The sequence below is a fragment of the Amborella trichopoda genome, chromosome 9 (genome assembly GCF_054954075.1).
Source record: "Amborella trichopoda isolate Santa Cruz 75 chromosome 9, AtrichopodaSantaCruz75HAP2 v2.0, whole genome shotgun sequence".
NCBI classification, from domain to species: Eukaryota; Viridiplantae; Streptophyta; class Magnoliopsida; order Amborellales; family Amborellaceae; genus Amborella; species Amborella trichopoda.
In genome coordinates, this window is record NC_142344.1 from 3,284,980 (window position 1) to 3,345,927 (window position 60,948).

Genomic DNA, 60,948 nt, shown 5'->3' on the forward strand with positions numbered 1-60,948 from the left:
AAAGAGACTGATTATTTTGCCACATTATATTATATTAAAATTTATGACATCTTAAGCAAGTGCCACTAACTTTATTATTTTTCACTCTCTAGTCCACAATTCCATGTTAACTTAGTTTGTATAAACCTGAGGGCATAAAAAATCAAAGTGAGGCGTGCTTTCAAAGAGTATCGCAAGATGTCGTTTCAACACTGAAAAGCTTTACGATGGATTGAAATTTTATTTTCATATCTAATTATGAAACTTTTAGCTTCAAAATTAGAGATATCAAGTAGATCTATAAACACTTGAGAATCTTGGAAATTGACGGTCTAGATAATGCATTACAAATGCACTATTTTCAACACTCAAAGTCCATTATGTTTTTGTGCATGTATCTCAAAGTCAAGATGATCGGATTTGAGGGTTTTTCATCATTGAAACTTCTTCTACTTATTTTTTAAGGTACGCCTTAATTTGATTATTTAAGGGTCTCTGCCTTATATAAACATTTTCTGTATGTAATTAAAGATGGATCAATAGAAAATAGTTCCTTGATTGGGTGTTTTAGTTTTTTTAATATTTAATTGGGTGAGATGCAGTTAAGATGAAGATATTGAAATGGATGAATGGCAATCAAAGAAGGGAAAAGTTTACATAAGGTTGTAACTTTAAAATGTAGAATTATAAATGCACCTCAAAAATCTTTTGGAAAGATTGTTTTAATGTTGGAAAACCCTCTATTTGATCATCTCAACATCGAGATGTATGAATATAAAAAAATATAGTTTTTGGGTCTCATAAATAGTACATCCAGCAACACATTATCTTGACCGTCTATATTCAAGATCTTCATATGTTTATAGATCTCCTTGATTTTAACCATTTTTGGAGTTTAATTTTTTCTAATTAGATATGAAAATAGATTTTAAGATAATCCTTTCAACAAAATTACATGTTATGATAAAATTTGCAGGTGAACCTTAATTGGATGGTTTAAGGTTGCAACTTTATACAAACCACAAGCATAACAGAAAGGATAGAATTTAGATTAATGCATTCAAAGGAGCTTAGGAGTGGCTCCAATAGGTAATAAGATAAAACAAATTCGACTTAAATAGTTTAGTTATGTACAACACCTACTTAAAACAATACCGGTTAGGAGGTACTACTTGGTTCAAGTGAAAGACTCGAAAATAGCATTGGGAAGGGCCAAGTTGATACGGATAAAAGTAGTAAGTATGTATATAGTGACCTATAGTCTGACTGAGGATTGTGGCCCATAATAGAGAGGATTGGCAGGGCATGATTCATATAGCTAAACACAAATAATCGGGATAAAACTCAAATGGTGACGATGAATGTTTAATTGGATATTTTAGCTGTGAATGTAAATTTACTGACTTTGAAAATATTATCTCTGACAAATGAGGGGATTTTTAAAAGTAGACAATTTATGATTTTGTATAGTTATTTGACAATTTTGTATAATGATTTACAACTATAAATATATTTTGCCTAATCAATAAAACAGTAATTGATTGTTTTGAAAAGATTAGTTGATGTGACTCTCCTCTATTAAATGTATATATCATCCCAACTAATACGCTCTTTTAAAGAAGCGCGAATGTGTAAACCATTTACGCTAGGTACACAAATGCAAAAGGCACCCCTAGTCATTAGATTTCACATGCGAATGTTTGGGGTTTACTTTTTTACAATAAAGTTAAATGGTTTTATTTTAAAAAAAAAAAAGTATATAATGAGACAATTTATTTTTGGTAAAAGATAGTCACAAAAAATCTTAACCATATGAAATTGAGTGGCTGCATTTATTTCATTGACCATACTCAAAGTTTAAAATAAATTTTTTCGAACTTTGTAATACACCCAAGCTATCAGATTTCACATCGGATGGTTGTCAGTAATTGTGACCTCCTTGTACTAAAGGTAAATCTTCTCATCGTATACAAATCCCTTTTTTTTATCCTAGAAAACCGTTAAAGTGGAAATTTCCAATAAAATTTGCATTGGTGCAAAGAAGGAGCTTATATAAGTTTAAATTAAGGAAGAAGTTTATATAAGATTGCAATTAAAGGTCCACCTCAAAAACCCACCATAAAAGGTTGTTTAGATGTTGGAAAATCCTCTAATTGATCATCTCAACATCGAGATGCGTGAATATGAAAAGAAAAAAAGATTTTGAATCCACAAAATAATATGTTATCTTGTTTTCAAAACCATTCAAACTAGTTGAGTCCAAACCAATTTGATTACTAAAAATATAATAAAAATACAATTTTATTATAAAATAATTTATTTAACATTGTTGAGCCAATCAAACCTGCCAACTTATCAAGATCGGGCGAACATTGACTTTTACCATATTTGATTAAAATCAAAATTTGTTTTAGATCAAATTGGACAAAACACCAATCAACCATCCTACCGGTTGGGCCAGACTAATCCAACCTTATCAACAATGATGTATAAATAGGAGGTCCACATTTGAGGTCGTGAGGAGTCCAGAAAAATGACTATTTATTAGTTATATTGTCTTCCCTGCTCATCGAAGGTAAGGCTTGGTCTACACTATTAGTTATATTGTCTTCCTTGCTCGTAGAAGGTAAGCTTTGGTCTACTCTAGTGGTGGCAAACCGTTGGGTCGGGTCTGGCTGAAAAATTAATACTTAAAATATATAATTATATTTGTTTAAATATTAATCAAATATTATATATTTAATATTATTTAAATAATAACACAATTCGGGTTGGTTCCACATGGACCCAGGTCCGAATAGTGGTCAAGTTCAATATTTGGACTAGGAGACAACCACCCAGGGTCCACGTTTTGGACCTATACCTAGAGCGGGGTCAGGTCTGAATCCATTGCCACCCCCAGTCTACACCACTCTCAATGTGTACTTTCTTTGAGTGAATATTTATTGGGTTATTCATGTTATCCTTGTCCCTGAAAAATAATATTTATTGGTTTATTCTATGCTACTCTATATTTATGGCGCCATAATTTTATGCTCTAAAACTTTTTGTTATAAAATATCTAAATATGTTCAAAAAATAATTTTGAAAATAAATAACTCATGTGTTTCAGGAAAGATATTTATGTTATTTCAAATTTAATTACAAGTAAATTTTGAATATAAAATTTTGAATTTGAAAGCAATTTTAAATTATAAATATGCCCTTTGCTAAATTTCAAATAACTCATTTGCTAATATAATTTTAGCTTTGTAAAGGCGGTCAAAAGTTTGTAAGAGAGTGATGTACCTTAAAGTAAGGGTGCGATTTGTATAGGGCCGATGCTCTAAACAATCAAATAAACGAGCACCTTCAAATAGTGTAGAGAAATGTGGTTTAAATACTGGAAATCTGTACGATAACATTAAAATATATTTTTATTTTTAATTATAAAATTTAAAACTTCAAAAATAGTGTAGATCACACAAATCTATGAAAATCTTGAAAATTGACAATCGAAAAATGTGTTATTAGATGCACTGGTTTCAAAACTTGAAATTTATTTATTTTTCTCATGTCCATCCATCTTGATGACGAGATGATCAATTTGAAGATATTTGAGCATCGAAACAACTTTTTATAGTGAGATTTTTGAGGTCGATTCTATTTTGATTGTTTATAGCCCCGGCTCTATGTGAACTTTTCCTTAAAACATTTTATATTACTTGCCCATTTAAGTCATCCATTCAAATACCCTTAATACTGTTTTACAAATAAAAACTCAATGGAAGTAGTGATTAGAACCCGTTTGGTCTAGCCGCTAGACCAGTTTTGATTAGACCAACCATGTCCTATTAACACTCGTACCCACTGGATCAGTTTTGATTAGACCAGCCGTGTCCTAATAACACTCGCAGTACATAAATAGTGAATACCCCATCTTTCCTCTTGTGTCGGCATACCTTACACTCGTATATTAGCGGAAACAAACATGGAAAAGTCTATTCTTATGCAATAGTGTACACATGTGTTGTGTACGATTGGGAGATCACATCTTTCGTTCTGAATAGACATGGCAAATGGATCGTATCCAAGTGAATATATAGCTAGGCCTAGTCTCCATCATTTGGATTCGTATCAAATTTGCGGGGCAGTAAAGCGTGCGTAGGTTGTGTATGGTATGTCATCATCTATCATCTACTTTTAATTAGGGTATGGTTTGTATAAGGCCGAGGTCCTAAACAATCAAAGTAAGGTGCACTTTTAAATATGGTCGAAAGAAGTTGTTTCTATATTGAAAATCTTTGTGATGGCCTGAAAATTTATTTTTATCTGTAATTATGCAATTTAAATATTAAAAAATAGTGTAGAACAGATCTATGAACACTTAAAAATATTTCAAATTGACGGTCCAAAAATACATTACATGATGCAGTATTTTCAAAACTTGAAATCCATTTTTTCTCATGGCCATGCATGTTGAGGTGGAGATGATCAATTTGAGGATTTTTTGGAATAGAAATAGCCTCTTCTAGTGAAATTTTTGAGGTGCGTCTTGATTTGATTGTTTAGCGCCTCACCCCTGTATAAGCTTTTTATTTTTAGTAATAGCCAAAATATAATTTACTCCCATCCATTTACTCCTTTGGGTAAAACCTGGGCTACAATTAATTTTAGGCCTCCAAATTTTGGGGATGTAATATCTTCAATCAATAAACTAATTCATTAAAAAAAAATCATAGTCGAAAAAAAAGAAAAAAAGATTGCCTACAAATAGACAATTTACTTTTTGTACAAGGAAGTCACAACTATTATCACCCATTAGATGTCAAATTTAATGGATTGGGGTAGGTCATGAATTCTGATTTTTTTATTTCTTTTAACTTTGTATTTAATCAATGACACTCTTACAAACCACTCATTTTGAAACCTAATGGACAATAATGATTATGACCTCATTGTATAAAAAGTAAATGATATATTAAAAAAATATTTCTTAAAATGAATAGAGACCATCTAATCTTTAGATAATGAGATATAAGTGTAAAAAAGCTCAAAATTCAATTTTTTTTAGAATGATCATCTATTAATTTTAAAGTGGTTATCCAAAATTTCAAATTTTAAAAAATCATCCCAAGTAGGTCTTCTGTCCGAAGGAATACAAGTAAATTGCTCCCAAGGAAGCATAGTATACATGTTCTCCATAATAGTAGATGAAAAAATAAATTATAATAAATAATCAAAGTAAGCCGTACCTTCAAACTCCGTCAAAAGATGCAATTCTATAATCAATCACCCTGATGATGACTTGAAAATCTATTTTCCTTCTATTTATAAAATTTAAAGTTAAAAAATAGTGTAAATTGACGAGATATGTTAACACTTTTAAAATATTGAAAACGGATGTTTCAAATAATGTGTTATGAGTCACACTACATTAAAACTTTGATATTTTTTTTCTCTACATCTATACATCTTGAGCTCGATACGATCAATTGTTTTTCCTACATCAGAACAATTTTTTTTATGGGTTTTGAGGTGCACCCACTTTGTTTTTTCTTTTTCCTCTTTTGAATGTCTGACACCTTATATAAAAATTAATAGAAATAGAAACTTGCACAAAATTGCATCGGAATCAATTGTACTTTCACTTGCAAAGTATTACATGTATCAGCTGTTTGTCATCATCAAATGAAATATGAACTCCGGTACAAAATTAAGAAAAAACATATAATGAGACCATTTATCTTTGGTATAAGGTGGTCACAATTAATTTTGACCATTAAACATAAAATTGGGTGACTAGATTTATTCAACTAACCAAGCTCAAAGTTTGAGAATTTTTCAAAATTCTCAAACTTTATGACACACCCTAGCTATCAGATTTCAGATTGGATGGTTATAAGCAATTGCGACATCTTTGTACTAAAGGTGAATATCTCATTACATAATATTGCCAAAAACAATCAGGCCAATTTGGTTTGGTTGTTGAGACAAATTCTAATAGTTCGAATTCTTGACCTCCAAACATAAATTAACGATGTCTGCTGCTTGGTTAATTTTACATGCATTTGCAAAAGTTATTTAACTATAATTTATATTCACGGCAGAAGGAATGAGGTTGAGGTTGTCTCTTGATGGTAGTACCACCTGAGCCTCAAACATCGGTCTAGATTTTCATCGTAAGAATTTAAAAACTACTAACTATTTTTACTACCGGTAGGGGCCTGGGCAAGCCACCATGTTTATATGTTACCCATACACGTGCATCAATGTCGACTACTAATGAAAATAATTGTTAACATTAACATAATAATATATTTAGCTTGTCTATCTCTCATTGGGTAGCTCTTGTTTTTTTGGCTTATTCATGTCAAACCCTGGATCACGGGCACCAAACAACACTACATGAGAATGTTTATGTTCTGCCAAGTCTGACCCTTATCGAAACAACAAACAGGCACAAAATGCATGCCAATCTAACGAACGATACATGCCATACACCTCACATGTATGATTCACAACAACATGGGAATACAACACACACAACATGTGTATGCTCCCTAATCACATGCGTATACACCATACATGACACGTGTATGCTCTCCAACAATATACAATGTATTGGGGAAAATGGTTTTATATGGCTGCAGCCCTATCAAAGTAAGTAAAGCCTCACCTTATAACTCATCCAAAATTACAATTCAAATATTGGAAAACCTTTACACCGATCATCTCGACTTGAAAATTATAGTTGAGAAAAAAAATTGGGATTTTTAGCACTAAAATTAATGTACATCGTAACAAATTATCTAGACTGTCCATTTTGTGATAAAAATAAGTGGTCATAGGTCTGCAAGATTGTACTATTTTATTAGTTTCAAATTTTATTATTGGTGTTGGAAATTAATTTTAGAGCCATCATGGAGATTTCTTTTGCCGAAAGTGCTTTACAGACGAGGATTTGAGATGAGGTTTTATTTTGTTTTCATAAAGCCTGGGCCTTATAAAAAGCTTGTTCATATATTGGTCGCCCAAAAAGTACATGGTGGTACTCTGCGAACTAAACATGGGTAAGGTTTGTATAAGGTGCCCACTCGGGGGATATATCTTACGATGGCTTAAAAATCCATGGTTCAATGCTAATTATAAAATTTAAAAAAATAAAACAGCATAGATCAAGTAGATAGATCTATAAACATATGAAAATAAAAAAATAGATGGTCTAGATAACTTGTTATAAGATGAACTATTTTTAAGACTTTAATTTTTTTTTTTATTTATAATTATGTATCTTGAAGTCAAGATGATCAATTGGAAGGTCTTCCAACTTTGAAATTCTTCTTTTTATTGAGTTTCAAGGTGTACCTTCATTCTATAGTTACAAGCAATAATTTTAAAAATGAATCGGTGACCTAGATTAAGCATCACAAAAATCGATTCTGGTCGATGAATCGGTGGTCCGGATCGCCACTTCACTTTGGGAAAAAAATAGCAAATCAACAAAAAATACATGCAAAAATTGTGAATCGGCAAAAAATCAATCCGAATAAGTGAATCAGTATGTTTACTATAGCAAAACCATATTTACTATAGCAAATCGCTAGTTCTCATCTAGACTTGGACGATTTCCTATATATTGACAAAATCGGCACGAGATGATCGATTATCCGGTTGGATCGGGCGATTCCTTGCTAACTGGCTGCAAAGTTACAACCACATATAATTTAATAAAAAATTGCTACTTTGCGAGCTGGACCACATTTCTACATATGTGGTTGAGAAAGTGTAAAGCATCCATCTTAAAGATAGATACAAGTAGGTGCTCCATCTAAAAACAATGGAAACAAATAGTCCAAACTAAGTCTCAAAACTTATTTCTTTATAGTTTTTAAAACTTATTTATTTATTCATAGTCATGTCTCCTATTAGAGATTACATAACGTTAAAAATTAAATCCTAAAATCCATTTCAAAAATAAATTTATAAAGAGGCGCTTTGCCGCATATAAATCGGGTCCTAATTTTTTTCAATAAATTATTTTGGGTGACTTTTGAGGAATTTTTATTAACTAAAAATAGGCCCTCTATTTTTAGGGTGCATTTTTCCTCAAAGTGGTTAATTCCGAAAAAGATGGGTCAGTTCCGGTCATTTGTGCCGACCCCATTATCTCTCTCCCTTTTGTCATTTTTCAAAAAGGCTTGCGTTATTTTCGAATTTATTTAATTCGCCGGTGTCCGTACTCCGACAGCGACCCATTACAAGGAGTGGGGGCACATGTCCCATCACATCAGTCCTGTCTCAGTAAATGAACGGCAAAGATGAAACCGCACGAGCCATGGACGGCTCAGATCGAGTATCGTACCTTAAGTTACTGTTCCCTCTCTCAGCTCTGAAGCTCGGGGTATAAGAGCTCCAAACGAGCATCCTAGAGAGAGAAAATAGTCATTTTTTTTAAAAAGAATTAAAATTTTATGGGGTTTTTCTCAGTAAATGGAGAGCGGGGATGGAGATTTTCTAGGGTTTCTGGATGAGATTTTTAGGGTTTCAGTTCAGCTTTACTGTGATTTCTAGTGAGAAATTCACGGTAAACTTCGTGGAAGCTCTCATGGTGTTGCAGAGCTTTTGTTTCTTGTATTGCCTATGATATTTTTGGTTATTGTTAATTATTATACTGCATTTGGGATTTTTAGTGTTTTGTTTCACTGCTTGGAGGATTTTGTCTTCGATTTTGCCTTGTTTTCCGTTTTGAATCAGAGTAGGCTTAGTGGAAATCCTTTTTACTGTTGTTCCCTGAAACATTTGAGATTTCTAGGGTTAGGATTTCTTAAATTGCTGCATTTTGTATTGCTCGCGCTTGTACAGAGGAGTCATTTTTTCATGTTTCGATGAATTTCACTGTGAATTTGAGGTTTCTAGGGTGGGTCATGTTTGAGGTAAAATGCTTTCGAGATTTCTCCTTGTTTTTTATGGTTTAGAAGCCTTCTTTTTGCAGGGAATTCCTTTTATTTTCATTTTCTGGATATAATGGGAGGGTTGCACTTTCTCTTGAAGCATTGGATGATCTGAGTTTGAGATGAAGCTTTCATCCTCTGGTTCGAATCCTCGTGGGCTTGAAGGTATGCTCAATATTTCCATTTATGGCATTTTTTGGTGCCAAATTGGGGAACTATTTCTTACTTTTTATGAATCTCTGTTTTTCCTCTTTGTCTGATATAGTAAATACTTTTACCTACGATGAGTGTTTCTGAATGTTTAGCTTCATGAACTATCCTGGCTTTGCCATATGCCAGGAAGTGATTTTTTTGCTTTATAATGCTTATATATCCAATGGATTTCTATGGTATTGAATTTGTTTTCATGTAATGCCTTATTAAAACAATAAAACGAGGCTTTTTTTATGGATTAATTTCTTCAGTTTCTCTGAACAAACTGAGGATTGAATGAATTTTGGGTTGAATCATTCTCTTCATTTCATGATCAGTAGCAGGGATATATATTTTTTCCTTTGAACTGGCTTTTTTAATTCTCTATGTTAAGATGGTAATTCTATTCTGTATCAACGTTTAAAAAAAAAAAAAAATCTCCAACAGCAAGTGGTCTAGACTTGCGCAGCGGTCTTAAGAGGTGAACATTGATAAATGGTAGCCCAATATAGTTGCAGAAGCAGTAGAAATAACTCATCCAGTCGTGGAAGTAATGCTAATACTGCTAACGAATACTAGCATAGGTAATATAACAACAGCTGTAATAGCTACTGCTCGTCCTCCTCCTACAGCTGCTGCTGCTACTAAGTAGTAATAATAACAATATTTTTCATATACTGTTCCAATGCCGAAGATCAGTTTAAATTCATCATGCTTTGGTGGATCATATGACAGGAGAAAAGAGATGTTTGAATTCAGAGCTTTGGCATGCATGTGCCGGGCCTCTAGTGTCTTTACCTGCGGTTGGGAGTAGGGTTGTCTACCTTCCTCAGGGTCACAGTGAGCAGGTAATTATTCATATTATTGTTGTTTTTGGGTACTTCAGCCTTGGGAATCAAATTTGGGACTTATAACCATGTTTTCATAAATAATATCAGCACATAATTTCATTCTTAACCAATTAAAGGGAAGGCCGCTTAATTTGTGGTGGCATAACTGTTTTCTGGTTCATACCAACAAAGAGATTCTGGTTTTGGATTCATTGACGTGATATTGGTTTCTTGGGCATGTACCATTTATTGGGGTTTTTGAGTGGTCAGGTTGCGGCGTCAACAAACAAGGAAATCGATGCTCACATACCTAACTACCCCAGCTTGCCTCCCCAACTCATCTGCCAACTTCATGATGTTACCATGCATGTGAGTTATGCCATTTTTTGGTTAGTTTCATTCTAGCAAATGAATAATTAGAAGGGCTAAAGCTCATTGGAATTTCAGGCAGATGTGGAGACGGATGAAGTTTATGCTCAAATGACCTTGCAACCTCTAACTCAGGCAAATTCATAAAACTGATTGAGCTGCTTCACTAATTTTCATGGATATCTTATTCTTTTCTATGGGTAAGTTTCCTGGATATTTTTCTTGAGTTTTGATTATACGCTCTTTCTTTGTAGCAAGAGCAAAAGGACGCATATGTCCCCACTGTACTTGGTTTTCCAAGTAAACAACCCACAAATTATTTTTGCAAGACTTTAACTGCAAGTGACACCAGCACTCATGGAGGCTTCTCTGTCCCTCGCCGCGCAGCTGAGAAAGTTTTTCCTCCTTTGGTATGTTCCTTGTGCAACATATTTTTTCTTGATGGGAATATTTTATCTATTTTCTTTTCAAAAAATGAATAAGCTTTATTAAGAGTTGACGGATAAATGGTACAAAAATTCCAAAAGTGGCAAATAAGCCCAAAACTGAAGAAAATTTTCTCATGGAGTGAATCCCACACCAAATTCCCTTCTCTGATATTTCTACTGGCTAAGTTTTCTCCCAGGAAATGTGCTTCCCTAAGATATGTTGGCCCAAAATATATGTTATTGATTCATTGAACTATAACATGTTGTCACAAAAATATTTATATGTGTGAATCATTGAACTATAACCACCCGTTGGAAGTGTTTTCTGTGTTGCTTGTATATTTTATGTTTGGTTTATTTTCTGCACTCAGGATTTCACTCAGCAGCCACCCGCCCAGGAGCTTATTGCAAGGGATCTTCATGATGTTGAGTGGAAATTCAGACACATATTCCGAGGTTGGTTGTCATGGGTTCAGTGCTGTGATGCACTTGTTTATGTTTCCTATCATTCACAATACTAATGTTAATATTTTTTATCAGTATTTCATTAAAGTGATTCTCTTTCAAAGATCTTTGTTTGTTTGAGGAAAGACATTTGTTTGGGCATTTTAATATTGGAAATGTAGGGGAATTTGGATTAAAAGGCAAGTTCAAGGCTGTGGGGAATATTTCTGTCACGCCTAGTTTCTCAAGAATCCATCATACTTGATTGTCATGTAGGAAATTTTGTCTGGGCAGATCTGTCATTTCCCATGAAATTGGTGCTGTATTGGAGGATTATGTTTTGGAGGGCTTTATGGATGTCGTTGTCTCAATCATTGTCACCTTGAACCATTATTTTTTCTTGTACAGAATTTCTCTTTCTGTTATTTATATTATGTGGAATGTGTTGGTCACATCTTCATATGAACTTTGCATTTGATACATAAGTGGCCTTGTTGTCATGATATGGGCTTGAAAGCTTTTGGCAATCTTATTGTATCCATGACTTAAGGTGGGTCGATGATGATACCACAGTATAGCTTTGATGATGCTTTCCTTAGACCTTGGTGGTTTCCTTTCAAGATGTGTCTGTTGATTAAGCTATGTCTGCCACTCCAACATGATTAGATCAGCATCATGAGGGCTGAATAGTTTATTTGTTTTCTGCTTTGGAATTTTTATTTAGTCCTGGCTAGTGTTGTGAACTATTATGTTGACATCATGGCTTGCCCTTAGTGCTAGTGAGCTGCAAACCTTTGTAGTAATTTGAGACGAACTTTGCTTAAGCTGATTGAAAGGGTTGTGTTATTAGTAATGATGGCTATTCAAATTAATTATAAATTTGTGAATGAAGTTAAGAACCCTTCCTTGATTTTGATTCATACTGGTTTTATCATGTCCTATGCAGGCCAGCCAAAGAGGCATCTTCTTACAACTGGTTGGAGTGTATTTGTTAGTGCTAAGAGGCTTGTTGCGGGTGATTCTGTTATTTTTATATGGTATGTTCTATTGTTTTGTTTTGTAATTGCTGCCTAATATGCAGTGAGATTTACTTTATCAAGTAACATCCATTTTGCCCCCTATTAGGAACGACAAGAATCAGCTTCTTTTGGGAATCCGACGTGCCACTCGACCACAGACTGTAATGCCTTCGTCTGTGTTATCGAGTGATAGCATGCACATAGGCCTACTTGCTGCCGCTGCTCATGCTGCTGCTACGAATAGCCGTTTCACAATTTTTTATAACCCAAGGTAATGGGTAGTTCGCATACTTCCTGGGGGCTTCCTTATTAACATCAAATATATTGCTTTTGGGCTAAAGTGCATATGTTATTTTGCAGAGCTAGCCCATCTGAGTTTGTTATACCATTTGCAAAGTTTGCCAAAGCTGTTTATCACACTCGTATATCAGTTGGCATGCGTTTTAGAATGCTGTTTGAAACAGAAGAGTCTGGTGTTCGCAGGTAAATGGTTCATGGATTGCATTTCTATGGGCATGCCAGATAAAGATTTCCTTACACTTAGGTAGGCTTGTAGTTTTTTAAGTGAACTGTTTGCTTGTGCAGAAAGTAGATCTAGCTTATATGGGCAATATGCTTGAATTACACTTAGAATTCATGTGTTCTGAATGTTTGAATGACCAAGACCTTTAAAGGTAAAGGTTCGAATGACTGACTTTCTATGTTTAACTTGTTTATTTCAGGTATATGGGTACTATAACTGGCAAATGTGATTTGGACCCAGTTCGTTGGTCAAATTCACATTGGAGGTCCGTCAAGGTATGTAAAATATCTTTTATGAATCGGCACTGCTAGTGTTCTTTTTATTATGTTGTTTGTTCTTACATTTCTGATTGACAATTGTGTATGTGCAAATTATGTTGTTTTCATTTTTTAACATTGATGAATTTTGTGGCCTTTAATCTATTCATCCCTTTGTTTGTGTGATGAAATCCATCATTTGGATTAATTGCAAGTTGTTTCTGCACAAATTGAAAGTAACTCTTAGTTAAATTGGAAAATGAGACTAGATCCCTTACATACAGGTTTAGGTGGATAAGAGAGCTTGGTCATGTGCCAATAATTGTATCTACATCAACAACCTTCGGTGTTGGAGTATATATGGAACACCCAAAGCAACTAAACAACCCCGCACCACCCATGTGAAAGAATAAAAAATTTAAAAACTGGAGCTCCCATATTTCGATAGCATTTTCTCTAATGAATTTTGTCTATTTAAATGGGCTGAGTGAATCTGCCAGTTGCTCCAAAGAAATGTGGTGGGCAAATGCTTATCTATGAAGTTGTCTCTAATGTCATGACAACCAATCTCAGTGGGCTTCATATAATAATTCAATGGTGGGATGGAAATCTATTGTGTGGTTGCTTTGGAGAGTTGGGATATGTACTCCCATCTTACTGATAGGTACTTCCATGATGCCACTAAAAATAATGAAATAGGGATGTGTCTAGTATTATGCAGTACACACAATCCATTAGTTGGAGATCCAGAATTTGGAAACCTGGTTAATTTGGACCTGACTATGCAAACTAGATCAACGCAGATGATAATGATAATGCCCAACTGACCTTGGTACCGGTGACCTTTTTGGGTGGGCTTTTAATACTTAGGATATAATATATATATAGGGATTTTCTACAAAGAGACCGTTTAACTTTTCTACATGGAGGTCACAATTATTTTTACGGTGCGGTTTGTGTAGAGCCAAGGCTCTAAACAATCAAATTAGAACCCACCTTCAAATAGTGTTGGGAAATATGGTTTTAATACTAGAAATTTTTGTAATAGCCTTCAAATATATTTTCATCTTTAATTATACAATTTTAAATTTCAAAAATAGTGTATATAGAGCAGATCTGTGAAAACTTTGAAAGTCTTCGAAAATTGACAGTAAAAAAATGCAGTACAAGATGTACTATTTCCAAAACTTGAAATCCATTTTTTTCTCATGGCCATGCATCTTGATGTCGAAATGATCAATTTGATGATATTTGGATCAATACAATCTATTCTAGTGAAATTTTTGAGGTAGGCTCTAATTTGTTTGTTTAGAGCTCAGGCTCTATATAAATTTTTCCCTTATTTTTATCCCTTAAAATTTCAAAATGGGTAGTTGTAAGAGTGTCATTGAATAGAGTTAACAATTTCCAAAAAAGAAAAAGTGTCATTGAATAGACAAAGTTTCAGGAAAAAACAATTATCGGACTTCGTGACTCACCCCAAGCCATCCATTTTGGCATCCAATGAGTTAGAATGATTGTGACCTCCCTATACAAAAGATAAATATCTCTTTGTAGACAATCCTATATATATATATATATATATATATATATATATATATAAGAGTGGATTCTGTTAGCCGACGGGCTGATTGCTACAGTGTTAGCCAATGGTCTAGATTCACTTTGGGCTGATTTGACAGTTATAATCTCATTTTGTATTTGAATTTTCAATTTTTTTTCTACAAATCCAAATCACTTGAAATTTTAGGCGTTCATTCTTCTCATCAAGGCTCACCTAATAAAAATATAAAACAAATAATTCGCAAAATATAAATTGATCAAAATACCTTCTAAATGATTCAGGGGTATTTTGATTAATTTATATTTTACGAATTATTTGTTTTATATTTTTATTAGGTTCTTCTATTTTTGAAGAATAGACGCTCCAAATTTCAAGTAATTTGGATTTGTAGAAAAAAAAGGAAAATTCAAACACGAAATAAGGTCATGATTGTCAGATCGGCCCAGATTCAATCTGGGCCATTGGCTGACACTGTAGCTATCAGCTCGTGGCTGACAGGATCTTTTCCCATATATATATATATATACATATATATGAGAAATGATCCTATAGGACACTCCCTCGCCCATGTATGTAGGACCCCAAAGGATCACCATTAAATTTGGTTCGGATTTATAGAAAAGTCAAGTCTCACACCCATGTGATAAATGTTTTGGAGATCCGTGCCAACTTTAATGGTGATCCTTTGGGGTCCTACACATATGGGTGGGGGAAGGTCCTATAGGATAATTACTCTCTCTCTCTCTCTCTCTTTATATATATATATATATAGGAAAAAGTTTATATAAGGTTGCAACCTTCAAATGTAGAATTACAGATGCACCTCAAAAATCCATCGAAAAATATTATTTTAATGTTGAAAAACCCTCTAAATTGATCATCTCGATATCGAGATATATGAATTTGAAAAAAAAAAAAAGATTTTGTCTCATAAATAGTGCATCTTGCAGCACATTATCTAGACCGTCCATTTTCAAGACTTTCATATGTTTATAGATCTACTTGATTTTAACCATTTTTAGATTTTAAAATTTTATAGTAAGATATGAAAATCGATTTCGAGATAATCCTAATAATTTTGTACACCAAAATTACATGTTATGATAAAATTTGGAGGTGCGCTGTAATTGGATTGTTTAAGGTTGCAACCTTAGACAAACCACACCCATATATATATATATATATATATATATATATATATATATATATATATATATATATATATATATATATATATATATATATATATATATATAGGAAAATGCCCACTGTGAGCCAGTGGGCTCACAAGTAAAAATGAGCCCAACGGCTCAGATTGAATCTAGGCTGATTTGACGATCATGAATGCTCGATAGTGTTTGAATTTTAATTTTTTTTCTACAAATCCAAATGACTTGAAATTTTAGGTATGTGTTCTTCTCATCAAGCCGCAGTTAATAAAAATATAAAAAAAATAATCCACAAAAACAAAATTGACCAAAATACCTTCGAAACTTTATAGGGGTAATTTGGTCAATTTTTTCATATAAAATATTTTTTTGATATTTTTCGAAGACTCGCTTATTTTTGATGAACGCACGCCTAAAATTTCAAGTGATTTGGATTTGTAGAAAAAAAAATTAAAATTCAAACACTATCGGGCATGTTTGATCTTCAGATTGGCCCAGATTGAATCTGGGCTGTTGGGATGATTTTTACCTGTGATCCCACTAGCTCGCAAGATCATTTTCCATATATATATATATATATATAAGGAAATGACACTATGAGACCCTCTCACATCCATGTGAGTAGGACTTCGAAGGATCACCGTTAAATTTTGACGCAGATCTCTTGAAATATTATGACATTGGTGTGGGACTTGGGTGAATGGGTTTTCTAGAGATCTATGTTAAAATTTAATGGGGTGATCCTTTGGGGTCCTACTCACATGGGTGTGGGAGGGTCTCATAGTATCATTACTCATATATATATATATATATGAGTAAACCTTCCGAACACTTGGCAGCTTTAATGAATAGTAATATAGGTGGAATCCCAGTTGTGAGATCTTCATCGAGTGGTGCAAAATACGTATCACTAAGTTTGATAGCTTGGATGTGTCACAAAGTTCGAGAAAATTTCTTGTGAAGTTTGAGCTTGGTCAATGGAATAATTACAGCCACCCAATTTCATATCCAATGTTCAAGATTAATGTCTCATTTTGTACCAAAGGTAATTGGTCTCTTCCCTATATATATATATATATATAAGGATTGTATACTATGAGACCATTTGTCCTTGTTACAAGGAAGTCATAATTGCTACTAGCCATTAGATGTCAAAGTGGATGGTTTGGAGCATTTTTGGAAAAATCACCCGTTCTAATCGGGAGCTGCCCAATTAGATCAGAACCGGCTGGTTCTGATTTCGGCCGGTTTTGGTGACCGGCCGGGTATTGAAAACAAGAAATTTTAAAAAATCATATAAAATCTCAAAAAATAAGGGATAAAATCTCAAAAAATAAGGGATTTTGTTTGTAATGTATTTTTAATGTTTTTCATCATTATAGCAAAAGCTGTAAATTGTTTTTTCCATTAATATTTATTTTTACAATTTTTCATATTTTTTAGAAAATTTTAAAAATACCCTTGGGCACAAATTGATTCTTTAGAATTCATTTTTTGATTAATTTTCAACTTCAATTGGTTGTGCTTTGTTTAATCATTCTTTATATATACTTTTGATATTTTAGTGGGTTTTTTTGTTTTTTTTTTAATTCTTTTTTGACTGCCTGGGACTTGCTTTGTTAGAATGATTATGATGATAAGGATATATATGTATATCATCATCATCATAATCATCAAAGACTTTTCCCAACATATATGTGTATGTATATATAGTCCTTTCCCAATGGTTGTCTCGTGTTTCACTCTCTGCATTTCTGTAACAATTTTAGTAGTAGCACTTTTCCTTCCAAAATTGTTTTGTAAATTTGGTAGCACAAAGGCACAATCGTGATTACCACCCATGCATGCTAGTTCTTCATTCTGCGTATCTCACAATTTGGTATACCGTTTCTAAATTACAGGTTGGTTGGGATGAGTCTACTGCCGGTGAAAGGCAACCGAGAGTATCACTATGGGACATTGAACCTTTGACAACATTTCCTATGTACCCATCACCATTTGCTCTCAGGCTAAAACGTCCTTGGCAGCCTGGGTTACCATCACTTTATGGTACGTGTTTTCCTTTAGTAAAGTTGCTCTCATTTCCATAAGGTGTTTCCAATTTTGATCTTCACCCTATCATAATGACTTTATCTTTTATCTCTATTGTCCTTTTCATTTGAAAAATATTTGAGAGGTGAAACGGAGTTTTTCCATCTTGATGGTACTGTTTCCATAATTGTTCAAGTACTCTGCTTGGTTGCTGGACTCTTGCCTTGCTAGTCTGACTGGACTCGCCCAAGTCCTGTGCTAGCCCAAAAAATGCCAATAATGATCAAAACAAAATTACAAAAAGTTGTGGTAAATTCCATAAAATCAGAAAATATAAAATTCCAAAAAATAATACTATATAAAAATTGTTTATATAAAATGTTATAATTAAATTAGAAAACCAATTTTATGTTATTTAGATAAAAATGAAATTTAGCTGATACATTGAGGCTGAGTTTACTATCTTTGTGCCGTGTGAATCAAAAGCTTCAAATCCTTGTCAAAGCGCTTCCTCATGCAGCCCGAATCAAACCAATTTTGGGTTCTGATTTCCAATTTAGGAGTTTCAAGCCTTTAAAATTTTTGGATAAATTGTAAATCCAAAATGCAGAACTATAGTTTTCCTTTGTTTCTTTCAGTGGAATAAATAGCCTACGGTTGAATCAAGAGAGCAAAGTTAGGCTTGAGGTTTGATTTTCTTCAAAGATCGACCATTTATTTCAATGAAAATAAAATTCACAAATCAGCCAAAAACTTTTCCAATTCTTTGATCTACACAATCTGTAAAACCTATTGGATTTTTTCCTGAATTCAGGGCTTCTAATGAGTAGATCTAGTGAAATCTAGCTTGGGTTGAAAATTTGGATTGAAACACGGGCTCTAATGAGTTAAAAGAAAAAGAATATGAAGGGAAATTTATTGAAATGCACCTAACTGATTAACTATTTAGCATTTTACCCATTTTCAACTATTCCAACTCATGATCATGTTTATATTGATGGATTATTTGAAATTAAATCAAAATAATGGTAAAATGTTAAATAGTTCATCACTTAGGTGCATTTTGATAAGTTTATCACAAATGAAACGCACCCCCTGGGGGGATGGGCGGTGTGTTCCTGCCTGGGCAAGTACTGTAACGACTTGCTCTAGTACTGTAGAACTTAGGCAAGTCTTTTCAACTCCTCCCAAGTTCTACTATGTACCCTGGGTGCGTTTGTACACCCGAGTACTGTACAGGTAACCTCTCGCCCGAGTCCGTCCTAGGGAGACGAGTAACTTGGCTGAGTCCTAGTTGAGTCGGTGGATTTCACAAACATTTGCTTTATTGACTAGGTTTCGCTTGAAATTTGCGAATTGATCTAACATATTTGCGAATTGATCTAACATAATCACTGTGGAGATGTTGACATCCCTTTAGAGAGTTCGCATGCAATCTGTAATTCTGTTATAATATATTAGGACTTGAGGTGCACACTTACTCCAATGGTGGAGGGTCACTGACAGCTTTGTTAATTTGTTTGTTTTGTTTGCTTGACTCGATCTTGAAATACGGGATTGGAGTTGATCCTTTTCATGGTAGATTTTTCTCGTTTGTCATGTTTGGGGAAGTTATACCCATACTTATGCAGTGAATAATGGCTCAAATCCATATTTTCTAATTGAATGTGAGGACATAGCTTATTTTCTGTTTTGGCCTCAGTGTTTCTGCTAGGGATCTATTGTTTCTTGTTTCTCCATACTGCCAAAGAAAACTAATGCTACTTGATATCCCAAGGTGGAAAGTCTAATATCCCCTGGTGTCTCAACGTTTCTTTACTTTCTAACTTGAAAAGTGTTACTAAGAAAGCAAACATTATAAAGAGACAAAAAAGCCTTGGGATACTTTTGGCCTGTCCAAAAATCAAAGGAATGATTAACTGGTAACCTACTCTGTTCTGTTTTAAATTGACACAGGAATTCCGCACGGTTATTTTTCATCTGATTTTATTTCTCTGGTTCTGTTTAACTGGTGCAATCAAACTGAATTTCCATTTTCTGAAGGAGCTCAACTGTTTGAATTTTCTCTTTGCTTGCCTTGCAGATGATAAAGATGATGAAGGTAATCCCGTCATGTGGCTGAGAGGGGATAATGGAGAAAGAATCCCTGCCCTCCAGTCCCCAAGCTGCCAAAATCTCGGCATAGGGAACCCTTGGATGCAACCAAGGCCTGACCTATCTCTTCAAGGAATGGAATCCAATTTCTACCAAGCATTGGCTGCCTCAGCCTTGCAAGAAATAAGAAGTGGTGATCTTGTCAAAGCTCCCTTTCTTCAGTTCCAACAACAATTCAATGCACAACCCCAGTATCAGTGCTTCTCAAACCCATTGCTACAAAGGCAATTTCTTCAGCAATCTAACTCTCAAAAAAGTGTCACACACCAGAACCCAACTGTAAATGAAAATATGAACCAGACCCATCTTCTTCAATCCCAGCTAAACCACTCATTTGGTAATCCAATCCATCATGAGCAGTTCCATGTTCCAAATGCGACCACTGCTTTGTCCCAACTTGCGATTTCAAACTCCTGTTCTCTCTCTCAACCAACCACCCATGGCCGCCCATCAGCTTTTGCAGATTCAAACCCCTCCCTCTCTAGCTTTCAAACAGCAGATTCCAATCCTTCTCTCTCTAGCTTACGAAGTGTCATGGGTCCTTTTTATTCGGATGAAAATGCCACCCTTTTGAATATGGAAAAGACCAGTCAGGGCATGATCCATCCTCAACAAGTAAGTTTTCATACTCATACTCCCCAGTCCATGGTGGAGCATGAAAATGGGACTTCAGACACCCAGGGTCCTCTTCTTTTTGGTGTTAACATAGATTCATCTTCTCTCATTCTTCCCAACTCTGATTCAACCCTAAGGCTCAGGACTATGGAAGGCAGTGCAGACTCAGGACTGTTGCAGTTCTCTGCTCAAGGTTTTCAGGCTGCCTCTATCGGGGCTTTTGGCTGCCCCAATGACTCGGGGTTGCTGCATAATATGGAGCAGAGAAAACCACATAACCCAATCTTAGTAAAGGTAAAGCTGGGTTGGATTCTCATTATTTATTCTTAGTAATCTGGTTTTTTATTTTTAGGATATTTGTTCTTATAAAAGGTAAAAAGCTTGTTTTCTATAATATATATGCTTCTTGATTATTTTTATTATGTGGTAGAATTTTTTGTCGAGTATTGTGAAGTTGAATTTGTTTTGTGTGTAGATCTACAAGACTGGGTGTGTAGGGAGAACTCTGGACATCAGCCAGTTCAGCAGCTACGAGGAGTTGCGAGGAAAGGTGGCTGACATGTTCGGGCTTGAGGGGCAGTTGGATGACCCTCTGAGATCAGGCTGGCAGCTTGTATTCGTCGACCGGGAGAACGATGCGCTTCTCCTCGGCGACGGTCCTTGGGAGTATGCCTCTCTTCCCCTCTCTCTCTCTCCCTCCCCCCCCCCCCCCCCCCCCAAAAACAAAAAAAGGAAGAAAATATAAAAGAAAACACCAGAATTAGTTCCATACACTCATGATGACTTGCTACTGTACATCGGTTGTGTTCCTTGCTCTATAGACCAAGGAGTTTTGGGAATGGGTTGGTATTCCAAACCCCTGTTGTATGATATATGGTTCACCAGGGGCCATCCGCTATCTATTCCAGATATTGGATGGTGAATATTAACCATGATTACCACTATCTATTCCATTCCGAAGCAATTGTCTCCAGTGTCTATGTTAGGATCTTTGGCTGGCATACCATACACCACTGCAAATTTGCATTTCTGTTTAAGAGAGACAGAGAAGCTTTCTTAGGAGCAGCACTCATTATTTTTGTGTGCAAAAAATATATTGAGAGGCCTTAGTGATGATTTTGTCACTTTTCTAACCATGAGTGCTGTTTGTATTGTTTTTGGTTTTGACGCAGGGCGTTTGTAAATAATGTTTGGTATATCAAAATACTTTCGCCCCATGATATACAAATGATGGGTACCAATGGCGTTGACCAGTTACATAGACAGAGCAATGGCAACCACAGGGATTATACAACCTCGCATGACCATGAGTCCTTGAACCCAAGCACTGGTGTTACTTCTGTTGGTACCCTTGACTATTGAAGAACCTGAGGTACTTATTTTACTTTTGGTATTATTATTTCAATCTCGGCAACCATCTGGGCTGCAGAAATCTTAAATGGTCCAAGATTTGTTGTAGGATGTTATGGTGGTGGGCACTAGATGGTGGTTGAAAATGGTCATGTTGTTTATGTGTATATATATGCATGTAGACTGATTATTGTGTGGCTCGTAGTTAACTGTATGTCAGTCCTTTGTACTGTTTTCTCATGATAAGTGATCTCCTTTTATGAACGATATAGCCTATGAGAAAAATTTCACCTTTCTTCCGGTTTCTTTAATGTGCAACTACTGTCCAGTGAAAATACGGTTTTAAGTAACGCTGGTTTTTACCATTATAATGGCTACTATGATGGCTGCAGCTGATTGCCGCCTTGTATATGCTGCACCGCATTTGAAATGGTTGTTTACGCTTAATTGTTATATAATGTTAACATCACTGGATCATTGTCAAAGTAAATAATTCTCTTTTGATCTGAGGTCCTAACAAAAACCAGTTATATAGTACCGGCTATTTGCTTTTGTTACAGCAAAGGTCACAATCACCGCAAGCCCTTGGATTTGAAATTCACTCTCACCTAGGTTGTATTACAAAGTTCAAGAAAATCCTTTTATGGACTTTAAGCCTTGTCAATAACGCACTCCAAACCTTCATTTTTTGAAACAAAGATAATTAATTTTGACTAATACTTATGTTTATCACAATGTGTATTCAAGGAAATTAAATGGGGACAATTTGCTTTCAGAGCACATATTGGAAGGTTTTATCACTTATGTGGATTTAAATTCCCATTTACTCCGAATTGCAATCTGGGTTGGAAGTCAAACAGTCATCTGCGATCCTTTGTAGGTTATACGATGACTTTGCAAATCCTTTTTTATTTTTTTAATGGAATGTCCTTTTACAGCCGTAAAAAGTTTATTTTAATTTTTATCTTTTGAAGGTAAGCTTACTGAAAGTTACGTAGTAAACATTCTAATATTTGTTGAAGTGATTCTCTTTGTCTCTTTTGGGTAGATCTGTGCGGAGGGTGGAATAAAAGGGCAAGCTTTTTATGTTTCCCCTACACCATAAAACTCATACTTCCCTTTATCCAACTCTCCATTCTAAATGGAGGGTTAAGATTGCCCCAATCATCTTGTCTTTACAATTTTATTTTTAATTTTTTTTCTATAAACTATTAGGTATCAAATCTTGCATGTCAATTCTTCTATTAAACTCGGACTAGCGAAAATTATAAAAAAATATTTTACATAAATAAAATGATCAAAATATCTTTGAAAGTTTCAAGTGTATTTTGGTCGTTATATTTTATTGAAAAATTATTTTAAATATTTTTCATAGGTGCGTTCCAATGAATAGATAACACGTATTAAATTTCTTATTCATACAATATAAAAAAAAACTAAAAATAAAATACTTTGAGATGTCGAATTTAAGATCAAACGGTGAGTGGCTCTTTTGATCAAAATTGGATAGATGGATGGCAGGGTTAGGATAGAACCTTTATGCCCTTTCTTGTAATAAAATTCAATTCAAGATGTTATGCACCGCCCACCTTGACCACCTATTCCTTGTATCGCGTCCTAAACTCAATAGTCTCTTTTCAGCTATAAAATTGCTTCAGTGGACAAGTTTGGGAGGTTGTCGATTGCATGCTAAAAAACCTGTTATTTCCGTTTTCTTGGGATTTTGTGAGAGAGGAGATTCTAAGCTCTAAAACCCCGGGATTGTCGTAGTTTCTGGACTTTGTGACGAGGGAGATTTTGGGTTATAAATCCCTTGGATTTTGTCTGCCTCTGCCTCTGCTCCGGCATCCCTCCAACCAGCGTTTTAAAAAACGTCGACTCGGAATTCGCGAAAAGGGATCGGATCGGTTGAAAAATCGGAAATCGTACGGTTCTAGAGAGAACCGAACGATTACGTACAGTGACTCGCCGATTTACTGTACGGAATCGGCGAGTCCAAACAGTGAATCGGGAAGTCCGTACGGTCTTTTTTTTTTTTTTTTTTTTTTTTTTTTTTTTTTTTTTTTTTTTTTTTTTTTTTTTTTTTTTTTTTTTTTTTTTGTATTCCATGATAGATTTTTTTGTAATACTTGATCGAGTTTTTTGTAATCCATGATCGAATTGTTTTTGTTTTTTTGTAATCCATGATCGAATTTTTTGGTTTTTTGTAACCCATAATAGAATTTTTTGTAATCCATCATCGAAATGTTTGTTTTCTTTTCTTGTAATCCATGATCGCTTTTTTTGTTTTTTTTTTTTTTTTTGTAACTCATGATAGAATTTTTTGTAATCCATGATCGAATGTTTTGTAATACATGATCGAAATGTTTGTTTTTTTTTTGTAATCCATGATCGAAATGTTTTTTTTTTTTTTTGTAATCCATGATTGAATTTTTTGTTTTTTGCTTTTTTTGTAACCCATGATAGAGTTTTTTGTAATCCATGATTTAATTTTTTGTAATCCATGATCGAATTGTTTTTTTCTTTTTTTGTAATCCACGATTGAATTTTTTGTTTTTTTTTGTAATCCATGATCGAATTTTATGTAATCCATGATCGAATTTTATGTAATCCATGATTGAATTTTTTGAAAATTTGTGATTTTTTTTTTTTAATCCATGATCGAATTTTTTTTTGTAATCCATGATAGAATTTTTTGAAAATTTGTGATTTTTTTTTTAATCCATGATCGATTTTTTTGAAAATTTGTTATTTTTTTTTTTAATCCATATTATTCAAAGAGAAAACGAGAGAGATGATGATTCTGAGGCCACCCTATCCCAGCCATATTATTCACATATCGAGTCCCAACAGCAACAGTGTAGGGATGAGCACGAAATACTGTAAATTAAATGCTGAATGGCGGTTCATGCAGGGAAAGAACATATCAAGATTCGCATATTCATTCAAAAACATGAAAATTCTTAATGGAGTACCCTCATTTTTTATTAAATTCTTAAAAAACAATATTTATAATGAATTTTAATAATTTTTTCGAATTTTTTTTAAACTTTATTCTGACCGATTCACCCGATTCCTGATCCGGATCGTCGATTCGTCGATCCGGATCGGTTTTTTGGAAGCCCGATCCCGGATCACCGATCCGTTTTTTAAACCATTGCCCCCAACACTAAATAAAGAAATAGTCTTCGGAGTTAAACCGGAATTAGACTCCTCGGCGTTGATTAAAATTAGCATGACTTTGAATTATTTGTTGTTTTGTGCTCATCCAATGATCTATATCATTGATGAGAGCATAGTCCAAGTAATTTCTGGTTTTTCATGGGAAATTACCTATATGCAATTAAACTTTTCAAACTGATTGATTGTAAACTAACATCTGCAATTCATGTGTGTCCTTTTGTCTTGTTCTCTTTGATCAACAATAATATCGCTCCCTTGGAAGTTTCAATTTGTTATTTCCAGGGGATTTTAATGGTGCGATACTGGTTGATTGTTTAAAGACTTTAAAGATATTTTTTCATCTCTTGTGATGTAGGGAAATAAAGCGGAATAGTGGCAAAACAAGAAGGAACATACTTTGGAGTTAACATATTCTAAAAGAAGTTAGGTATGGGACCGATATGAGTTAAGATGAGCAAGAGTAGACTTAGGTGGGTTGGCCATGTGTGGCGCAAACCTTATACAACACATTTTTGGAGGTGCGAGTTAGTTCAATTGAAATGTTTAAAAAGGGCAATGGGTAGGCCTAAAAGGATTTAGTTGGATGTAGTGAGTAAAGATATGGGGTCTTATGGCCTCACTGGAGATATGGTACTTAATGGAGCAAAATAGCGGATTGAGATTCGTATAGTCGACCCCAATTTGTTGGGAAAAGGCTTTGATGATGATGATGATAAAGTGGAAAAATGTACAATAAAACCATTTATTTTGGGTGCGGTTTGTATAGAGTTGATGCTCTAAACAATCAATGTAAAGCGCATCTTCAAATGGTATTGAGAAATGTGGTTTCAATACTGGAAATGTTTGTAATAGCCGTAAAATATATTTTCATGTTTAATTATACTATGTAAGCTTAAAAAACACTTTATATTGTGAGCAGATCTTTGAAAACTCAAAAAACCTGAAAAAAAAAAAAATTGGGTACTTCAGTGGGGATGACGAGTCCCTACCCGTTTTTTGAAATCGTTAATGGTTTTTTAATACGTTTGGTATGAATGGAAGCCTAGATCTTAGCTGGAGCACAAGTGATGCTACCACCACGACCCCAACCCCATTCTCAAGATGCACTATTTCTCAAGCTTGAGATCCATTTTTTCTCATGTCCGTGCATCTTGATGTCGAGATCAATTTGAAGATATTTGAGCTTCAAAACAACCTCTTCTAGTTAAGTATTTGACGTGGGCTTTAATTTGATTGTTTAGAGCCTTGACTTTATATAAGCTTTTTCCTTTATTTTTGGTGCTAGGAGATGACTAACTTTTTGCCATTAGATCTAAAATTGGGTGGCTAGAGTTGCGCCACTAACTTGGCTCAGAGTCCAAGGGAAGATTTTCTGAAGTTTGTGACGCACCCAAGCTACATCGATGGATGGAAGTGATTACAACCTCTTTATTCGAAAAATAAATGGTTTCGTAACATACAACCCCAGATATAAATGGTACAAGCATTATTAGTTTGTTATTACACTCTGTTCTATGTTGCTGTTTTCCTCTCCATTGTGTGAATTTTTAGGCTAGTTTACGAGAAAATGCCCCTTAGTGTGAAAATTAGTTTAGAGCCTTTTTTTTTTCATTTTATGTTTTTGTATTTTTGTTGTTCCCCAAGGTCAGTTTGACACTCCAATTGCCGAGTCGACCTCAGTTCATAAAATGAAAAAAACTGAAGTTGTAACACATATTTGACTGTGAGGGTCATTTTTATCCAAAATAATATGAAAAATTTACCTGGGGTACATTTGCTGGTAATAAAGCATTTGGTGTGATGACAAAATCAGTGACAGCATCTTATGTGGGCGTTTATGTAAATTCCTAAAATTTTCTTGAACTAATCCTTTGCTCTGTGACATTAAAAAAAGAAAAAAAAAAAAGAAAAGAAAAAACCTGTATGTCATTATCAGCAAGATTCCCAAGGGTGGGAAGTTAATCAAGACACTCATGGTTTTTGAGGTGCAATGTTAGTTGAATTTTTGATGAGTTTTCCATAATTGTGACCTTATTATAGGAAACAGAAAAGCGGAGATTAATAGATTTCAAGGCTTTTGTATTCATTTTCTACCCTTTTGGTGAATTTTATTGGATTTCAATGGGCCCTAGCCCTTCATATTTAAGCAAGATATAAACCACGAAATTCATTTGCTATCCTTTGGTGAATTTTATTGGATTTCAAAGGGCCCTAGGCCTTCTTATTTAATCAAGATATAAACCAGGAAAAGTTTCAAGTCCTAGGAATCAAGTTAAATATAACATTGCTATTATCAACAACTGAGGTTCATTAGAGAGAGATGATATATTTATCTTTTGTCATGAGAAATTCTACAGTACACATGCCATGTAAGAGTGAAAGAGCAGGAGATATTGGATAAATGCATCATTTCTTCATCAAAGAAAAGATAAATACAACCACTCCATAGAAAAGTACGCAATGCACAGGTTATGTATGATAGATATTGATAGCAGTCGAGACTAATTGCACAATGTTTGTTAAAGGAAACCTCTCCTTGTTCTAACATCATCACCAGGACCTCAAGATATGTGGATGAATATTCTCTCGCAAATCGTTTATGGTTGATTTGTCCTATCTACCATGAGGCTAATATGGTGGTTGATGTATTTGCTATGGAGGTTTCAAGGTTTTCAGATACAACTATTTGATGCTCTAGGCCTCCTAATTTTCTTTCCCTTCTTTTACTTTATGATGTTGCACAAATGTTTTATTATAGTGAGCTATATTTTTTTCTTCTATTTTAATGAAAAAAGGGTGGGGGCCTTCTACCTCGCTGATTTACCAAAATAGATAAAAGACAATATCGTGATTGGTGGATTCATAAACATTTGAAAATTGACAATTTAAATAATATGTGACAAGATGCAGTAATTTAAGACGGGATTGAGGTGATCAATTTTGAGATTTTCAATGTTGAAATAACAGTTTGTTATGGATTTTTGAGGTTCACCCTCCATTTCCCGGGACGGTGGCCTTGTACATAAACCTCCTCTCTCCCTCTTTTTGTGTGTTTGGTTTTTTTTGTTTTTTGGAAAACGACTTGTTGGCTTGGAGAAACCACCATCAACCCAATCTCTTGGAAACGCATCTGGATGGGTGTAGGGCTTTCATTCGGGTCCAACTTCCATAGCCGGTGGGTCAAGTCTAACTTGTGGACCCAATGTTTTCTATACATAATCATGCATTTCCAATTAAAAAATACACAATATATATTTTAAACAAATTTCATATTTTTGACCTCGATCTAGGTCTGACGGACCTAGCCCTGATTACGTTTGGGTCCAACCTTGGAATTGTATTGGGGGATAGCCATTTGACCTGTTTAAAAGCCCAATCAGTGTTTCAAAATTCAGATTAGTGGGGCGGATCGTTCAACCACAAATCCATGCCGGAGCATTGGATCAGGGATCCAAGCAGATCTGGATCGGTAGGAATCGGTGATCCGTGAATATTTAAAAATAAAAAAATGAAATAAAAGCTAAAATAAAAGATTATTGGGTGTGAATTTAGAGGGGACCAAAAAAAAATTAAATAAAAAAATATATATACAAAGGGGTTTTTAGGGAGAAACCGAGCTATCCCAAAAATAGTTTGATCCCGACCGATTCACATCCACATCAGCAGTCTGGATCGGAAATCGTCGGGTTATAAAACACCGCCCCAATGAAATTCAGGGTGCCATTGTTTTAGGAATCTAATCCCCAGCAAATGTGGTGCATCATAATACCATGCACTACCATTATACTTTTTAACTCAACAAAATCTTTGGAAAATGCTTTTCGTAGGGCTACAACTCTATTAAAATAAGTAATAATAATTGTTTCATGTGGGTTGGACCGCATTTGTACAATATGCGATCCAGAGGTATAAAGCATCCATCTTAAAGATGGATGCAAAGAGGTGATCTATCTAAAACCCATTGTAACTAGCGGTCTAAATGTTTTTTTAATATAATAATTATTTAGGGTTTTAAATTTTTTATTTATTTTTTCATATTCATGATCTCCATGTTAAAGATTATATATTATCTAAAAAGTAGAATCAAATTATATTTAAAAAATATATTTATTGTCAATCCTGCATTTGTACATGTGCGGGCTTACCCGCATCCAATAAGTAAAGCCTCACCTCATAACTCATCAAAAATTGCAATTCAAGTGTTAAAAAACTTCTAAATCGATCATCTCACCTTGAACATTATGGTTGTGCAAAAAAAAATAGGATTTCAAATTATATAAATAGTATATATTGCAACAAACCATCTTGACCATTCATTTCGCCCTAAAAAAAAGTGTTTATATATCTGCAAGATCTGTACCATTTATTGAGTTTCAATATTTATTGTTGATGTTAGAAATTAATTTTAGAGCCATTATAAATATTTCCGATGCCAAAAGTGCTATCCGGATGAGGATTTGAGGTAGGCTTTATTTTGTTTCCATAAAGCCTAGGCCCTATAGAAACTTTATTCAGAAAATGGTTTGGTAGGGTTGTGGCCCTATCAAAATAAGTAAAGCCTCATTTCATAAGTCATAAAAAATTATAATTCAAGCGTTGAGAAAGTTTTATTTTTCTCAAAAGGCATTGAGAAACCTTTATATGGATAATCTCAGCTTGAATATTATGATTGTGCAAAAACATAGGATATCAAGCTCTAAAAATAGTGTCATTGCAATCAATTATTTAGATCATCTGTTTCGCCCTAAAGATAAGTGTTCATAGATCGGTAAAATCTGTATTATTTTTTGAGTTTCAAAATTTATTATCGCTGTTGGAAATTAATTTTAGATCCATCATGGAGATTTTTGTTGTCGAAAGTGCCTTCCAAATAAAGATTTGAGGTGAAGCTTTATTTTGTTTTCATAAAGCCTAGGCCTTATAGAAACTTCGTCCCATCTTTTATGCTTAAGCTCTCACAAATTTGTTCTTAAGCAGGACGGATACCTACTCAAGCGTAGACTATCCGATTAAGGAAATATGGATTTTCAGCCCAAATTCACTTTAGATTTCACATTCCCTCTCTAAAAAATGTCTCAACTTCTCCCCGGAACGTTGAAACTTGCCCTTTTCCCAATTCTTGCGACTTATTCATTCACACGAGCACACCATTGATCCACTAAAACCAAGTTTCCAACCCAATTTAAGCAAACGTTTTTCGCGATTTTCTCTCTCTAAAAACGTCGACTTCCTTTTCATCCTCACCCAAAAATGTCGATTTTCTCTCTCTAAAAATCGACCCTAGATTTCATAACTCGGCGTGGATGCGCCCATTTCAGATCTTAGTTACCCTTTTAAAGAAAGCGTACGGCCGAGGCCCTTTCCTTTAGACCTGGAATTAGGAAAGGTTCGTCCTAGGGCAAAACGGTCATTTTGCTTTCATGGACATATACGGCATATTAGAAAAAGTTTTGGGGTTTTTGAAGATTTAGAGAGAGAAAGGCGGCCAGAGGTCGAAGCGTGAGAGAGGGCATTTTAGAGAGAGAAAGAGAATACAGTATTTAGAGAGCGAAAGAGAGAATTTTGGATTTCCTTATACAGCGTAGAACCCACAGGAAGCCGCCCTCTAGAGAGAGAAAGGGAGAGAGCGAGGGGTTAATCTCTTATCATGTGGGAGAGAGGAGAGAGGAGGGACATGTCCCCCTCTTAATCAGACGAACATTGGAAGAAAGAGAGAGAGGGGAGAACGCGAGATGGGTCTGTTAAAACTATCTTCAGATCCCTTTGCCCTTAAAGTTCCTTTTTCCGCAGTCATCATCCCTTCTTCTGCAACATCTGACCTTTTCTTTTAGGTCAGGAGCTGACGCCTCCATTTAACTCTGGTTATTCTTTAGATTTGGAGGTTTTGTTTCAAGAATAAAGAACTCTGGTTATTCTTTAGATTTGGAGGTTTGTTTCAAGAATAAAGAACCCTGGTTAGTCGTTAGATTTGGAGGTTTTGTTTCAAGAATAAAGGCATGGAGGACGAGGCTATCAAGCGGAACACCGATTGTGTGTACTTCTTGGCGTCACCATTAACCTGCAAAAATGTAAGATCTCTGACCTAATCCAACTCTCTCTCACTCTTTCTATCTTTAAACTATGGTTCTTTTAGTTTTATCTAATTATTCCTGCATCTTCTTTGGATTGATTTTCAGTATCTTTTTTTTGTCTCTAATCTTGATTCTCTTTTATGAACCTATGCAAGAGTCGATGAATATTTACATGGTTGATGCATTTTTCCTGAAATTATGAGTTTGTTGTGATTTTTTCTTTTCAAGATCAAGATGATCTGTATTACCTGAGAAAGCTAGTTTCTGATTTGTATATAGCCATGGGTTAGAGATTTTCTTGATGATTCTGATCTCAAAAATTTTCTTTCCTTTCAATTGGCACCAAGAGATGCAGGCAAATGTAGACATGTGCTTCGATATGGAGAGAGAGAGAGAGAGAGAGAGAGAGAGAGAGAGAGAGAGAGAGAGAGAGAGAGAGAGAGAGAGAGAGAGAGAGAGAGAGCAGATTCATCTGGGGCCAGAGAGAGAAAGTGAAAAAGGAGGTAGCGGTGAAGTTATGGACCATAATCCCCTACTCTTGATTAAGATCCATATGTTGTTCTGATGGCGTTCTCCTCTTTGGAAGAAAGAAAATGAACTTATAAATCTGATAAATTTCCGCCAGCCATGGAAATCTGATAAATTTCCGCCAGCCATGGAAATCCTCTTAGTTTCCTTCTCTCTTGTTCTCCTATGCAACTACTTTTTCTCATCGTCTTTACTCCTTGTTTGATTGTGAACATCCTCTCCAATGGATTCCTGAACCACAACTTCATCTCTGCCTGAATACTAGTGATGAGAATAATTGAGGCCATGATTTTTCTCGAAAACCATTGGGGCTGTGGTGTATTTCCCTTTGAAGACTACGTTGTTCCTCTCTTTCTAAATGCACAAGTAGACTACTTGTGAAAGTACCAAAAGACTGAATGGGTGTAACATCCACAATTGCTTTGCTGTTTGGGTGGAAGACTGAATTTCAATAGCCTAAGAGCCGTGCTCTTGAATGTGGCCATCCAACTCTGAATGACTCTGAGGAGGCTTTATATATGCACCCTGCACAGGGAAAAATGCGTGATCAGATAATAGATCATCTATTGTTTCTTTTTATTTGGGCATAGAGTGCCGCAGGTAGGGCACTGGAATTTCCTTATGATTCAGGCATATGTTTGATTTAAGGTGCTAATGGATGATGAGTCCAACACTACAATATCAAGATCTACTGTTCTAATCCTACTGCTGAAATGCCACGGAGAAGAGATTGGCTCTAGTGAGTGCCTTATCAAGAACGGCATCCAACTGAAGCAGATGATGTGTGTGGGTGTTGGAATGACTCAGACTAGGCAACCTAAGGATGCTGGAAGATCAAGTTGAGAGGAGTCCCCAAGTGAAAGATCTAATTGAAAAGCATCTTCTGGCGCCGTGCAACAAAATGAGCCAATCATCTTTTGTGATACTATATATGATTAGCTCCCAAGAATCTATGCCATCTCACATATGCCACACCCTTAGAGGCATTGAATATGTCCCACACGGTCACAATTTCATAATCACATGTCAGAATATTCCAAATTGGGTTTCCTGAAGTTCAAAGTAAAGCTAAGAATCTGTGAGGAACTGGTTGAGTCAAAATCATGGACTTACTATTCTTAACATGTCTAGATTTGCAATTTTTAGTTAATCGTGAATTTATATTATAAGTGAAGTGCATATTGATTGATTTTGGCACTATTAATTAGTTAAGATTAGGCTATATGGGCAGTCTAGCTGTCACGGGAAAATTAATGTTTTTGGAGTTCTGGAATATTTATGTTTGAAGGAGTTGAAGGGTTTTTCTTTCTCTAGAAAGTTTTGAAACCTTTAAAACTTGAGAGCTTGTTGTTCTTCGTGTGTTTTTTTTTTGAAACCCCAGCCTGACCTTGGAGTTTCAAATTCTCTTTATTTGATTTGGGCGAGTTTATCCATGTTTTCTAATGTAAAATGTGATGGGTCTTTAGTGATTTACCTTGACTTCCCCTTCTCTACTAGCTTTTATATGCCTGTATGCTTACCCAGAACTGTTTTTTTTTGGCCTTAAACCCCTATTTCAATCTCAAAATTGCTTTGTCCACCCTTGAGACTGTCTTTTCTGATGTAAAACCAAACCGCCTTTCTGTAGCTTCAGAACCGATATTGCTTTTTTACTAGCTTATGACGCCTTTATTAAGCAAAAAATGGGTTTTCTCGTGAAACTGTGCTACCCTTATCGTAATGAAAACCTCTTTTTTCCCATCATTAAACTGCCTTTTCCTGTCTCATCCGTTTGAAGTTTTGGGAAATAGCCTTTTGCAATGTCAAACCACATTTTTCTATCAGAAAATCGCTTTTGCTATCACAATGTTACCTGAAAAACCAACTCTTGTGCTTGTAAAACCTCCTTGACTCTTCAGTCTTTTACATTTGGAATGCCTTTTTTCGAATGTGAAAACCTCGTTTAATTACTGGAAAAGCAGGTTTTGCTGCTAGGCTTTGTGTTAGTGTTTTTGAAACAGCTGTTCTTGCCCATGAAAATTGCTTTTTGATTCCTTGAAGCTTCTCTTTATTCCTATATACTCTTCCCTTTAACCACTTTTAAGTATTGCAGAACGGCTCTTCTGGTTGAGAAACCGCCTTGACTCTTTGGTTTCTATGTTTGGAATACCTTGTTTTTGCATGAAACCACTTTTGCATCACTGCAAAAGCGGTTTTTGCTGCTGGAATTTGTGTTAATGCTCTGCAACAGCTTTCTGTGCCCATGAAAATCGTTTTTGGTGTTTTGAAGCTTCTCTCTGCTTTTTAATACAAGGTTCTCTTCCTTAACTGCTTTTCATCACTGCTAAACTGATTTGTTGTTTATGGGTTAATGGAAAACTACTTAACTTCTTGAGATATATTTTTGTTTACGATGAAAGCTGCAATTTATTGCTGAAAATACATTGCTGGAGAACTGTTGTGTGGAGTAAAAAGAAACTAAGGAGGAAGTAGAAGCAGGCGTGTGGAGGAAAGGAAGAGAAAATAGTGGAGAAATAGCTGAGGAGGAAGAACAAGTAATGGACATATGGGAAAAGGGGAATTGGAGGAAATATGCAAGGAGGATGAGCAAGCTTCTAACAGATGAGAAACAAAATTTGTAAGGAGTGGGGCTGCCACTTGGGTGGACCTGGCTTCAGGCTGGGTTCTGGCTACACTATAAGGCCCATGGGGTGGGTGGGGGCTAGGTGTGGGGGTTCTGAACAATTCAGGTCAGGTCTTATGTGATATATATAACATAATTATATAATGGAAAAAAAATTATATAAGGGTGAGGCTCTAAACAATCAAATTAAGGTGTACCTACAAAATTCATTAGAAAAGGTTGTTTAGATGCTAGAAAACCATCAATTGGATCATATCGACCTCAAGATGTATGGATATGAGAATCTTCATAAAAAAAAAAAAGGTGTATGGATATGAGAAAAATAGATTTCAAGATATGAGAAAAATAGATTTCAAGTGTTGGAAATAGTGCATCTTGTAATGCATTATCTAAACTGTTAATTTTCAAGATTTTCAAGTGTTTATAGATCTGCTCGATCTACACAGATTTTTAACTTTAAATTTTATAATTAGAGATGAAAATAATTTGCAGGTCATCATGAAGATTTTTTGATACTGAAAAACATATTTTGGCACTATTTGAAGGTGCACCCTACTTTGATTATTTAGGGCCCCGGCCTTATACAAACCATACCCTTATATGATATATACACCTATATATTATCTCACTAAGGATATGGCCCTTTATAAAGTAGAATGGCGAAATAAGATTCGTGTAGCTGACCCCAAATATTTGGGATAAGGCTCTAATGCTGTCATGGTGATGATGATGACACTTGCATATATCATGCATCAAGTCAAATCATACAGAATATGCATGAGCCTGGACCAATCTAATTTTCAGGGTGGGCCAGGCTTGAACCCCAACGATATAATTTTGCCCAGACCACAACCTAATTTGTGGTATATTCTCAGGCCTGGGTCAGTCGTGGGCACCTACAAAAAGATTTGGGTCAGGTATGCGCTGCTAGCTGCCCCCGAGCCCAGCCTGTTGGCAGTCCTAGTGAGGAGAAAACTGGGGGAGTATATGAAAATCATGAGGAGAAGTAGTGAAGCTGAAGCTGAGTTTTTTTAAGGCACTTGTGTTGATTCTTAACAATATTTCAGGCATATTTTCTCTTGTAGGACTTCAATGAATATTTTCTCTTGATTCTTAACAAAAGAGGTTTTCTACCAACCACATATAGAGAGAGATTCTTTTGCTACCCACGTATGGGGAGAGAGATTGTTTCTACCACCCACTTAGAGAGTTTTAGTCACCCACATAGAGAAGTGAGAGAATTTGATATTCTTGGTTTTTAACAGGGAATTGGTATTTCCCAGCTAGCTCTACTATGTTTGTAGGTGTACCCACCACAATACGGGTGGGGATATTCAAGACACTGGCTGCCTACAATGTCCTCATGTTCATGGGTGTAGATATCAAGAAACAAGAGCTTTTCATCAAAGAGGGAAGTTCTGCTCACAAGGAGAAAAAAGTGAGCCTAGATGAAGTGGCCTTCTCTTTATGACTGTGAGAAGGATGTCCATGTACACACTGTAAGGGGAAAATGCATGACCATAGAATAGATGATTCATTGTTTCTTCTGATTTTGTGCACAGAGTGCTAATGTTAGAGCATTGGGATCCCCTTAAAATTCAGGTTTGGGCATGGTTGATTAAGTGTTGAATGACGATTTGCAATACTTTGTATCAAGTACAAATTCTACACCCCCAAAAAGAGATGGCCTCTAGTGGGTGCCTTGTCAAGAGAAGCAACCAACAAAAGCAGATGATGCATGGGGCTGTTGCGCCGGCTAGGTGACCTAGGGACTCTGGAAGATGAATTGAGAGGAGTCCCTGGGTTAAAGATTTCATAGAAAAGCATCTTTTGGTGTCATGCAGTGAAATGAGCCAATCATTCTTGGTGATGCTATCTATGATTGCCTCCCAAGAATCGATGCTCTCAAATACATAAGCCATATCCTAAGAGGTGTTAAATGCGTCATCTAGGGTCTAGTGAAGCAATAGACCCCAGATAAAAAGTTTCCAAATTTTGGTTCCTAAAGTTCTAAGAAATGCTAGGAATTGGTTGAATCAATCATGACTTACTATTTGTAGTAACTCGCGAATTATATATTCATACTGAGCTGCAAAGTTATGATCTGATATCGATTTGTTGAGATTAGATTGGATTTGTGGTCTAGATTCATAGAGCATTAGTGTTTTAGGAGTTTCTTTAAATATTAATGTTAAAGGAATTGGAGGATTTTTCTTTCTCTAGGAGGTCATAGAACATGGAATATTGAGAACTTGTTGAGCTTAGTGTTAGAGGAGTTGGAGGGTTTTTCTTTCTTGCGGGGGTTTCGGAACTTTGATTCTTGAGAGCTTGTTGCTCTTTGTACTTTTGAAATCCTGGACCTTGGAGTTGTAAGTGCCTGCTTGATTTGATCGAAGCAAAGGCAAGTGAATTTTTTGTTTTTTTTCCAAAAAAAGGTGATTAAATGTCTGCTTTTCCAGTATTTCTATTAGGAAAAATATACAGTGAGACGATTTACCTTTGGTACGAGGTGGTCACAATTAATCTTGACCATTGGATGTGAAATTTGGGTGGCTGCATTTATTCCATTGACCAAGCTCAAAGTTCAAAAGAAATTTTCACGAACTTTGTGACACACCTAAGCTATCATATTTCATATCTGATGGCCATAAATAATTGTGACCTCCGTGTACCAATGGTAAATGGTCTCATTGTATACAATCCCTTTCTATTAATGTTTTTTTATTGTGAAATATTCTGAACTGTAGTTCAACTGCCTGTCATTGATTCTGGGCAGCATTAAACTAAATGGATCCTATTCAAATTTCCTTTGGAGTGTTATATACTTGTGTCACTTCCTTAAGGCTGTATGAGGGTCAAGGTCAACCCCGACTGGGGGTTCGTGGGCTGGTCTTGACCGTCCTACCTGGGCCCAACCTGCTGAGTTCTTGTTGTGGGTCTAACGCTGGTCTGGGGTTGGGTTGACCCAGTGAATCACTTGGGTCTACCTACCCTGCCTATTTTACATGTTAACTTATAGAAAACATGGCAGGTCCATGTCAGTTGACTCAGAAATGTACCTAAGTTTGAACCTTCCAAGATATTATGTCACCTTCACTATCAATTGGGGGAATGTAATGGTCCTTACTGAAGATTTTCAACAAATTTACATGTACTGCCCCATGGAACCAGAGTAGACATGGCCGAAAAGTCATTGATAAAGTGTTATTTTGTTAATTTAATATTAAAAAATGCAGTTAGAACCCGACAGAACTGGATAAGTCCTCACCTGAGCCAGATTTAAAAGAAAATGGTGTGCACGCGCTTAAACACAGACATGCACATGCACATGCACACGCACACAAATGCACACTAGCACAGACCATGCTAGAGAATGCAAAGGGAAACTAATAACTCGAGAATGCAAAGTTATTTGAGTAGACATCTATGCTAGAGTTCAATTGAAGGAGACCTAGTGAAAAAAATAATGGAGAACCTAATGTAACTGGAGAATTTGCTTAAGCCAGAGATCAATCATCATCATCATCAGAGCTTTATCCCAACTATTTGGGGTCGGCCATTAAGCCAGAGGTCAATAGAAAGAAAACAAGAGAATTCACTTGAGCCAGAATTCAGGCGTGAAGCATAGTAGAAGACAATAACTCATTGTGCTCATCTCAAATAGAATAATTCCCTGTGTTTTTTATTATACTATAATGAAATTTATTTTTGCAATGTGATGGATTTTTGGTCATTATTTGAGCTCAGGTCTTAAATTGATCCATAAATTTCTTTATTCTACGTTGGACATTTTTGAATCTCGATAGCTATTTACATAGTGCAAATCAGTGTTAGTAAGACCATACTGGACTGGCAGATTTGACACATTGGATCAGTAACTGGGTTTGGAGCCAATCCATTTGTGATAAATAAACTGGTCAAAATTTGCAGGACCTTGGTGGATTTGACCTTTTTCTATATTTTTGCTTTTATCTTATATATATTTTTATTTTTCATAAATTATTATTATTATTTTTTGTCTTGTCAGGCTGGTCCCACTGGCTTGGGGTGGACTTGTGCCCTCCTTGTTTCAGTGACCCGTCTGGTCCTGATAACATTGTAGGGCAATCTTATCAATATCACATTCAATCTTTTCAATATCACATTGGGCAATCTCAATTTGGGGTGTTGAAAACAATCCATCTTTATGAAGTATCTAAATGGACCAAGTGTTGTATTGATTAAGTTATTCAAGCCCTATGCAGATTGGTTCAAGTAATCACATGGAATATGTTATATGTGGTATTAGATTTGAGTTCCTTTTTGAGAGCACTTGCAGGCTTTACACATCATGAAAGCAGAAATAGAAGGCTTCACTTAGTTGCAAACTTCATAGTGTCTCTGTGATTGAGTTTCTGCTGACAAATGCTTGGATTCCCTTTGATGGCAGCCTTTGCATATCATTTAAACAGAAAAAGAAGGCTTAAATTCGCTGCAAACTTAATTACGTATCTGTGATGTGATTAGGTTTGTGGTGACAAATGCTTGAATTGTCTCTTTCCATACAATTTCTCATATAGCATGTGTCCTTGGAATAAATTAGAAATGATTCTCATTGAGAAATTTAGTTCATTTTTTTGAGGGTTCCATTGCAGTGTTTTCTCTTGAGATGGTCATTTTGCCTGTGATGCAGTTTGTTCCGACTTGGAAATTCCAAGTTTTGTTTTATTTTATTGGACATAAAGCATCTTAACTAAATGCATGATAATGACCCTAAAGGAACACTCAAAATCTTTTTCTTGCAGCAGTCCTATAACTGGCTGCCTTCCTCATAAATGTGTACGGTACTACATTACATATTTGTCTTCCTGGCTCTTTTCTTAGTGTGGCTCAGTTCTGGTCTTCTATCTAGAGATTTTACCTGACTTAGCTCGTTCTTATTTTTTTTAGAATGTAAAATCTTGGTGCTATCATCCTTGTTAGTTTTTTCTATCATGTAGAATAGAAAATCTTATTACTATTGGGCAAACATTCATGCTGTGAATATCATGGAAGAAAAGTTCCCTGTGTTGATTCTGTTCTATGTTGCATGGACAAAATCCTTAATTGTATTTGATATTGTCTGATCAACCATGTTTTGTTACTTGTTTGCCATTTACTTGATGTTCATGGTGGATAAATCTAATGTTTAATTTTTCCTTTCCAGGGAAGTGAATGTGAATTTCGCCATAGTGAAAGTGCTAGGGTGAACCCCAGAGATTGCTGGTTCTGGCTGAATGGTAACTGCTTGAATCCGAAATGTGCGTTCAGGCATCCGGTGAGTCTTCTTTCCTTTCTTCGTTCCCTTTATAGCCACTATTTTGATTTGTGTGTTTTATGGGATGTGTAGATGTGTATTACTAAGGGAAGATTTGTGTACTCATAGATCTCTCTCTCTCTCTCTTGTATTACTAAGGGACTCTCTCTCTCTCTCTGCACGCATGTGTGTGCATCTGTGTTTGTATGTGACCAAGCACGATATCTTTATAATATATTTTCTGATATCATATGTTTGCGTGTGAGAAGGCAAGAGTAATGGTCAAATCTTTTTGATAGATACATTTGCTGACTTTTTATCTTCTTCTTTTGTAGCCTCTTGATGGCCTTTTGGGAACTACAGGAATGCCAACAGCAAACTCATCAGCACTTGCTTTACCTCCTTCAGTGCCAACCCAAACTCCTCTCCCTGCTGCTGCTGCTTCCACCAAGCAAATTACCCCTTGCATCTTCTTCCGAAAAAGGCTTTGCTTAAAGGGTGATAAATGCCCTTTCTTGCACATAAACCCTTCGTCTTCAGGCAGCCAAGCTACACCGCCTTCTGTTAAAGCTGGCTCTACTGTAACAGATCTTCCTCAGCCTCTTAAGGCACCCTCAAATGCTAATGGACCTGAGATACCCAACATTCATCAGAGAAATTCACCTAACTTTCCGTCAAAAAACTCTCCACCCAAGTTTACAAAGCCTTCACCTAATTTGGTGAAGCTTTCTCCTCCTAATTTTGCAAAGCCCTCTCCACCTAAAAATACCTCACAAAACAGCACACCTGGAGGGATTCCTCCCGTTTCGAAACCTGCCATGGATGTTGAATCTTCCCCCCAAACTGGTGTTACAGTGAGGAAAGCTATGGTGCACATTGATGAATTTGGAAGATCAAAGGCAACTATTGCTCCAATGAGCTGTGGGAACCTCATTAACCGACTTCAAGTGCACCATTCTCGTGGATTGGATTATAATGGCAGGGAACCAGGTGAGTTCTTTAGCGAAACTTCTCCTGGTTTTGATGTTCTTGTTGATGAGCAACGTGAAGAATCAGATTATAAGGATTTGGGACGAGGAAGGCGCATAAGTTCTCTGCATGCATTCAGTTACCCTCAGTCCTCGCATGTTGATTGGAATGCTAATCCAGACAGAGAAGCTCGAACCCCACTAGATAGAGAAACACGGGGCCATATCAATGCATACGATTCACATGGGAGGGCGAGGGATTGGTTGGGAAGGGAGCAAAGTGGGGCCTCTATTGAGAAAAACATAGAGAGGAGGCCTTCCGTTGTGTCAGAGAGGAGGATAGTAAGAGAGGAGAGCCCTGATAGAGTGGACACATTCGATTTGCGCCAGCAAATTTCAAAGCGAAGAAAAGTTAATGGGTCAAGATCAGTGGTTAGCCCTTCGAGAGGGCACGGTGAGATGCATCAAAGGGAAGAAGGCTTGCTTGAAGAGCAAAAGTTCCCTCGACCACTCCCTCATAGGGACCAGCCCCATATCTCAAGTGAAACCACAGTGAGCCGGCGGCTCCAAGGTAGGCTCAAGCTACCTAGAAAGTCTTCGCCAGAATTTCATCAGGAAACGAGTTTGGATATCAGGGCAAGAGGGCCACAAAGCAACCCTAGTGGTTTTATTGGAAGAAATCATGAGAGATTGAAAAGGAGGCTTCCTGAGGTTAATACTATGGAGGGGAAAGATTCGGTGGTCAAAGGTAATGAAACCAGTAGCCATTCTTTTAATTTTGCTGGACCAAAGAGCCTTGCAGAGCTCAAAAGTGGGAAAGTTTCAGATAGGGTTAAGAGTGAGGTTGTTGTAGGAGAAGAGAGTGCAAAGTTAGGGAAGGGTTTGTCTCAAGAATCTGTTGGTTCTCTACCTTTTGATGGCCCGAAGCCTTTGAGCATGATTTTGAAGGAAAAGAGGGAAATGGGTTCAGGGAATCCTGTGCTTCCAAGAAAACCTGATGAAGCAACAGAGGTTGACATAGAAGAGAGAACTCTAGCAGAGAAAGAGGGAACTCAGGTAGAGGGAGAAGGCACTCATGTTTATGAGAACCAGTCACCAGAATCAGAGAAAGAGGAAAACACTTCTCCGAACGGTTGTAGAGAAGAACTCAAAGCCACAATCCCTGGACGAACTGCAGAAACTGTAGAATCAGAAATACGTTTAATCAGTGATGGGCTCTCATCACCACAAAGAAGAGATGATGTGGAGATGATTGATGCTGAGGAAGACCCAGAAGGTGAAGCTTATGATCAGAGAGAAGGGGAATCCGATTATGGGGCATTAGAAGGGAGAGACTGGAAAATGGGAGAAGAAAATGCAGATGATAATGCAGACCAAGATGATGATTACTTGGATGATGAAGATGGAGATGACTTTGCCAGAAGGCTCGGGGTCATGTTCTCTTAAATTTATATCGAGAGACTTCAAAGCTATTTAATTTAATTTACTGATATGCAAATGTTTGCTTGCTCTAAAGAACATCCCTGATGTTGGCTTCTGTATTTAACGGAAGACCTTTTTTTTTTGGCTGCTGAATTTTAGGCTCACCAAGAACTGATGTTGGAAGAGTTTAAAACTCTTGAGTTGTATTGTTATTGTATTAGTTTGTTTTAATGGCCTTTGGGAAATTTAAATTTATGTAAACAAGTAGTGGATCAGAAATTTGAGGTGGAGTTTAATTGCCCCATTTGTTTAAGGCCTCCTCTCTCTCTGTGTATATTACAACATTGGAGTATGGAAGTTTTTCTCTGTAGATCATCAAGATGGTCCAAAACTCGCAGCCTGTCATAAGTATCAAATAAAAAAACAAACTTGCAGCCGCTTTATTTTGAATCTGGACATGGGGACATGCAATATCCCTCTGCTAAAAATCTCCAGGCCTAGAGAGAGGTGAAGCTGTCATTGAGCTTATGGTACCATGGTCCATGTAGTCTTAGGAAAAGACGGGGTTTATTGAATTCAATAAGTTTTTGGCAGGCCAAAGAGCCAATTAATATAAAATCGCTCGATAGCAGAAAAACTATGAAAAGCTATCCGATGTAAAATCTAGAGCTCCATTCTCATTAGGTACGAAATAAACGATGTCGCAATATCCACATCTAACTGTACAGTAATGTTGCTGGTATTTAGAAACCTCTCTACTTGGTTTTAGAAAACACTATAATGAGCTGTTTTAACAGAATAATGCCTTGGCTTAACCTTTGATTAAGAGTGTATAATACGATCTGTGTTCTTTTTAACAAATGATTTATGAAAATCCTAGTACATCGCTGGTTCAGGTGCTTGTAGTATTGAGGAGAGATTAAGAGTGAGTTGTACTGCTGTTGTAGAGAAAAGCTTCTCAAATGGTCGATACAATTTACTAGAAAGTAGAACAATTCCATACACTGCAAGGCGAGTCCGCTCGAACTCGCACAGATTACTCGTACTTGGCAACCGGACTCATACTTGCCCAAGTTACAGAGTGTTAAAGAGTCTAGAACCAAGAGCATGCAAATTGATCGAGTCTCGCCAAGTCACTATATTCTGTTATTAAACCTTTTGAGATTCACCAATGTCTTTAATAACTGATAACACTGAAATCCTTCCTCATTCTCTCCAAGATCAATCTATAATAAAAAAAAATGGGACTCAAGCTCGAACCGTACTCCAAACCGATACTTGATCCAAGATTTGACATTTAAATCATCCATTTGGTGGATAACTATATCTAGGTTTTCAGGAGCTCAAAGACCATTAATTCTCTTTGAGATTGATCACCCAAGCGAATCGACCATCTTCTCTCTTTAAATTTGATCAACGGATGTATGAAAATACTTCAAAAAATTTCAGGTAACAGGCCCCCCCAATGCGTGAACATCATCTTTGTGTATGTGTGTGAGAGAGAAACACATAAAAATAACTAAAGAGTGATTACAGCTCAATATGGATACAGCACAATTAAATAAACGATCAACTTTATACGAATTTATTGCTTATAAGTTTGGTGTTTGAGACCACTAAGAGGACTACTTTCCCTCTCTCTCTTCTCATTCTTCTTACGGCCACAACCACATCTGCTCTTGTTCAAATTCACCCCACATTCAAGGCACAAACCCCTACAATTAGCATCACAAATGGCATCTATTGTGATCTCAACATGCACTGCATCTCTTATGTGTTTTGAGATGTCTATTTCTCTCTCTTCAAGTGGAAAATATAGCCTATCGTCCAAGTCTATGACCTCCTCTCTCGCTTCCTCTTCACCTACACCAACATTTTTGTAGCTTCTCCATTTATCGTCACCATATAACACACCAAAATTCATCTCATCATTCTCTTCATTGATGGGCTCATCTGTCAATAGAAGAGTGAAGTCCGAGAACACACATTCAGCAGCAGGTTCAGCACACCTGAAATGGAGATATGGGATTAATTTTACATAATCAGAAAATGCTAAATCCATTTTGTTAAAGAGTGGGTCTTGGTGCATGAGCCGACGCACCGCACCTATTTTAGTGTGTTTGGGAATGAAAATGGAAACATTCATAATCCCGAGCAATACAATCATGAAATTGAAACCAAAAAAGTGAATTTCAAACTTGCTAAACTGATTTTTTTGGAGCTTTAAAATGAGCAAAATGGCGTTCGGACCTGTTACAAGCCAGAGTAATCACGGTCTTGAGAATGCCATCAAGCTTGATATCCTGCTTCCTCCTATAAACATCAATGGAGATTTGAACAGGGGTACCGGAAGAGTACTCAGTAACCCCTTTCGTAACCCTAATTCCCATGGACGATGCCCTAGAATTCGAAACGTCGCTCGAGAGTTTTCCGAGCCCTAGCCTTTCAAGAGTAGTACAGTACTCCAGATGAGTAACAGAGGAGTCTCTCTTGTACACAACTGCTCCTTCCCATGGCGAGCCTTCATCTTCTACTTCTTCTGTTGATTCATGTGATACAGTTTCAGAAGAGGTGCAGTGAAGTGAGGAAATAGAAATTAGGCCTTTGGATGGGGAAATAATTGGTCTGGTCGTATAGGGTTTCGAAATCGAAGAATACGAAGAGATTAGGGTTTTGGAGGGCTTGAGGTGTGACTCTAGTTGGTTGAAACTTGGGGTTTTTGCAGAGGGCTTGGAAGAGAATTGGGGGTTGTGGAGATGAGGAGAGAGGGGACAAGAGAGGGTGGAGAAAGCCATGTGGGGTTTCAGGAGTAAGAAAATGTATGTCTACTCTCTCTCTCTCTCTCTCTCTAGTTTTGAAAGTGCGTTTGCTCTCACTCTCTCTCTTTCTGCCCAGAGCCTCTCATCACTCCATTTGTAGGTGGATTCACGCAAACAGTAAAGCAAACGAGCCCATCAGTAGATAAACCCTTGCTCAGTTAATGTCTCCGTTTTACATTCATATTTATCTAGATCGGGTCGGATCGGGCCACCCACCAGACCTATTCGAATATGGAAAAGTACTTTTTGTTAGTCTAGTTTAAATCAAAGCGGGCTGGGCATGTTCTAGCCCTAACGGCCTTCTGCCCCTGCAGGGCCAGGTCAACTTTGGTCCATGTTTGGCCTTAGCTTCTCTTTGTCAAATTTTTTAAATAGTTTCTCTCTCTAAAACTTAAAACTAAATACAATTTTTCTCTCTAAAGTGGAAAGTAAACAAAATAAGAATTTCTTAAGCAACATCAGGTCCACTAGCTCATTAACGGGAGTCAGAACCCAGACCGATCTACTTTGAGTTGTTTACTTTATTTTTCTTCACTCAGCTGAAAATTTACCGGCAAAACGACCGGTAATTACAACTACATTTTAAAAAGAAACAAAAAAAATTAAGAAAAAATCAACCGGAAGAAAGCATAAACGTTGGAGTCGAGACCTCCCCACATACCATTAATAGTTAACAAGAACACAAGTCCCTTTCATTCTCTACGTCGTCAAACTATTATCTTTCCATTCAACCAAAATCCATCCCCTAATATATTGTTCCCGCTTTCTTTTTATATACTTATCACTTGTTTATTAAAGCTCCCCAAAAAAAAAAAAGAGCTCCACCACTTCAACATTAATCCTTATAGGTGGTCTTTATACCATGTACTTATCCAAAAGATACGAAAAGAAATTAAAAAAAAAGAAAATACCAACTCAACTAATACTTGCTAGAAGTACCAAAAAAATAAAAAAATAGAATCCATCCATCTCTAGATCTGCATAAAAAATACTGGTTAAAAGTACCCCTTCAATTGAATTATGTGTGAATAGGAGTTTTAAGATGCTTGGTTGTAAGTTTGGGTGTCAAAGGTTTTCTCTACACGAGGTTTGGGAAGAAGTTGGCTTACATTGAGGAAAATGAAGGTGTGTAGGCCTCTACTACCTCTTCCTAACATTGCTCTCTACATATTCGCCCCATGGATCACACAAGGGGTTAGTTATGGGCGTGTCCTACTTGTTAAATTGTTGATTTGGAACGGAAATAGTTGATGGCGATCTAGATCTCATAATATATCGAAATTCAATTCGGTTGAGCCAGCCGAATTGGAAAAATTTGTATTCATTTTGTGAGTGTCAACTAGCAGTTCCCATGATTTTTTATATATTTTTTTTTAAAAGTTCCCACCGTATTAAATATTTAAAATTTTTTTTTTTTTTAAAAAAGTTCCCACCGTTTTAAATATTTTAAATTTTTATTTAAAAAAAAACATTATGTTGCGGGCTGACAATGTACTTCATAACGTATTCAAGCGATTCAAGACAACACAATCCCTCCCTCATGCGTGGGAGGTTATTCCGGTTATCTCCTTTTTCTAATCGCTTTGGCTTCTAAAAATTTTACGATGTCGGATTATTTTTCTTTGTCCCTTTCTTTCGAGCTATAACCTCAACGCCGTTCTCTTTTCTATAACTTTAACCACAATGCAAAATGAGGTAGTAATAAACGGTAAAAACTATAAACAAATAGTATTTTACAAGTGGCAAGATTTTTGTATACGTTGTAAACCTGAAGGAAACCTTATACTTAAAGTAAGGTCAATAAAACTAACCAAAAGGTTGTTATGATTCGGTAAAATAAAATTTACAAGTAACAAATTTTGTTATTTATTTTTTATTTTTTTGAATTTTGATATCTTTATTTTTAAAATTTTTTGAAATTTTTTAATGTCAAAACATTGAAATTCATGAAAGGTTTTATTTTTGTTTTTAATCGTATGATATTGAATTGTTTTCTAATAATTTTTGAATCGTTTTATTATAATATTATTCACATATTAGTAAGTGGTGTTCTCTCTTTGGAAAATAGTGACATGGACACCATTCACTTATTAACGAAACGAAATGATTGTAGAGAGAAGAGGGATAATAGAGAAAGGGGAGGGGGAAGTTCACTCAAATTTCACACGCATATTTGAACACAAATTAGTTTTGATTGATATTTTATCTTAAAAAGGAAAAAAAAAAAAGAGAATCGTACAAAAAGAATCACATTACTATAGATAAAATTAATGCAGTATTTTTTAGCCAAACTGACTGATAATGCGTTTCCCTAATTCCTTCCAGACATAGCAAATCATTAACAATGTATATCCCTAGTTGAATCCAGATACTACCCAAATAACAAAAAACCATTTCCAAATCATACATTGGGCCACTAATGTGCTTCTCAAACAATATATTTCCAAATACCCAAATCGTGCCGAGTATGTATATCATTTTCCTAAATTTTTTAAATAAGAAAAGTCATTGGGTTAGCTATTTGGCTCAAGGGAGCAAATCACATGTATGCTCATGTGGGAATATAGTACGAGAGTCTAGCTTAATCATACCTTCAATTTCAGTACCCCACTTACCAAATCTTCTCTCCAAACCTCGTGATCCTTTCTCTCCGTAAGAGTATAAGGTATAAAAAATAGTATATAATAAGATTATTTATTTTTGGTTCAGGGTGACTATTAATCGGATGTAAAATTGGATGAATTTCATGAACCCAAGTCAAAGCTGAAAAGAAAATTTCTCAAATGCATTTATTCCATTGACCCACCTACAAGCTGAAAAGAAATTAAGCTGCCAGAGTTCATTTCTGATGGTTATAATTAATTAATCTTCTCCCTCACCCGCTCTTTCCTCTCTATCAAAGTGCCCCCAAATAATCACCCTAATCCCCTCTCTCTCTATAAATGAACACCCTAATCTCAAATCCTCCCCCAATAGTCACGCTCTCTCTCTTTTTCTCAATCAAATCTTCATTCTTCCCAAAACTCTCTCGCTGTCTAAAACGCTATACCCCAAATCGTCCCCGAAGCTCTCTCTCTCAGATTCTCATTCTTAGGTCCTAGGTATCGAACGTTCTGGTACATAAGAGTTTTTTTTTTTTTTTTTCCCCTATTTCCTGTGGGACATAGAGTTCTCTTTTTCCCCCTATTTCCTGAGAAAGTAGTTGTACTGAAAATCGTATATTTGTGCTATTTTCTTTGTGAAGTGACCGGAATTAAATCTTCTTTTTTTTCCTGAAAGAAAGTGGAATTATATGGATTTATGTGTTAGAAATAAAGAGGAGGTTTGATGGTTCTGTAATTTTTTTATCTTTTTTTTTGAACTTTATTTTGTTAAAAAGTGTAGTTGTTTCATCTTTGGGATACTTAATAGGGCCGGCCGGCTTCACCTAAACCAATGGCAACGGGCCAGGCCTCGAAATTACGCTTAGTGCCGGCCTGGGCATCAAATTTATTCTTGGGGCCCGGCCAGGGCTAGGTTTCAGTCCATTTTTCTCTTTGCGTTCTCTGTATCACTTTAATTTGGATACGTTTTGGTGCCTTTTTTTGAGAAATGTCTCTGTATATTTGTTCAGAACTGACAAGGGTATAAGATGTCTGGAGAAGAGGAAGAAAATGCCGCAGAGCTCAAGATTGGAGAAGGTTTGTTTTACTTTTTTTTTACCTCCATATTTTCTCTCATTTTTGTTAAGAATCTTCCTCTTCCTAGTATTTCATGTTGTTTAACTTTAGCTCTTTTTTTATTTTTGTTTTCATTATATGTTTGTGTATTTATTGTCCTGGTATTATTGTCTATTTGGTTCCTCTCCAACTGATTAGTCTTCATGCCATGTGGTTGTCCTAGAACACTCTTTTAAATCTGAAACTTCTTTCGAGTGCAAAATGCATTCTTTAGGGTATCACATGGCTTGTATCTCCGTTGCAAGTTTATAATCGGGTTGATTGATTGGTTGCTGAAAGCTGATGAAAAAAATTGGTCAGGTTATAACATCCAATTTCTTAGTTAGGTTCCTCTTCTTTGGTGAGGCATTGTTGTGATTTAGAACTCAGTATATCTATGTCAAAGGCATTTAGTGCGTCATTCTTTGGATTGTGATGGCTGTGATCTGAAGAACAGATGGTTTTGAAGAAGTATGTAAAGCTCCTATTTTTAGGAGCTTTGCATTGGAATGGAATATATAGTGTGATTCCTAATATGTTGTACAATTCCTATTGAAGATGTACTAGAGTATGCATTGGAGTTTTAGGTGTGTCCTCCGGAATATCTATGGTGTCAGGTGGTATTTGCGAAGTGGTGATCAAGTTGATATCCAAGGATTAGCTTAAGGTGGGACATGACGGTATGGTTGAGTTTTGGTATAAGATCTTGCATGTGAAGAGTTCATTGCAGTCTTTCCTCTTAATTCTTGTAACCATTGCATATGATAGAAATTTATTCTAAGAAAACTGTCTTAAGAGGTAGAAGGATGGTATTGTGGTGCCCTGGATCTTCGGGATCGGGAGAGTTGCCTCCTTGTGTTGGCTTTTATGATGATTTAATTCGTTGATTTTCTTGAGTAATGTTATTGAGAATGCCGGTTGTTCTTGAACAATATTGGGTACTTATCATTAGTCGACTCTTTATTCACTTTACTCTAGTGGGAAAGGGTCATGTCTTGCTTGCCTCCTTTATGGTATGCTTGCTCATCTAGAAGCGGTCTTTTTCGGTGATTGGTGATGCTTGATCCTTGCTGGCAAGTGCCAACCAGCTTCAGCACCGAGGACTTCATCGTCATGACCTATTCTTCATGCACTAGGAGTAAAGGAATCGTTGACTATTTCTAGAACAGTTGTGTTTTGTCTGGAGCAATTGATCATAGTTCTTGACCTCTTTAGAGTGATTTGTTGGGTGCCTTCTGTAGTCGAAGTCTCTTTTATCGTTGATTGATATGCTGCTGAATAGTACTCGTCCTTTCTTGTTGTTTATCTGTGCCGGAGTGGAAATAGATGACTTTTTAAGACCAATAGGTGATCCAATGAAAATGAAATTGGAGAAAATCAAGCAACATCTCCAAGACTGTAGGCAATATGGGGCATTTCAGGGATTGCTTGGTTTTGGGGAAATTATCCTTGGTGCTATAGGTTTATGATATTTGATGAGTTCAGAACCCGGGTTGTGATATCTGATGCATTTCAGAAGCCGACACACTTTTGAATGGCCTAGATTGTTCTTTTTCTTTTATCAACCGAGTGGCCGTGATCTGAGAGATGTTGGTCCAGAGAATGCTAACACCATGTTAGGAAAGCAGGTCTAGTGTCCTGAGTTTTATCTAGGCTAAAGGGTTGCCTAAAACCTAAAAGAACCACTAAGTTTACAAAATAATAGAAAATATACATTTTTTCTTTGATAATTAACTGAGAAAATTGTACAGATTCAAGGAAAATGAAACTTAAGAGCAATCTGACCAGATAGCCTGCATGTCTAGCACCTAGTGCTACCCCTTGTTATCCTATTCATGACCCCTTCTTGAAAAGACAGCCCAGGCAGCATATGTAAAACTCATTTAAATAGCCCGAGATGTCGAAAATAACTCTAGATAACTAAGAGAACTAGGTCCCTTAGTTGTGAGTGAGTATTATCTTCTATGGGGTTGGCAGCGTTGGCTTGTAGATTCTCAGATTTGGGCCTGAGCTAGTTTCATGGGCTGATCAATGCCTTGTCTAGAAAAAGGAAAATGGAAGTACATCTTGGAAGAAAAATAAATATACTCTTTGTAAGATTTTGAAGCAATATCTTTAGAGCGTGGAATGCGTGCAAGAAGTTCCCACATTAGACTGGCTTAAAAGGTACAAGCATAAAATAGAAAGGGATATCTTCAAAAGAGCAAACGAACTATGCAACCATTAACCCAACACTAATAACACTGGAAAGCCTCAATACTTGACAGACTTCTGGTAATGGTGTATAGTGTACTTCTCTCAGTTGACTAATAATTATGTGTTGCATTCTATTGAGAGTTGACTCAGAACATCCAGCGAGTGTTAAAAAGCTAAACTTAGTATATCAAATGCTTGCTGATTAATACTGAACCATTGCTTTTTGATCGACTATTTTTAAAACAACTTGCAATGTATTCCAAAGGTATCTTATAATAAGCAATGATGTATTCAATGAATCAGTCAGTGGAAGAGTTGTCATCACTGTGGCCCGAATGTTATCAATCCACCTGAAAGATTGTACCCCATTTTTCTGTTAACTGACTTTGTACTTGGAAATCCCATGTGGTACTCTCATTAATGCTAGTACTTGCTGAGATTGGAATTTATATTATGAGTGTGAGACAACTGTCAACTATGTTTTGTTTAGGATTTGGAATATGTATGCATATATGTACCTTGGTTGTGTATATACTAAGGGGTCTCCTTATGAATAGATTCTGACAATTGGACTGGTATTTACAGAGTTTCTTAAGGCCAAGTGTTTGATGAATTGTGAAGTTGCCCTTATTCTGGACCACAAGTATGAACAACTTCAGCAGATGTCTGATGACCCCTCGAATCAGATATCCCAGTGAGTTTTTGTTTTACTTCTTTCTTTGCTTGGAAATAATTACTCCTTTCTTCTCATTCTTTCATGGGCTAATGAGAGTTTATTCAGAATAGTTTGCGCTTAATTTATCTGTTTTGCTTCATTATTCAGTTATATATTGCTGCATCTTCTTGTATAGTTAAAATCTCATGATATTAAGGTTTTTCCTTTCCTTATCCATTGCTCTTTCTTTCTCTCTCTTAATTTTAAATTTTCCTTGTTCTTTAGAGTGTTTGAGAAGTCTCTGCAATATGTGAAGCGCTTCAGTCGCTACAAAAACCCTGATGCAGTCAGGCAGGTTCGAGAGTATCCTTTTTGTCATAAAATCATACGAGGGCTACATCGAAAAATAAAATAAATCATACTGAGGGCTTGTCCACAAAGCAATAAGTGCTACTCAGTAATAGTGGTGACTGTGGGGAAGAGAGAGAGAGAGAGAGGATAATTGCTATGGTTCTCTTGGAATGATGGTTTTGGGAAAGTATTGGCTGCTGTTTACTTTAGTTGGATGCGCTACTTTTGACATGAGATGATTTCTTAACTACATATCATCAGAGTCCTGAGCAGAAACCAGTTGGCAGAATTTGAGGTACGCTCTTAGTGAACTATTGTGTGTAACCAGGATTTTAAAAATCAGTGATCCAGATTGGAATCAGCTGATTCAGATCGGGTTCAATGGGTGGGTGCTTCGAGTCAATGGAACTCGATTAATCATCCCATACCCTCTGAATTTAAATTTTAAAGATTTCTTTCTTTTGTTGTTTGATCCCCAATAACCAAATCCAGATCTGAATCGCCTATCCAAATAGGTTCATTGGAGGGCCGATCCATGATTCTATCCCTGGGTATTCTGATTTGCGATTTACGGTTTACTAAGTGAAGCATTGTTATGTGAAACCTCTCTTCTGCGTGGTGCAGCTGTGTGTGCTCGGCAATCTCTGCCCTGAAACTGTAGAGGAAGCGATAGCGATGGTTCCGTCTATCAAGGTTCTCTGTCTCATGCACACACTCTTTCGGTCCATAGAACTTCTCGTTTAAGTCTTCTCTTTAAGATTACTTCTCTCATACGTTCGCACATACTCTTTTAGATAGAATTTTGGATCCAAGAACTTCTCTTCATAACTCCCTTTTAAGTTTATCGAGAACTTGTTGCTTTGCAGGCAAAGGGGCGCTCTAATAACGATGACGATGCGATTGAGAAGATGTTAAATGATCTAGCACTTATCAAGAAATTCGAATAGAAAGTGGGATCTGCTTAGTGTGTAGCCTTCTTCTGCTGCCCCTATGCTTCTGTCTCATTTTTTCTGTGGCTTCGGTTCCCTGAGCTACCAACAAACTAAAGGAGCTGAGTGAAGACACCTTGTTGATGCAACTGTGTAGACTTGGTTTTATATGTGCTTAATCTGAGAATATGTGATATTGTTTTTTGCTCTCTTTCAACTGTCTAATCAATTAGATCGATATGATCTCTATATGCATATGAATTAGGCCTTGTGTAAATTATGTGTATTGAAATATTGAAAGCTCATTCAAGAAATCGATGATCCTTTCACTTCCACTTGGGGTTTTCAAGTATAGGTCTATGCCCAAGGAAGTGAGTGCACATTTTGCTCCCGCAGAACATATAATCTTTTATGAAAGGGAAAGTGTTTAGTGAGTTGGCTGACACACACTATTCTTCAGCGGTCTCCCTACAAAACAAACATATCTCAAAGATGAATTTTTTATTTAAAATTTTAGAGTTTGATAATCTCAATCATGACAATGATCTAAATTTGAAAATTTTCTTTTTTAAAAAGTTCAAGTGTTAATGTTTGGAATTCCTTTCTTCGCCGTCTATTTTAACTTTTGCTGGATGTAATATTTCTTTAACATCCATCTTAGAGATGGACCTTAGATAGACAAGGGACCAGTAGGTAATAGGTGAACTTATCAAAACGATGTCCTTTATGAAAATGGTTATGAAAGAGTTTCAATAAATACTTCAAAATCATCTCAAATTTTATAATATTTGATAAAATAAAAAATATAGATTTTAAAGTAGTAGTATGGCAAAAATATTTTTCAAAACATGGATAGGTTGTGTGGATCGGCACACATTTATTTGTTCAAACAGAGCATTTGGGATTAGAGAAAGAAAAATGAAAACAGGGGTGTAAGTTCCATCCTTTTTAAAGAGAAGAAAAGATGCAGATTTTTATCCCTTTTGAGAATAAAGGGTGAAGATCTAGCAGCCCAAAGAGAGAGAAATAGGGTTTGATTTCTGGCTCCTTCGAGAGAGAGAGAGAGTTGAAAGGGGGTAGATTTGCCTCGTTTTAGAGAGAGATAAAGGGGGTGGAACCACCTTTGAGAGAGAGAGAGATTTGAAAGGGGTTAGATTTGCCCCGTTTTAGAGAGAGAAAAAGGCCTTTGAGAGAGATGAAGAGAAGAAAAGGGGGCTGAAGCTGGCCCCTGGAGCTTACCCATGCCGAGGTCGTTTTGTGAAGTTTGAGTGGACTCATCCAAATAGTAGAGCTCTAAAGACTTTTATCCAGAACAAGAACAGTTAGAGAGGAATAGGCCGAGTGAGGTACAGAATCCGATTTGGATCGCCTAGTTCCAAAGGAAAACTGTTTTATGTGTTACGCTACATGGAGGAATAAAGTCGCTTTAACGAGTTTTATCCAGAACAAGAACAGTTAGAGAGGAATAGGCCGAGTGAGGTACAGAATCCGATTTGGATCGCCTAGTTCCAAATGAAAACTGTTTTATGTGATAGGCTACATCGAGGCATAAAGTTGCTCCAAAGAAAAATACGAACAATGGCCTTAATATTTCTTTCAAGAAGTATCATTTTTACCTTGCAAGATTTTCTTCTACACATTAATCATCTCCAAGTCACATTAGAGATTATATATTCCTTAAAGATTAAAGCCAGGGTGAGGTTTGTGTGAGGTTTCAAATTTAAACAATGAAAGTAAGACACACCTTTAAATTTTGTCATAATTGACATCGAAAAATTGGAATCTATTTTTTTATATAATTATAAAATTTTACTCTCCAAAAATAGTTAAATTCGAATGAAGCAGACTCTCACCCTACCTTCTCAATGGCCGGGAGAATCCGAATGGCCTTCTCTCCATTAACTCGAGAGCTCCTGCGCACAAAGGCCTCCCCCTTGAACCCGGACTTCCGTACAACTGAATACCCAATCATCTCTCTCATTGACACATGCGGATCACTGACAGAGTTCCACCAAATCCACGCCCTCATGCTCGTCTGCGGTCTCTCTAACGACGCCTTTGCTGCAAGCAGGGCCGTCCAATTCCTCGCCTCCGTGCCATCGGACGGCCCGGATCGCGCTATCCTCGTATTCACACACACACCAGAACCAGACGCCTTTACCTGTAACACCATAATTAAGAGCTTAATTAAAAATAATTCCCTCAAAAAGGCCTTGAAATTCTATTACCACCACATGTTAGAGAGGGAGATTCAGCCGAATCACTGCACATTCCCGCTTTTGGTGAAGATTTCTTCAGAATTGAAGTGGGTTTTGGAGGGAGAGAAAAACCATTGTTGGGTTTTGAAGCTTGGGCTTGAATGGGATCTTTATGTTAGGAATTCTCTGGTTCATATGTATTCCATATTTGGAAATTTAATGGCTGCTCGCCGACTGTTCGATACGAGTTTGGAGCTAGATATTGTGTCGTATAATTCAATGGTTGATGGGTATGCTAAAAATGGAGAGGTTGCACTTGCTAGGGAGATGTTTGATGAGATGCCTCAAAGAAACATGGTTTCATGGAATTCGATGGTTAATGGGTATTGCGTGGTGGGAGACATGGAAGCCGCTGTCAATCTTTTCCAGATGATGCCTGTTAGAAATGAAGTCTCTTGGAATGCCATGATCAATGGGTATGCCAAACAGGAAAATTTCTTTCAGGCAAAGGATTTATTTGATAGAATGCCTAAGAGAAACTTGGTTTCTTGGAATACTATGATTGCACTCTGCATTAGGACTAAGAATTATGAAGCGGGTCTCAAATTGTTTGATGAGATGTGTGCTTTTGGCCTCCGGCCAAATGAGGCCACGCTTGTAAGTGTGCTTTGTGCATGCGCTCACACAGGTGAGCTCAATCGTGGGAAATGGGTCCATTCATATATAAACGAAAACAAAAGCGAAATAGAGTTCGATGCTCTATTGGGCACTGCTCTATTGACAATGTATGCAAAATGTGGAAGCATTGAAGACTCTCGAAAGGTTTTCAATGAGATGCCTGAAAAGAATGTGGTTTCTTGGAATGCTATAATTGGGGCTTATGCTACAAATGGGGGTGGTCAAAAGGCTCTGGATATGTTTACCGAGATGCAAAAGATGGGTGTTAAGCCTAATCAGGCTACCTTCATTTGTGTTCTTAGTGCTTGCACTCGTGCAGGGCTAGTGGTCGAGGGGTGTTGGTATTTTGACTTGATGAGTCGAACATATGGGATCGAGCCTAAGGTCGAGCACTGTGGTTGTATGATTGTCCTGCTTAGAAGAGCTGGTTTACTTTGTGACTTTAAAGAGTTAATTGGTCAAATGCCTATGGAACTCGGTGAGCGCATAGCTAAGAGGGTTATTGATATGGAGCCTCAAAATATTGGGCCTTACTTGTTATTATCACATATATATGCAGCCAATGGCAGATGGGACGATGTTGAGAAGGTGAGGAGGATGATAAAGAATAGGGTTTCAGAGGAGAAGCCAGGGTGTAGTCTGGTTGAGGTTGATAGGTTTGGTGTTAATTCAATTGTGGGTGATGGTTTGGTTCATAAGACGAGTATGATGTATTCTATGTTGGCTGAGGTGGCGACGCACATGAAGAGCTCAGGAAGTTGAGATGGAGAAGAAATTTAAAAATTAATTGCAAGTTCCAATGCATCAACAGTGATGTATTGTAATGTTGCTCGAGTTGGATCGAGAGAGAAAAAGGTGGAACTGGTGTGAAATTTGGTAAAGCCAAAACATTTAAAGTTTTGGGGTTTGACATTTATAGGTTTTCAAGCCAAGGCTTCGAGGAGTAGAGTATGATATATCGTATATGGCATTGAGGGCTCCTCATATATCGATGGCTTGGGCTTGAGTTTGGTGATACTGCAAAATGCTTTTGAGGCTAGAGAGGTGAATGTTCTATATTGGCTTGAGATGAAGCTATAAAGCCAATTCTTTGGAGTGAAAACGTGCCAAATGTGAAGGAGGAAGCAAAGTTGACAGAAATATGATAAACAATCAAGTCAAAACTCTTGGCCCCAATTTTAAGGATGCAAGTAAACTACAAACCCGATGAAAAGTGAATAAGGTCTGAAGATAATAATGAAGGGCACATTAATCCTAAATTTTCTAGTAAACACGGAGCCGGATCGAAGCGTTTGAAGGCTCTGACATTGACATCGGTGCCCCAATGAATTTGCCTTAAATGATAATAATCATTGCTGTTGAAGATAAAATGATGCCTTGGTCATGGCTTTTTACAGTGTGGAGTTAGCTATTTGAAGACAGAATGCCCTTGAAGAGGACAAGGAAACTGACTACAAATTAATTAAGAAAGGAAAATGATCTACTGGTTTAGACTTAGAGCCTTTCTCATTGAAATTGAGAAGTTTTTGGCTGAAGAATTAGTAATCTGATAAAGAGGATGGATAATGTAGATATTGAAGACACTCCTCAAGTTATTCTCTTGAGAAATTTGGCCAAATGAATTATAATGAAAGTGCATATCATGGTCTTTCACACATGCACGCATTATCTTCATTGATGGAGTGGCTAGATTCTCGATTCGGCCCCATGTTCGCTACCTGTATTTCTTTATAATGTGTGCACATTTGGCGATGCCATGGATGAAGCAATCCCAGTGCCACAAAATACTGTAGTGCCCCATAAGTCCAATTTTCACCTTGGCTTATTGAGTTTGAAGCATTTTTTATGAACATGCGAAAACTTGAATTGGATAGTCGAGAGAAAGTGTTGCAAGACGAGCAACTTGGCATCTATTTACTTATCCTAATTCCTGATTTTTGAGATAGGGACGGTCGATAGCAAGCCTTTTGATCCTTACTTTTGGCCTGCAAGTGAGAGACCCAGTGGTCTCTATTAAGTGTTTTCTTACTCAATATTTCACCAAGTTAGAGACCCCATATCTCAGTTGCTTTCAGTTCCACTGATAACTTCAAAAACCGCTGACCATTTCAAAAATAGGTAGGGCCTATATTCCCCACTGAATTATACCCCAAAAAAAAAAAGAAAAGTCGCACATGCTGCAACCTATGCTAGGGAGCGCATAGTAGGCTTTTGCTGGAGCATTTTGTACATTTATTTTAACGGTATTCTGTACATTTATTCTCAGGCAACAGGGTTACTTAGTGGTTTTTTTATATCAAATTTTGCGATACTCATAAAAGTCACCAAATTTTAGAGATTTATAAATTTGGATTTCAGCTCTCACGATTTAGATCGGAAGAGGTTGCAATAAAAAATTCGGGCCCCATGAATATTCCAAAGATGGATGTTGCCTGAGGGAGTGAATAGTAAAAATGCCTCTTGTAGTAGTAGCATATAATCCCTGGCTATTTTTTTTAGTGTGATCCATATCAATTTAAATGGGATACAGTTTCCATTAGGCCCAAGGCTTATGGAAAAAAAAAAGTAAAGGCTCATTTCGAAATCTTGTTTAGAGAACGCTTTGGACATAGGAGATCTCTAAGATGATTCTGAACTTTATTTCTACCGCCAATTATGAAATTTGTAGCTCAAAAAATGATACAGATCTATTCTTTATGCAACAATATAGACCAATTTTAGGACTTGAAATTCTATTCTTTTTTATCAAGGTCAAGATGATCGGGTGTGGTTTGTATAAAGTACCCAGCTCAAACAATCAAAGGTGCGCCTCTAAATGTTGCCATAAGATGTTTTATTGTTCTTATTGTTCATTGCTCTAACGATATCATAAAAATCTATTTCCACCTCTATTTTAAAAAAAATAAAAATAAACAATGTATTTCTACCCCTAAATATATTTGAAAATAGATGGTCCGAATAATGTGTTATAAGATGAACTATTTTTAAGATTTTAAAATTTTTCTTTTCATATCCTTATATCCCATAGTCAAGATGATCAATTGGAGAGGTTTTGAGCATCAAAAGAGCCTTCGCACATATTGAATCCCTATTTCAAATCACCGATTGCACGAGAAATTCAGTAGAGGTTTTCGGATGACTTAGAGAGAGAGAGAGGGATGATTTATATACATTAATGTGCGGTGAATCTTTTTTGTTCAATGGATTACAAGATAGGGCAGAGAAACCTCAATTATTCATAATGTATCCTTAACTAGAGAGTCGTTCGTTTTTTTTTATTGGCGTAGAGAGAGAGATGATTTTTCTTTTATTTGCAGAGGGAGAGAGAGCCGATTGTGGTTACTACTTCACACGCGTTATCCTCATTAACTACAAAGAGGTATTTATTCACTATAACTTCCTTCTACCTCGTCGATATGGGATAATGTGAAGGTATTAACTTGAAACATTACTATTTGTTTGCGCTTTTAATACTACTAAGTAACATGTGGCTTACTGGTTATAACTTTCTCTTTTCATGTGCTCCATGTGGAGGGGTGTGGGTTTCATTCTCCTCTCCATGTGGAGTGGCGTGGGTTCCATTCTCCTCTCCATGTGGAGGGGCGTGGGTTCCATTCTCCTTGGGACGAAAGCATGACGAAAGGTCTACATTCTCCTCTCCATGTGGAGGGGGGTTCCATTCTCCTTGGGACGAAAGCATGACAAAAGGTCTCCATTCTCCTCGCCATGTGGAGGGGAGTTCCATTCTCCTTGGGACGTCCCAAGGGCATGGGTTCCATGGCGTGGGTTCCATTCTCCTCTCCATGTGGAGGGGCAGGCGTGGGTTCCATTCTCCGTGGGACGACAGCATGACGCTTGTGACGAAAGCATGACGAAAGGTTTCCATTCTCCTCTCCATGTGGAGGAGCGGGCGTGGGTTCCATTCTCCTTAGGACGAAAGCATGACGCTTGTGATGAAAGCATGACGCTTGTGACGAAAGCCTGACGAAAGGTCTCCATTCTCCTCTCCATATGGAGGGCGTGGGTTCCATTCTCCTTGGGACAAAAGCATGACGAAAGGTTTCCATTCTCCTCTCTATGTGGAGGGGCGTGGGTTCCTTTCTCTTTGGGATGACGAAAGGTCTCCATTCTCCTCTCCATGTGGAGGGGCGTGGGTTCCATTCTCCTTGAGACGAAAGCATGACGAAAGGTCTCCATTGGGCGTGGGTTCCATTCTCCTTGGGACAAAAGCATGACAAAGGTTCCATTCTCCTCTCCATGTGGAGGGGCGTGGGTTCCATTCTCCTTGGGACGAAAGCATGACGATCTCCTCGGGACGAAAGAATGATGAAAGGTCTCCATTCTCCTATCCATGTGGAGGGGCGTGGTTCCATTCTCCTCTCCATGTGGAGGGGCAGAGGGGCGTGGGTTCCATGTGGGTTCCATTCTCCATTCTCCTATCCATGTGGAGGGGCGTGGTTCCATTCTCCTCTCCATGTGGAGGGGCGTGGTTCCATTCTCCTTTTCATGTGGAGGGACAGAGGGGCGTGGGTTCCATGTGGGTTCCATTCTCCTTGGGACGAAAGCATGACGAAAGGTCTCCAAGAAGAAACTCCATGTGGATTCTCCTTGGGACGAGAGCATGACGAAAGGTCTCCAAGAAGAAACTCCATGTGGAGGGGCATGGGTTCCTGACGAAAGGTCTCCAAGCATTTTTTCTTGGGACGAACTGCATGGAGACCTTGCAATTCGAGTCTGCATGGACTCAAAGCATTTCTTCTTGGGATGGGACTGCATATTTCATCAGTCTGCATGGACTCCAAGCATTTCTTCTTGGGACTGGATGGGATGAAAGGTCTCCCAAGTTCGAGTCTGCATGGACTCCAAGCATTTTTTCTTGGGATGAGGAATTGCTTGGAGACCTTGCATGACGAAAGGTCTCCCAAGTTCGAGTCTGCATGGACTCCAAGCATTTCTTCTTGGGATGAGGAATGGGATGGGACTACATATTTCATTAGTCTGCATGGACTCCAAGCATTTCTTCTTGGGACTGCATGGGACGAAAGGTCTCCCAAGTTCGAGTCTGCATGGATTCCAAGCATTTCTTCTTGGGATGAGGAATGGGATGGGACTGCATCTTTCTTCTTGGGATGAGGAATGGACGGGCCTGCATGGAGGGCGGGTTCCAGTGGGTTCCATTCCATTTCTTCTTGGGATGAGGAATGGGTTGGGTTCCTTTCCATTTCTTCTTAGGATGAGGAATGGGTTGGGTTCCATTCCATTTCTTCTTGGGATGAGGAATCTTGGGATGAGGAATACGATGGGACTGCATATTTCTTCTTGGAATGAGGAATAGGATGGGATTGCAAGGAGGGCGGGTTCCATTGGGTTCCATTCCATTTCTTATTGGGATGAGGAATGGGTTGGGTTCCATTCCATTCTTATTGCGATGAGGAATGGGTTAGGTTCCATTCCATTTCTTCTTGGGATGATGAATGGGATGGGACTGCACGGAGGG

The 60,948-nt window shown here is 36.8% G+C and overlaps 5 protein-coding genes across 8 annotated transcripts; 4 read left to right on the top strand and 1 right to left on the bottom strand.

Annotated features, from left to right (window-relative positions):
- Window positions 1-8,395: 8,395 nt before the first annotated feature.
- LOC18437712 (auxin response factor 6) lies at window positions 8,396-22,168 on the top strand. 2 transcript variants are annotated; one of them, XM_020669239.2, is made up of 15 exons: window positions 8,396-8,545; window positions 8,954-9,077; window positions 9,840-9,952; window positions 10,205-10,303; window positions 10,382-10,438; window positions 10,558-10,713; window positions 11,103-11,187; window positions 12,122-12,212; window positions 12,301-12,465; window positions 12,555-12,677; window positions 12,917-12,992; window positions 17,609-17,756; window positions 19,822-20,801; window positions 20,983-21,173; window positions 21,680-22,124. In XM_020669239.2, the coding sequence occupies exons 2-15, from the start codon at window positions 9,035-9,037 to the stop codon at window positions 21,867-21,869; spliced, it is 2,517 nt and encodes an 838-aa protein (XP_020524898.1). In that variant the 5' UTR covers window positions 8,396-8,545; window positions 8,954-9,034; the 3' UTR covers window positions 21,870-22,124. The 2 variants fall into 2 exon arrangements, with proteins under 2 accessions (XP_020524898.1, NP_001292756.1); NM_001305827.1 differs by lacking the exon at window positions 8,396-8,545 and having other exon boundaries at window positions 8,958-9,077; window positions 21,680-22,168.
- An 8,448-nt stretch (window positions 22,169-30,616) lies between these two features.
- Window positions 30,617-42,231, top strand: LOC18437713 (CCCH-type zinc finger family protein). Of its 2 annotated transcripts, XM_020669535.2 has the most exons (4): window positions 30,617-30,871; window positions 30,961-31,108; window positions 39,448-39,558; window positions 39,873-42,231. In XM_020669535.2, exons 2-4 carry the CDS (start codon window positions 31,037-31,039, stop codon window positions 41,949-41,951), a joined length of 2,262 nt encoding a protein of 753 aa, XP_020525194.1. In that variant the 5' UTR covers window positions 30,617-30,871; window positions 30,961-31,036; the 3' UTR covers window positions 41,952-42,231. The 2 variants fall into 2 exon arrangements, with proteins under 2 accessions (XP_020525194.1, XP_006847976.1); XM_006847913.4 differs by having other exon boundaries at window positions 30,617-31,108.
- Window positions 42,232-43,484: 1,253 nt separating this feature from the next.
- Window positions 43,485-44,907, bottom strand: LOC18437715 (BTB/POZ domain protein, putative (DUF177)). Its single transcript, XM_006847915.4, has 2 exons — window positions 44,178-44,907; window positions 43,485-43,936 (listed from the first exon to the last, which is right to left on the bottom strand). The coding sequence occupies exons 1-2, from the start codon at window positions 44,720-44,722 to the stop codon at window positions 43,513-43,515; spliced, it is 969 nt and encodes a 322-aa protein (XP_006847978.1). The 5' UTR covers window positions 44,723-44,907; the 3' UTR covers window positions 43,485-43,512.
- Window positions 44,908-47,468: 2,561 nt separating this feature from the next.
- On the top strand, window positions 47,469-52,908 carry NRPB4 (RNA polymerase II, Rpb4, core protein). 2 transcript variants are annotated; one of them, XM_006847916.4, is made up of 7 exons: window positions 47,469-47,862; window positions 48,360-48,426; window positions 51,226-51,334; window positions 51,581-51,658; window positions 51,908-51,941; window positions 52,271-52,339; window positions 52,513-52,908. In XM_006847916.4, exons 2-7 carry the CDS (start codon window positions 48,378-48,380, stop codon window positions 52,591-52,593), a joined length of 420 nt encoding a protein of 139 aa, XP_006847979.1. In that variant the 5' UTR covers window positions 47,469-47,862; window positions 48,360-48,377; the 3' UTR covers window positions 52,594-52,908. The 2 variants fall into 2 exon arrangements, with proteins under 2 accessions (XP_006847979.1, XP_011624688.1); XM_011626386.3 differs by having other exon boundaries at window positions 47,566-47,847.
- Window positions 52,909-54,036: 1,128 nt separating this feature from the next.
- LOC18437717 (pentatricopeptide repeat-containing protein At4g18840) lies at window positions 54,037-57,618 on the top strand. The gene has a single exon (XM_011626506.3). It carries the CDS (start codon window positions 54,441-54,443, stop codon window positions 56,211-56,213), a length of 1,773 nt encoding a protein of 590 aa, XP_011624808.2. The 5' UTR covers window positions 54,037-54,440; the 3' UTR covers window positions 56,214-57,618.
- The last annotated feature ends 3,330 nt before the right edge of the window (window positions 57,619-60,948 follow it).

Coding starts and splice junctions, on each gene's coding strand:
- LOC18437717 (XM_011626506.3), top strand. CDS start 54,441: ATGGCCGGGAGAATCCGAATGGCCTTCTCTCCATTAACTCGAGAGCTC.
- LOC18437712 (XM_020669239.2), top strand. CDS start 9,035: ATGAAGCTTTCATCCTCTGGTTCGAATCCTCGTGGGCTTGAAG. Junction 9,953..10,204: donor CTCAGGGTCACAGTGAGCAG/GTAATTATTCAT, acceptor TTGAGTGGTCAG/GTTGCGGCGTCAACAAACAA. Junction 12,213..12,300: donor GATTCTGTTATTTTTATATG/GTATGTTCTATT, acceptor GCCCCCTATTAG/GAACGACAAGAATCAGCTTC.
- LOC18437715 (XM_006847915.4), bottom strand. CDS start 44,722: ATGGCTTTCTCCACCCTCTCTTGTCCCCTCTCTCCTCATCTCCACAAC. Junction 43,937..44,177: donor ATTACTCTGGCTTGTAACAG/GTCCGAACGCCA, acceptor TCTCCATTTCAG/GTGTGCTGAACCTGCTGCTG.
- NRPB4 (XM_006847916.4), top strand. CDS start 48,378: ATGTCTGGAGAAGAGGAAGAAAATGCCGCAGAGCTCAAGATTGGAGAA. Junction 51,659..51,907: donor GCAGTCAGGCAGGTTCGAGA/GTATCCTTTTTG, acceptor ACATATCATCAG/AGTCCTGAGCAGAAACCAGT. Junction 51,942..52,270: donor ACCAGTTGGCAGAATTTGAG/GTACGCTCTTAG, acceptor TGCGTGGTGCAG/CTGTGTGTGCTCGGCAATCT.
- LOC18437713 (XM_006847913.4), top strand. CDS start 31,037: ATGGAGGACGAGGCTATCAAGCGGAACACCGATTGTGTGTACTTCTTG. Junction 31,109..39,447: donor CACCATTAACCTGCAAAAAT/GTAAGATCTCTG, acceptor TTTCCTTTCCAG/GGAAGTGAATGTGAATTTCG. Junction 39,559..39,872: donor AATGTGCGTTCAGGCATCCG/GTGAGTCTTCTT, acceptor CTTCTTTTGTAG/CCTCTTGATGGCCTTTTGGG.